Below are 72,089 nucleotides of genomic sequence, written 5' to 3'. Positions count from 1 at the left end.
AGTATAAATCGTTTTGTGTACTAGTTTTAACAGATAGTATGAACTTGATTAATTGCGTAAGTTTTCTTTCTATTTGAATTATTCTGATAGAACCCCATACTTAAGACTCATAAAAAAGTATATTTTCACAAAGGTAAAGAATTATTCTAATTCCGCCGTCTGCATGATAACCCTGTGTTTATTTAACTGTTCAACTGAAATCGTATAATACATCATTACCTACGCATTTAAAACATAATGTAGGCTAAGCATATAATATCAACCTCTTTCAATTGAAAGTAATTCACATTTGAAGTATGTTTGCACCATACAATTCAACATTGAAATATGACCTTTTTAATAATGCTACTTTTAAAAACTCCTTGCGAATTTTGTTTCTCTAGCTGGTTTTTGTTTCTTGATCTAAACAAAATAAATATCTGATAACGTTATAGAATAGTTCATCAGATGTAAGTCGTTATATTGTATATTGTGTGCTTTTTGAGTGTTCGTGAAATTTTGGGTTAACTAAGACATAACTTTTGCGAGACGTCGTATTCCCTATTTTTTAAACACTGTTCACTAATTGTAACGTTCTAGTTACTGTAACCACACCCCGATGCATTGAAATTACGAGGTAAGTGGGTAAAGGAACTATTTTTATACCCTTTTGTCTAGGACAACGTTCAATAACTATCGAGCGAATAAGTGAATAATGTAGTCAAGGTTCGCCTATTTGTTACCTTCCGATATGAGCTTTAGGGCAAATTATACCAAGTCGGAAGTTCCTACTCATTGTTACATGATTTATTACTTTTTATTTACACATTGCAGTGAATCAAAACATTGTTATACCATCCCAGTCCACTGGCTTCTTTCCATCTTATAGGTGTGAAGCTAAATGGTTTGTGATTTAAAAAAAACCCAACAGACTGGATCTACTGGATCTACTTTTATTTGGTCTGAACAGCTCTTACAGCATGCCAAATAAACTTTTTGTTTAAATCTCATATGGCAATTGATTGAATTTACTTAAAGAATTGTTCAATGTATGTTCAACTAAGGAAGTAATCAGCCTGAAGATATAAATTGAAATCTATAAATACAGATGAATCAATGCACTGAATATCTTCTGAATATCTTCTGATCTTATGTAGGCCATTCAAACCTAAAATTGGTTGAAACCAGAACACTTTTGCACGATTAAATTATTATTTGAAAAACATCCCACACACTAATTATTGATGGTAACAAATGCTACACTCCAAGTAATTGATAAGGATATTATGTGCCTCTAATATTGAAAAGTAAATAGTCTTAGCGAATCCTACGCACGAGCGTATCTGTGCATCAAATATCATCATATTTGTATGCAAAAGATATACATTGAAATAAAAATTTGACATATGAGCCAGTCGAATGTTACGAAAAAACCCACAACGTAAACAAAATTAGAATATCAATTACTATAACGCGGGGCAACGTATACCGTAACGAACACTATAAGTCTTATTTATAAATGTGTAATTGCAATAAAGTTTATGTTTTTGCTTCAAATGTATAAAACTATGAGTAGACAGCTCATGAATAAAACATAATTTTTGAGAATTTAATTTCACTTTAATCTGTTTCATAAGTTCGTGTACGGTAGATGTTCGGCAGACAATAAATTGCCTTCAACAGTACCTTTTTAAATTATTTAAACTTTGTTTCTTAATGAAAATTTAAAAAACACAAATAAATGCATTCACTTATACGTAATAAAATAAAATTTGATATGGTGCGGTGTACGGGCCGGGGTATAGTTTAAAGCTGCACTCTCACAGACATGCCGTTTTTACTTTTTTCTTGTCTTGGAAAGAGCAAATATTTGAGTTAATATCTGCAAACCAATGATAAAAGATGGCTGACAAAAGATCAGATCGCAGATTTTCATATTTCCGTTCGAACATTAATGTTTTATGGCTTAAACCGTAACCGTTACTAACGGTTTAAGAAAAATGCATAAAACATCAATTTTTGAACTTGACTATCAAAATCTGCGATCTAATTTTTGTCAGCAGTCTTAAATAACTGGTTTCCAAACATTGGCTCGTTCCAAGACAAAAAAATAAAAAAGAAGTTGTCAAAACGTTCAATCTGTGAGAGTGCAGCTTTAAGTCGTTGTCCTGGCCTTAATAAGACGGGACCATCGGAAATCACGTGCTTGTGACGTGCGCATATTTCTCATATACTTCCTTGTTTTTGGTGGGCGCGATCCACTGAGAGGTATTTCATTTACTTTCAGTTAAATGTTATCATTTTTTTTAAATTTAACCGTCTGTTTTCATTTTCCTATCGAACTCGACATTACTAGGTGTTTGATTAAACCGATAGGATACAAGTTTTATCCGATGCGCGATTCGTATTTTGTTCATTTCAAATGCAATCAGTGTGATCATTTTTAAAAGATAACTGTGATTCAAAATGTATGGAAATTAGTTTTCATGTCTACGTTATCGCTATGTTGGAAAATGTCACAATGAGTTATGATCAAAATGAGGTACTAGCATTTGAGTTCAAGGTCAAGGAATTAAAGAAACTCTGTTATTAATATTTTTATTTCTAATTTGACGCATGTTTATGGTTTAAATGGTATGATAATTGTTAGTTGCGTATCATTGTGGAAATGCACGACCATGTGAATGAAAATCATAATGAATCACACAAAATTGGTTGAAAGAAAATGTGAAACATTTTGATCGTCCTTATTCGCAATTTCGTAGATGTAAGCGTAATACATTGACAATTTTTCTTCGAGTCTAGTCCGGGGATTGAATGCCTTCATAGCATAAATAAAGATAGTAGTTTTAATCTCCATAAGGCATGCTATATCTAGGCGGTGCTCGTTTCTATACCAAATCAAGTGACAAGGGTATGGGAGTAATTGAAAAGCATAGATAAAAATAATGACACCTCATTGCTCTAACACTACATATGTCATCTCAATTTGGACAAGTTGCAATAAGTATTATAAATTCAAATGCGTCTGCTTTCATAAGACCATTTACGTAATATTACTTGTCTACCTTCCCCGTTAAAGAACTCGGAATAGTGGTAAAATCGAATTTCGTTGCAATTATTATGCAGTAACATAATCCCGAAATACCGCTTACCAATTGAAGGAATTTTGGGAGGTATATCTGCGATATCATGACATGTGGATGTTTTGTGAAGACACTTAAGACAAACTTTATTGTAAGTACTGGTCCCAAATGAGTGGAAGGTGTTACTGATATTTATAACGTAAATAGTGCAATGAAGTTTACTTGATCGAAACAAAAATTGACACATACATGTTTATTGAAATACATGCTTCTTAAGTGGTTAAACCTTAATTTAAGACAAACGATAGTTATTAAAGGCATATAAATTTGGCACATATGCAAACAAAATACAATAAAGAAGGTTGCTGAGCGCGATTTCTTGAAAGTCGATAGGAATTCACTTCCTTGTCCCGTTAGAGCGGGTTTTCGTTGAGATTTCGGAAGGAAATTTTGTAAATAGTTCAAATCCATTTTTAGACAATTAGACTATTTTTTTTTAAGATTGTTATTCAAACCAAATGAAAACTGTTATTTTTCTTTCCTTTCACTAGCCTGTTTAAGGTTTGTAACACACAAATGTAAGATGGTTACTTGGAATATCTAATATTCAGGTGCATGAATCATTGTTTAAAAGGCACGTTAAATTATCGTTCATATTCCAGAAACAAATGGCGTCTGCAGAGACTACCGGAGAGCATTTGCTTGTGGCATCATTTGACATTGGCACGACATATAGTGGCTACGCTTTCTCTTTCCGAGACGATCCGACAAAGATTCAAACCAACCAAGCTTGGAATGCTGGTTCCGACGCACTTTTGTCACTGAAAACACCAACATGTGTCTTACTTAACCCGCAAAAAGAATTTGTTGCTTTCGGGTTTGAGGCTGAGAATAAATACTTAAGTCTTGTTGAACAAGGGAAGCACAAACCGTGGATGCTGTTCAGAAGATTCAAGATGCTGCTTCACAACAATGATGTAAGTTTTTAAGTCGTCTGCTTTTTGAGTTGTGTTATTGTGATAGCATCGTCATCGGTGGCTTCGGGAAAAAACAATAACGTTGGCCTAAAAGGTCATAGATATTCTCTTGAAACTGAGTACACGTGTTGCAAGGGACCATGCGCACATTACTGATGTTAAGAAACGTCGAGTTATGCTCGTTTGCAACATTAAAACCCAGATAAAATCGACCGTTCACATCCGCATTGGATGCTTTTGTTTATGTTATATAAAACATATTTTTACTAAATGGTATGTAAATAATAAAAAAATGTATCATGTAGTCCATCGATATAGGCGTGACGTCAGATATTTCAACTTATTGCCTAAACGTCGTTTTGACGTGTTTTTTTTGCAATCGTCATTGGTACAAAAACTACGAAAGAAAAGGGACAACATTATTGATGAGTAGAACCATGATGAATATATATTTCAGGTCAAACATTGTTTTGATATACCATCTGTTTTATTCGTCTGTGAAATTACATCGTTGTCGCCATGTGTTATCGCCGCGCAAAACTAATGTTAATTGGAATATTATAATTCAAAGGCTTTTCAAACGTTTATTTTAAAATTAATACATACAAACACTAATTAAATACTAATAAATCTTGAAGCATAACATATTAAAATCTAAAGGATCCAAGACAAATAGCTGTTCATTTTTTTATTTTGAAAAAGTTGTTATAGTGCTGTTCGCGTACAAGACGTTCATTAAAATGCGAAGGGTGACATTTCTGCTTTGCACACGAATTCGGTTATAATTATATAATAATATATATATATAAAATAATATTTCCAAAATATGCTTTTATCTTAAGGTTTCTGTCTTAGGCCTAAAAAAATAAATTGTGTGGTTCGGGTAACATAGTCCCCAAATTTTTTTTTGGTTTAATTTAGTACATGTGTGTTTGCTTTGTTTTTGTCCTTTTTCAACATAATTTCAGTTTAAAATATAAGGACATTGCTGAGCATCGCTGCAGTTAGGTGGTGTGTCATTGCTAGTTTTGTTGTCATTCGTCACACACCTTCCGAAAGCAAAACATATTGATAATTAAATGTGACAATACTGACCTGCTTCAGCATCTCAAAAACATTTCTCTGCCATTCTCTAAGAAGTAAAGTTAGGAATAATTTATAAACTGTACAAATGACAACATACCCAGGTTTCAGTCCCAGTTTAAAAGAAAGTCACATTTTGTCAGGCACCAGCCTATGTCAGAACTCCCAGTATTTTATATTTCCTTTCTTTACTAGTAGAATGTTTGTCCTGCTGCTATTTTATTTAAACTATTTTTTTATGATTGCATCTGACAACATGACAGGGTCATGCCTTGTCCTGCAGTGGTGGTTGGGGTTTATTAAAGTTAGACCGGCATTCAATCTTATGTGTGGGAAAACGTATACTATTATCCAAGAGACATTTTGTTCAATTGTATATTCCTTACTCTGAAGAGCGAAAAGTCGGAGAATTTCTTGATAAATTGTACGACAGGAATATCGTACAGCTGTTCTTCATACAAACGGGTCCATGACCCCTTGTCGGATGTTGACATGTCAATCTCGGATACAAATCCCGGCTCGAACAAAAACATTATCTCTACATCTTCGAAACTCATCTTGGGTGTTATGAGTTTAAACTCGTGACGCTCTGGAGTGTTTTCTTTTCGCAAGTCGCGCCAAAAAAACAACAGTATGGTCGGCGATATTTTCCAGGTAGGGTCAGGTGACCCGAACCACACAATTTATTTTTTTAGGCCTGATGAAAAGTAGTTCAAGATGGTGTGACATTTCTGCTTGGCATGGAAAAAATATTTTCTGTAACAAAATATTCATTTCGCGAACTATATTTTCTATGAACACTATCAGATGAAACAGTATATTCCTCTTATGTTTTCAACTAGACACAGCATCGATTATATTTCCGAACATTATAAATGAAATTCTTCGTTTGTTCGCGTTAAAGAGAATAGTTCAATGGAAGGGTGCCTTTACATTCAGGGGCTGATTTTACATATGTTCTTACTCTTCTGATGTCAGCGTGGTTATGTTTGGGTTTTTGGAACACATCAACGCAAGGTTGCAGATATTATTTACATTTATTCACAAAAACAGAAGTGAAAAGGTTACACGTGGCATGCATTTATGTAAGACGTACATAGCCTAGAAGAGAAATATGTTCATGCACCCTTACCATGCATTCAAATATGCAACACATATTAGCCTTCAGCTGGATTGTTCAACACTGTGGTGTGCGTATTATAGCACGTTCTTATACAAGTTACATGTTATATATACTTAAACACAAAAATGTTTATTAAACGTATTACATCAGTATCTGACCTTACATCATAGGATTTAAATCATCCTGATCACTTCTCTGTTGTTCTTTTTATATTTCATATAGGGATTAAACCGAAACGCGACAGTAGAGGATATAACAGGAAAAAAGATGCCAGCGATAGAAATAATTGAAATGTCCATTCGCTACCTACGTGACCATCTAGTTGACGCTCTTAAGACGCAAGTGGACGAAATCAATGAATCAGACATTTTGTACGTAATTACAGTTCCCGCTATTTGGAATGAGGCTGCAAAACAGTTCATGAGAGAAGCGGCTGTGATGGTAAGCTTGTATTTTACTTAATCATAAAATAATGTATTGATTTGTTTCGCTTGTAATTTGCTGGTAAAATATGGCAATTATTCGCGGTAACATCAAGAGTTGACGATATAAATTGTAATTAGTCAATATTATGATCATATCAATGTTGTACGTACCGGATGGTGTACATTAAGGGGATTGCATGTACTGTTATGTTTTCCCCATGGAACACGGATGTTTTAAATAAATCCATGCAGTCGGGGATGTTTCAGCCCGTGAAAAGCTATTTCAGCGAGTGGGTCGTTGACTGTCCAATTATGTAAAATCCCTTTTGTGGGACGAAACTATGATTATGGCATTACTGTTTATTTTGATTTATCAAATTTAGGCTGGTCTGGACAATGATCGGATCAAGCTTGCACTTGAGCCAGAGGCGGCCTCAATCTGGTGTCAACAGATCAAAACGAGTCTCAAGACGGACCTCAGCAAGACCGGAAGTCAGTACATGGTCGTAGACCTAGGAGGTAAGCATGCCCGTGACAGCCATAAAGAAGTACTGTTTCGTGTGCAGTTTATGTTATTGCTGTATGCTCTATGTGTGCATGTATATTATTTCACTTCATAAACCTGCGGTGACACTCCTTTGACCTCTCAAACCAGTACATTTTTCTTTCAATGTTTAGTTATTTACATTAGTTTATAGCTAAGTATGTCAGCGCTTTGGAAATTATGGCTTAAGTACGAGTAACAGAGCATAACATACTGATTTAATACGTTGTTGTACGGGTATTACTAGTATGTTCTTTTCGAATTTTAAGGGGGGACAGCGGATATAACTGTCCATGAAAAGAACATTGACGGCACATTGAAAGAAATACACAAAGCCAGCGGTGGACCATGGGGTGGTACCTGTGTTGATAACAATTTTATCAGCTGGTTGATAAACATTTTCGGAGAGACCACAATGTCCATATTTAAAGAGGAAGAAATGGAGGATTACTTTGGACTTTTGCGTGAATTTGAGACAAAAAAGCGCACAATTACCCCGGACACTGACGGACTTGTGACATTTCGCCTACCTATAGCATTAAGAAGCATCCATGATGAGACTGCAGAACAGACTATTGAACAAACTCTTGAACAGATGAAACTTACAGATGAAGTCGCTTTTCGAAAAGACAAGCTAAGAGTTTCGGCCAGGATTGTTATGTCTTGGTTTTCGGAATCTATTAAGAAAACCACTCAACACATGATCAATCTTCTTTCCGAGAGAAAAATGAAAAAGGTGTCTACCATTTTGCTGGTTGGAGGGTATGGTGAATGCAAGCTTGTACACGATTCAGTAAAACGGGAAATAGGAAACAAGAATATTATCATACCGCAAGACGCTGGGCTAGCGGTACTAAAAGGCGCAGTCAGATTTGGACATTTGCCTGGGCTTGTTACTTCTCGAGTAGTGAAATACACATATGGTTTTGATTTTAAAGCAGACTTTGATGCAAGTAAACACCCCATTCAGAAAAAGATTATTGACAGTTATGGAGAAGACAAAGTGGATAATGCGTTTTTCACTGTTGTCTGTGCAGACACAGAAGTGAACATTGGAAAACCAATCAAGGCCTCTTCAGCAATGTTTCTTAACTTAGATACTGACACCGCTATGAATATTTTCACTTCCTCAGAGTCAAACCCCATTTTTGTAACTGATGCCACATGCAAAAATGTAGGAAGCTTTTTATTGGGATATGCAAAAGGAAAGTCCAAAGCTGAAAATGAAATAGAAATTAACTTCCTATTCGGTGAAACAGAACTGGAAGTAAGGGTGAAAATGCTGAAAGATGGCTCTGAAATCAAGAAGGTCATTGATTGTTTAGCTGCCAATGATGCAAACAACTGAGCATATAATAATAACTTATTCTTGATGGGTGTCGCATTCAGGTCAGTCTTACAATTCGTATAGTTTAGGCAAGAGACTACAAAATCAAATTCATATTTATTTTATAGCAAATTGACCGAAGTTCAAGCAAATAAAACTGAATTCTAGATATTTATGACCACGGACAACTATATGGAAAGAAAGTTTCTTATAAGAGGAATAACATTGGTTGAAAGTGATATATATTCGATCAAGTGACGCAAAAACAGAGTAAGAGCACAAACAATGCGGCGAAAACGTAAGCAAACTTGTAGATAAAAAAAGATGAGAATATCCAACATTTTGTATGGTAAAACAATACTTGTTTTAGTGTCATGTGTATTCAGTGTCATGTGTATTCAGTGGTGTCATGTGTATTCAGTGTCATGCGTTACAGAAAACAAACTAACTCATGTAACACTAAGAAGTCACTTCCAAATGGGTGTTATCTGTCTTTAAGACTTTACTTATTTTTGGTTATAGTTACACATGCAAGTAATTTCCATGTTAAAAAAGTTTGATTTCAACTTATATCCACAATAACGATTTAAGAGCTGTTTAGAACTAAAAACCCACAGTCAAAATAGAGGTTAAACGAAAGAAAACCCGAAAAGTGTTAATTCATACATAATTTCACTCGACTGAATCACTTTTAGTTGTGTTTCCTGTAAACATAGTTTAGCTAGTAAATAATGACACGAATTTGTGTTATCTGCCCTTGAAAATCATCTCGAAATAGGATTCATCTGTGACATTGTTTACTATATGTGTTTTAAAGGGTGAACACACTGGATTTCGACACAATATACGTTATCAAATTCGACTTTTTAAATTATATAATTTTTATTGTTTTTTTAAAATATGTATATGAAAATATTTGTGTTATTTTTATCGTATCTTCGAAAATATTCAAATGATGACATGTCATAATAAAGGCACTACCCTGTATATGGCGTTTGGGGCTTAGTGAGATGATATCATTGAAAGGACTTAAAATGATATTAATGCAAATTGAAAAAAGATTTTTTTATAGAAACGAATAATATCGATTATACAGGAAAATACCAGAACAGACAGTTTATTAAGACCTGTTCACATATATAAACATACACATGGGGAGTATTTGAATATAATAAATAAAATAGTCGGTACTTGCTTGGTTCGGGATCACACCATGATCTCTCTACACTATATGTAAGCGTCTTGCGTTTGATTTTGATATTTTATTATTTACTATATGTGATTAGATATTATATATATATATATATATATATATATATATATATATATATATATATATATATATATATATATATATATATATATATATATATAGTGATATCTTGCATAAAATTGTACATTGCAATCAGGTTTTCCCAGAATTCATGAAAGGCATATCGGACTGATTGGGTTAGGTCAGGATGATGTGCACCTCCCTTTTATAGTATTTCATTCACCGATGGTGCAATTTAACGTATATTTAAAGATCTTTTAAGGCCAAAAAGTGTATGCCAATCGATTAGAAAACAACATGGATGCAAATGAAATAAAGTTTAATGACTTGTTATAAGTGTTTAATTGTTAACAATTCTTACACAATATACGCTTATACAGGTGAAAAGAAGTCAATACATCAAAACACACATGCCATGCTAACACAGAAAGTCACCGATTCTCGCTTCATGCCAATTGCGCCACGGCAACATCATAGTCGTATTGCTCCATGGGAGCACCTTCCAGGGAAATAATAAGGAGAGAGTTCACGGTTTCGTTGCGTAGGCGACTCCACTGGCTGCGTCGAGGAAAGGAATTCCTGCATTTAATATCCGTAGTATCTAAAATAGCGTTTAAGCATTTTAATTACGAAATAACTATTCCTTAAACAGATTTAGGATGTAACCCAACGTGTCCCTTCAAACAAAATATATAGAAATATAATAATAAAGGCAACATACAATTCATTTAACATAACTTGAATAAACGATTGGTTGATTATGCGTTTAAGGATCAATTTCAGTCAGACTTGCAAACTGTACAAATTCTACAGTAACAAGAGCGTAATGAAAATCTTGGCGGTGTTTCTGTACGTATTTTGTTGTCTGGGTTTTGCGGAAATGGGTAGTTTATCCTTACATGTTCTTCTTTACAAGCGTTTAATTATTGATAAGACTATTTCGAAAATTCATTTTTGTAATCACAACTTGTTTACGGCAAGAACGATATATGTTTGTTTAGTCCCGTCAGCTAGTCCGTCCTGTGTTAATTTCTGCGTCCATGCATTGAATTTGATTCCTTCCAAAATGTAAACGATAGGACTTGCCATGTACATTAACCTGCATAAACATAAATATTCCGAGAATCGTACTTACTGTTGACGGTACGCTCACTGTGATGCCCGGTCTGTGCTTTGCGTACTTCGAACGGTTCATGTTCACCGCCGTGTTTGATAAGTTTATTAACGGTGGATGCCAAGTGAACGCCAACAACTTCAACACATGATAAGATTGCCAGCACATGCGAGATGTGATGTACAGATTTAATGCAATAAACGTGTTATTATGAACGTTTGCAAAAGTACAGTTACACTTCATAATTGATAGATAGATTCTTTTATTCCTCCAAAATTGAAGAGACGAACTTATATACATTTATATATATCGTACAACACTATAGACAGTAAATACACATTAATGAATACACAATCTGTACTTCCTGAAAGTAACCCGGGTGTTTTGCGGCCAATGCTGTCTCGTGTTCTGTTTTTTGTCAGTTTTGTTTCCATACTCCATTCACGAATTGTCATATTCAGTAACGGTTTCGTGCAGTAAGGACGGTTAACGGAATGAACATCGGCTCCGTCAGCGACAGGAGCAATCAGTTCGAAATACCAACTTAATCTTCCACCTCAACCGTCTTGTTGATGAAACTCTGAAAGTCTCCTTCTCGACACTTTAATATTTCGCGAACCCTGGTGGCAAGGAGGCGGGTCGCGTCCTTTGAGCGTAAGGGGACGGCAAACGTGAATGAACATCGATTGTGCCCCTGCGCTCTGGCCAAACAATATGAAAAACAAGTATAATAACAGGGTGTTGCACCAAATTCGTCGATATACATTCTTCGGGTACGAAGCATTAACAGATATGCCACACGCTTTTCTGTTGGACCTACACATTTTCCTGACCCAACATATGCCATGAAAGTCATGTTTATCTGAGACTTTTCAAGATATGTGTCATTTTGACTTAAGAGTGTCCATACATTTTCTGAGCTTAGAATCATGGTCTTTTCGGTCCAGTCAATGAACAATAATAACATCTGCTATATAAGCAACTCCTTCACTTGTAACTTGACTGCGTAAAGCCTCATTTGCATTGTCAAAACTACAATAAACAACCTCAATCTATAACCTCTACTCAATCGTGTTTTAAAATGATCAACAGTTTTTTACAGTTCCTGTCTAATAATTACGAGATTCGTAACGATCATATGGATTGTTTACTTTGGGTGTACAATGTATTTTTTCAAAGTTTTGACACATTTCTTATAAGCATTATTATCAACTTCCCGTAATGAAAAGTAAATATATTGTGCCTTTATTCCAGCCCTTTGTTACAGCGATGTACGCCTCTGCTTAACATTTGTTTCCTGCTGCAAAAAGTTAAAAGGCGCGATGCCGTATTTCCCATCCCTGACCAAGATGAGTGAGGTTCGTATTTGTGTTGAATTTCCCGCAGCCATTCTTTTCTGAACTTAAACATAGGCTTAATTATAACGTCGACAGTTGTAAAGTCTGGTCATAGATACGAGGCAATATAACAATGATTTACATTTTATGATTCTTACAGACTCGAATTTGGAATACGCTATGTAGGCATATACAGGGAAAGACAACTCTAATACACAATTTAAACTCCCAACATGAATAACCTTTCTTGATATATATAAACAAGACTCATATATCTGATGAATTGCGTATAATAGTTTTGTTTATATAAATTTAAGCCCCACACTTCGGTCCTATTGAACAGAGACTCAATTTTCATTCAGGTATATATTTATTCTCCGTCAATCGTCTGCATGAAAACCCTGTATTTATTCAACTCTTTCACTGAAATAATATGATCCATCACTACCTACGCATTTTTGCACCATACAATATCATTGAAATATGACCTTGTTATGTATGCTTCTTTCAAAAATTACATGCGAATTTAATTTCGCAAGCTGTTTTTGTTCCTTGATAGAATCAAAATAAATATCTAAACAAAATTGTTACCAAATATTTTATCAGATAGAAGTTATAGTAGCGTTCTTACTGTGCATTCAAGTGTGAAGTTATGTGCAAATTTAGGTAAAATTTATATGAGACGAGATATTACTTAAAATATCGTATGCTAGTTGTAATGTAATAGATATTGCACCGACATCCCGGGTAAAGTTATTGTTTTGTACCAAGGTATCGAGGACTTCGTTCAAAACTATTGTACGTCTGGGTGAATAGCGCTGGTATTTACATAGGAACATTTCTCAAAAGTGGTATATCATACAAATAAAGTTTTAACGAGGATTTTGTTTGTTTATCCATTAACGGTATAAACCTTGAATGAACCATCAGAAAAAAACAGATTACAAGTGACTTAACACACATCATTTTCGTTTAATTCACCTATATTTAATGGTATTCAAGAAGCCAGGAATAATCTGTGTATATCTCAGTCTCCAAAACATATCTCGAACTAAATACTTGTGGAATATAAGAAAATGTTAACAACATGCCAACAAAACCGTTACAAGTAGTCCATGTCTAAAGAGATCACAGTATTGAATGTGATAACAGAAATTTGCAATAAATTTTCAATGAAGGAAAATGTCTGAAGAGAATAGCCAAGATCTAGAAATACAAGTTCGATCAACACATATTGAATACCTTCTTATCTTATATTGGCCATACATACATAAAATTGTAAATATTAGCACACTTTTGCACAGTATAATCTGAAATATATAAATATGAATCGTAAAAATAACTATGAGAATGTTTCATTCCAGTTTAGTTAAAGAGGGTAATATCTGCCTCTAATATTTAGTACTAAAAACCCTTCTCACCTTTCAATGAAATTTCTACGCTCGAGTTTGTCTGCGCATCCGATATCGTCATATTTTGTAGTTTTCGTAATGGCATACATTTATTTACTTTAAATAACGCCTAAATAGCTAACAAAGGAAGATATCTTTAAAACTCAACAATATCATGTTATTTGTTCTATGTGTAACACCTCAGCATCAGAAGACATATACATGTTATAAATATACATAACGTACTGTATAAAGTATTAGCTAAAACTTCATTTATTTTACAACGATTATGAAGAAAGTCCAAACTTACGCTCAGTCAGTTGGCACGATGCTGGGTAAGAGTGTGGCATTGTATTGTAGGGGAACCTGAGTTTCCGGAGAAATCCTACTTGTCCGGCTTTTTGACCACCAAACAAACTCACATACGTTCATTCATTTAAGTACCTAGCAACCGTTTCAATGTTTTGTTTAAACTGTTTAACATGTATGCACTTAAGTACAAATTCACAAAAACACCAGAAAGAACAATAACACACAATTGGCATTATTAATACCCGAGCCCCCCGCTCCTCCAGGAAAGCATTAAAGTATTACTACTGTTTGCAAATAGACCAAAAAACGTGGCCTTAAATCAGTTAAACAAAGCACGCTCGCAATGCCATTTTGCACCGAACAGACAGTCTGTTTGTACCGCCTCATCGGCGGCTTAGTGACTCTTCAACGGCTTTCGTTCGTAACTGGCCGGTTGAAATGATAACAGACTTAACTACGGTACGGTAAACGGTCTGGAATTTAATAAAAGCTTTACCATAGCCTAAATAAGACGAGTTACTTTCAAATCACGTGATTGTGACGTGCGGATACATTTGATCAATCTTCGATGTGCGTGAAGTTAGCACCGTAGCACCATATCCCAATATCACCACGGTGATGCGGTGCTAGCACCATCAAAATCAATACAATAAGGGGACATGCAATATTCTCGAGGAAACATGTAAGAAACGTTCTCGCAGAAACGAGCAAGGGGACCATAGGGACCTATGTCACTGTGTAGCCGAGACCTGGCCCTAGGTGATGGCACATGTGAATACCCTAGGATTTTAGGCAGGCTATGCGGGATAGGGACATGAACTCGATCCCCAATGCCAATTTGGCCCATATTCAGACACTGTTATGGTGCGGATGCCTTAAAAACGAGCAAGGGGACCAATGGCACTGTATCCAAGGGTTACCTGGCGGTGTGATACATTCGGGCAAACTGTTAATACTACGAGGATTTTAGTCTGGCCCCGTCCTTAGCCCAACATTGTGCGTATATGGGCAATGTAAGCCCTACTGACCCCTACCATACATGTAAGACTCGTTCTCGCAGAAACGAGCAAGGGGACCATAGGGACCTATGTCTCGGTGTAGCCGAGACCTGGCCCTAGGTGATGGCACATGTGAATACCCTAGGATTTTAGGCAGGCTATGCGGGATAGGGACATGAACTCGATCCCCAATGCCAATTTGGCCCATATTCAGACACTGTTATGGTGCGGATGCCTTAAAAACGAGCAAGGGGACCAATGGCACTGTATCCAAGGGTTACCTGGCGGTGTGATACATTCGGGCAAACTGTTAATACTTCGAGGATTTTAGTCTGGCCCCGTCCTTAGCCCAACATTATGCGTATATGGGCAATATAAGCCCTACTGACCCCTACCATACATGTAAGACTCGTTCTCGCAGAAACGAGCAAGGGGACCATAGGGACCTATGTCAATGTGTAGCCGAGACCTGGCCCTAGGTGATGGCACATGTGAATACCCTAGGATTTTAGGCAGGCTATGCGGGATAGGGACATGAACTCGATCCCCAATGCCAATTTGGCCCATATTCAGACACTGTTATGGTGCGGATGCCTTAAAAACGAGCAAGGGGACCAATGGCACTGTATCCAAGGGTTACATGGCGGTGTGATACATTCGGGCAAACTGTTAATACTACGAGGATTTTAGTCTGGCCCCGTCCTTAGCCCAACATTGTGCGTATATGGGCAATATAAGCCCTACTGACCCCTACCATACATGTAAGACTCGTTCTCGCAGAAACGAGCAAGGGGACCATAGGGACCTATGTCACTGTGTAGCCGAGACCTGGCCCTAGGTGATGGCACATGTGAATACCCTAGGATTTTAGGCAGGCTATGCGGGATAGGGACATGAACTCGATCCCCAATGCCAATTTGGCCCATATTCAGACACTGTTATGGTGCGGATGCCTTAAAAACGAGCAAGGGGACCAATGGCACTGTATCCAAGGGTTACCTGGCGGTGTGATACATTCGGGCAAACTGTTAATACTACGAGGATTTTAGTCTGGCCCCGTTCTTAGCCCAACATTGTGCGTATATGGGCAATATAAGCCCTACTGACCCCTACCATACATGTAAGACTCGTTCTCGCAGAAACGAGCAAGGGGACCGTAGGGACCTATGTCACTGTGTAGCCGAGACCTGGCCCTAGGTGATGGCACATGTGAATACCCTAGGATTTTAGGCAGGCTATGCGGAATAGGGACATGAACTCGATCCCCAATGCCAATTTGGCCCATATTCAGACACTGTTATGGTGCGGATGCCTTAAAAACGAGCAAGGGGACCAATGGCACTGTATGAAAGGGTTACCAGGCGGTGTGATACATTCGGGCAAACTGTTAATACTACGAGGATTTTAGTCTGGCCCCGTCCTTAGCCCAACATTGTGCGTATATGGGCAATATAAGCCCTACTGACCCCTACCATACATGTAAGACTCGTTCTCGCAGAAACGAGCAAGGGGACCATAGGGACCTATGTCACTGTGTAGCCGAGACCTGGCCCTAGGTGATGGCACATGTGAATACCCTAGGATTTTAGGCAGGCTATGCGGGATAGGGACATGAACTCGATCCCCAATGCCAATTTGGCCCATATTCAGACACTGTTATGGTGCGGATGCCTTAAAAACGAGCAAGGGGACCAATGGCACTGTATCCAAGGGTTACATGGCGGTGTGATACATTCGGGCAAACTGTTAATACTACGAGGATTTTAGTCTGGCCCCGTCCTTAGCCCAACATTATGCGTATATGGGCAATATAAGCCCTACTGACCCCTACCATACATGTAAGACTCGTTCTCGCAGAAACGAGCAAGGGGACCATAGGGACCTATGTCACTGTGTAGCCGAGACCTGGCCCTAGGTGATGGCACATGTGAATACCCTAGGATTTTAGGCAGGCTATGCGGGATAGGGACATGAACTCGATCCCCAATGCCAATTTGGCCCATATTCAGACACTGTTATGGTGCGGATGCCTTAAAAACGAGCAAGTGGACCAATGGCACTGTATCCAAGGGTTACCTGGCGGTGTGATACATTCGGGCAAACTGTTAATACTACGAGGATTTTAGTATGGCCCCGTCCTTAGCCCAACATTGTGCGTATATGGGCAATATAAGCCCTACTGACCCCTACCATACATGTAAGACTCTTTCTCACAGAAACGAGCAAGGGGACCATAGGGACCTATGTCACTGTGTAGCCGAGACCTGGCCCTAGGTGATGGACTGTCTCCTTCATCCACTTTCTGATTTTTTTTTCCAGTGACAAGATCGCTATAGAAAAAAACATCAGGAGCTGACACTGTAACCTCTGCTTCACATATCAAACCAAGATATGCGTTCACCACCTGCAATGGAAACCATAGCATAATAGGTCACCTTTGATCATGCCTAATGATAATAATTATAGTTGTAGAGAATACTTACGTTGGGTATATTTATTCCAAAACCTATTTTTCAACAAAGAGGCATGGGTTCTTGAAAATTAATATTGGCTGATTTATTATTAGATAATTAACGTAATATCAATTATTTTAACTCTGTAAAGATGCAAAAATGTATTTGAGTCAAAGTAAGATGCGAAGTTTCCTGAATTTTTTACGACATGGCATTTGTACCAGGTATGCATATCTTGTGCATAGTCATATCATCCTTATAAACCCATTAAACCGTTTATATAAATCATTGAGAATGAAGAAAGCATCTTGAGAATCCTGGTTGAATAACGAGGTATTTGTTTCAACTTATATTGCAATGTTAACAACCTATGACCAATTTAAGTCCCCATATCATTATTTTCATCAACGAGACCATAACGTGTAACATAGTTGAATAAACCACATAAAAATACAATTGATATAATGAAAATATATATATTATAATAAGATCAAAGTTATCATGACTGACCTGATTATTCAAAAGGCGACCTGGCAATAGAGTTTTCATGTCTGTTATGTTCAAGGAAAAATTGCCTGCGTCGAAACAAACATCATCATCATGGTTTAGGTTTAGAAACCTTGTCAAGTGATGATATACTGCCCTGGTATAATAAATGATGTAGCAGTCCATCTGCAGGTAAAACATTATCAAATGTGAGAAACCCTTAGCAAATAATATTTAACGTTACAAAAATACTTGTTTTAACCTTTATATTATTATATCTTGCATAGATTATCACATATTATTTTATTAAGGTATACACTGTTGACGTCAGTATAAACTTTATGGTTAGAATTTATGTCAAACGTTTACCATTTCGGCAAAACTTTTCCTAAAATTAAGTTTGTACACACACTACGGATGTTACCTTTAGCATGTTTGAACTCTAGTGATTCCTCAGACACTTGATCATCATTGAAGGAGTGCACGTCCCATTTCTCATCAATTGTCACACAGATATCTGATTGAGAAACATATATAAAATGAAATGATTTGTGATATATTAATACTGCAAATTTTAACGTGCACTTTATTTAACCTAACATGATGTCAGAAAGGGCATATAATCTAACTTTATTATTTGCTTTTAAATTATCATTTGTATGCACATTATTCATGGTAAACCTTTTGGTGAAGTTTTCCTTTCGCTATTATGTACACAGTTTAAGATATTATCATATTTGTTTCACTAATAAAAGTCCGGGGGTCATTGGGCCAATAAGTCGCTTTACGTGCTCTCGGATCGGGTTTTCCCGTTTTATTCATATACATACTGTAATAAAGTATTGTTATTGACTTAGAAAATAAAATTTCTAAAACACATTACCCAGAGATTGCATACAAAGCATCAATTTGTTTCTGTGATATTTGACTCGCGTATAAGATGGTAAAAAGTATAGTCAATACACATATGATTATGAATTTGTGAATACCTAAAATTTTAAAACATTATGAAAATTATCAAAGTAAGTATATTTGTTGGAAACATATACAAATATTCATTTATTATTTATCTGATGGAAAAAACTTTTGGAACCTTATTTCTTTCTTTTGCAAATTACGAAAAGTCATGACAACAATATGCATTTTACATAATTTTACATAATGAAAACTCAATACAGTCGAAATTTGTTGAAGCATTTTATTTTTATACAAATGAAAGCTAAACATTTAACATGCTTTAAAATGTTCCAAGTTGTGAACGAGAATGTTTTTTATGTGTTGAACTTCTGCTATTTAAGTATACCAAGTATATATTTTAAGTAACTAAATGAACCACATAAAATTATGTTAAATAAAATATCCTTGACATGTTAAAGGATCCGGAGAAAAAACCTGCTTTTTACCATTGGCCTTGGTGTCAAATTGAAAAACCTCGTAAACTTGTACAATTTTGAGTATTGTTTTTATTGTAACTAGAATTTGACTCGAAATCACGACTTTGCAGTATTTTAAGGCAGAAAAGGCTTGTTTGTAATATATTTTCAACATAGGTTACACATATTATTGCTCTATTAGCGGAACACTTTCAACTGATATCAAAGTAACATTGGGTCTACGCCGGATACCTTGAATTAATACAAACAACATGCAAAACGTTGGTACAATTTCCTCACAGTGTCCAGTGCTGATGGAAAGTCCAATATGGCACTAAAATATAAATAACTTGATCAAGCGAAGTGTTAATTTTATTGTTCTTTAAATATATATATCATTTTATGTTTGCTGAACTAAAATTGTAACATAAAATCAAAACATTTCGTTTATATGTAATAATTATATACACTTGAATATCGTAATATATAAGTTATACGTGTTACAGTGAAACATGTTACAATAATTGTAATGCATATAACAATACACAAAATAAAGAAAGCACTGGGTACAAAAGGGTGTGTAGATAGTGAGGAGAAAACGTCTAGTTATTCAGGATACTAAGGGTACAAGAATGAAAGAGTAGATATACCATAAGATTAATTTAGTAATGGCTTTGGTGAGTTTGAGTCTAAATCACAATTTTATTTTTTATTTCCTTTAAAGGTTCATTTCTTTGCAAACATGTTACTTACATTTTGTAAACACAAATCAGGTATTTAATAGAGTTTTCATTTAAACAAAAACAAATTTAAAACAAAAATCGATCAAATATATTGTTACACTTTTGTGAAAAGAAATACATGCGTTTTGTGAAAAGGAAGCTAATGGTTCTGAAGGAAATCGCAGGCTATCAGATCATGCGAACAGACACACTATATGTTCCATGTGTATTACCCTTTGGCTATATACAAAGCTGTAGTTGAAGTAAAGATAACTATTATGATAACCTAAAACTTACTAATATATCGTTTAGAGATGCATTTTTTTCGGTGGTGATCAGTCCACCACACCTAACGACGACTAATAACTATAAATTTGTACCTCAGAATATGTTAAACTGATATAAGCGGGATTACTCTCTATTATTATCAAACGTACTTTAATCTGAACTAACACAAACCTTACAATATAAATCAACACGTTTTCCATCACATGTCATGTTAAGACAGCTAGTAAAATCATGCCTTACAGAAATCTTTGCGGACATTTTAAAATTACAAAAAGGTTATACGCCAAGCTCCTTTAGTACTTATCGTACATCAATATGATGCATTCACAGTAACATAAACAATGCCGTTACTGTTAGTTTTAATGCAAACGTTGTTTAACTAAATCATTCACAACTATTTTTAGCAGCGAATCTCTCAAACACACACTTTTGGAAAAAGGCACTTTGAGTTACATATATTTTTGAGTTATAAAGAAACCAAAAACACATTTATAATGCCCAGGCCCATGCACTACTTTACCTCAAGGACTTCCGTCGTTCCTTTGCAAAAATAAGTTTGAAATAAAATTATGTGTATACCCAAACCATTAATATCTATCAAATTCTATAAATAGTAACAATGTTTAACTTTGTAATATTTTAGTAAATATATATTTATATTATAGCGTTTTCTTTAATGTATTGCTCGTTTAAAAATAAACGTTAATGTATACGATTTATTACATACACTGTTTGATTAAAATTTAACTCGTTTGTTGTCCATGAGTTTATTGGCACAAAAGAATAAATGAAGGATCCAAATTATTTATGAAAAACAACGGGTTAACACTTTGGTTACATTCAAGTCATTAAATCACCATCATACAATAATTATTTTAAAATAAAGCTGCATCGCTTTGGAGTAATATGTTTTGTCATTTTTTGTTTACAGCATGCTAAAAATAAATGCCAGATACCTGAACAGCGGCTACTTTGTACAATTCGTCTCCCATGGTGAGGAATATGAAACATTCATGATGAAATAACCTCGTTTAAAAATATTGAATGTAACTATTTTTATTTATATGATGTTTATAATATCCAGGTTAAAGATTCCGCCTACTTATAAGCTTTTTCTATTACACCAGTCATTCAAAATAGATTCGTATTATTTCCCTTTTGAAAACAAAACTTATTTTTACTGCTCAGAAAAGTATGTTGAATAACATTTTCATATTAAATATTAAAATGAGTTGTTCGTCAGTTTATAAAAGTGTTTCAAACGTCATACTTCTCTATATAAACTGGCGTCCGATCTTTAAGCATCTTTCCATGGCCAGTTTTGTACCGCTTAAGTACCAACACGAACCCCTTCTCTGGTGTATGAAGATTCCTCGACACCGTGTGGGTAGTTTTTATCTTGCATTCACCGCAATATCTGACGAAACCATATTAACACACTTCAAACGATTTCGCTATCATTTAACTTTTGAAAACAAACCTATATGAAATACCCTATACGATTATGCTTACTTGATGACTGAATTTGGTTTCTACGTTGTGAAAAAATATTATAACGCCTGAACCATCTCCTGAGTTTGTATATCCGTTTACTAGAATTCACATTTCGATTCACCGTAGTAATACGTGTAATCTTTTTTTAACAGGTAATTATTTTAAAGATCGCAAAATAAATCTAGGTATATTGCATTACGTCCGACTTGAGAAAAACTTTTGATTATGTGATGATGAAATCAATTAATGAGTATCTTATTTCAAATAAACATCGCTTCGAAATAAAAATACATAAATAGATAATAAGTATGCTAACATTGCTAGCACCAAATTATTAAAGCCCAACAATTTTTCATATTTACACAGCATTGTCGTCCATTAACACCTCTTCTTTTTCAAATTCCTGCATACAGTCCCGCGTGAACACATGATCCTTTGAAGGCACCGAACCAATTATAGCCCCTACTTCCCCATCCTTGCAGTTTGTCTGTTACAATTTAGATGAAAACTTGATTTAAAGATTGAGTTTCACATTCTTAACGCTTTTTATTTTTGAAAGTTACCAGTGGTAATCAAAATATATTTTTACATTGTATTATGTTTGCAAGTCATGATTTGATAAAATGTTAAAAAATATTGTTTAAATTTCAATATTAAAACAAACGTTTACAAATAAATCCTTACAGGCTAAAACTAGCGTGTACGTGAAATAAGAAATATACATAATTATATCAAAGAATTATCAACAAACGTATAGATTGTTATACATTTAATATTAATATTGATTAAATTTCACTTGTAGATATATGTCAATAAAGAATAAAGGTACCTGTATACAAAGCAGACACGTTGTCTTTAATGTTGAAATAGCCTCATATCCAGTCTTTCGACATTTGTCTTGTTCGGACATAAGATGTGTCAGCAGTTCACTAGGATCATGCTGAACACCCAAAACCAATGAAGGTATTTCTGTCTGAACTGACTCCTAGATAAATGTTTTCAATACTGTACTGTCGTGATTGTACATGAAACAAGATAAATTCTATCGAATATCTTACATAATGGTTCAAAATAAGCAATTGAGTGTGTCTATAAATGCGATAAATATGAATATAGAATCCTGAAGTAGATTCAAAATGTGTTTTTAAAACTTTTTATCACAATGTATCCAAAAGATAAATTGAATAATAAAATGAATTAATTATGCCAATGCTAGAAATGCAGCAAAATGTATCAAGTTTTGATAAAAGCATACTCTCATGAACTGTATGTCAAGCTGAGACTGTGTTGCCGTTCTTACAGTATCCAACGTAACTTGTGTTGCGGTAGACAAATCATCGTCACCTAAATAGAATAAAAATAATTTCAGTTGTTCATCTTACTTTGCACATATAATCCATCGTCTAAGGCTCAATAATAAAAGTTTATTTAAAAACACGTTTTTTTATTCAATAAGGAATTTACTTTGGTCATTACCGTGCTCATTTTAAATAACAAATAAACATTCACTATTCTATATCCTCGATAATTGGCTCAATAAACATTAAAACATATATGTTATAAGTGTAAACTATTATTTTGTTTACAACGAAAATAAGGTCCTAAATATTTAAACAACCTAACAAAAATTAAAACGATGAACTATACTCAGGGTAATGTCATAACCTTTGCATACTTACTGTCGTACTTTGCTCTGGGCAAATTCGAGTCCATACCTCAAAAACAGTTTAAGATATGAAATAAATCACGAACTGCTATTTACAAGACGCGTGCGTTCAGAAAATAGTTTAAGTTTGGAATATTTTTTTACACTTTTCGAGCATAAGGTTAAACACAAGGGTAAGCGTTTGTTGTAGTACACTTTTGTTGGTATAATAACATTGATGATTGTTTTCTTTTTCAAGATCTAGTAGCAGAAATAGTTAGTTTAATTGTTTGTAAGTTACACACGGAATAAATTAAAACCTACTGAAATTGACGGCAATACTTGTGTTTATAAAAAGCTGACCTTAAAGGCCTAGTTTAAGAGAAATGTTTGACGTGATAATCCCCTGCTGTGCATCTCCTGCTAATCGCACTAGTGTCACAGTAGGGGCCAATTTTCTGTGTATTGGTTTGTTGGCTCAGGGCAATTTAGGGTCCATTTTTATAATGAAACATCGAAAACTGCACAGCAGGATACTCGGAGATCTGATAAGCCAATTAGGCAAAAAGATTAAAATCAATTAACAGAGGTTGTGTGCTAATACACGTTTTTTTTTTTGTTTTTTTTGTTGTTTTTTTTTTTTTTTTTTTTTTTGGGGGGGGGGGGGTCACTTAAAGAAGGCTTAAACTAGGCCTTCAATTTAACGCGTGAAAGCATTTTCTAAATCATGATGTTACAAAACAAGCTCATTTCATTATGGAACTTATTTAATATTCATATTTTATGAAACTGTTTAAAACCTAGTTTTATGAGATTCAGTATTTTGTTTGTCAGTATTATATAGAATGAATTAAGAATTTAATTAAGAGAAATAATGCGTTTTTTCAACAACCTCTTAACTCAAACTCTAAAATAGATCTCTTAAATTAATTCTATAGTATATGCTATAATCTAGGCGACAACAGTTCTTAAAAGAAAATGTATTTACACTGGGATGGTTGTTCACAATAAATATATAAGTACTGCTGAAATCATTTCAATAATTCATATTATCTTTTAAAAAGTAAATCAAAAAAGTAAATTATTAATTGTATAATATATCTCGACATACCTCGAAGGTTAAAATATAGTAGGGCTGCAAGAGCTTGTATGGTGGAATTCAACCAGCACGTGTTCATTATGTTAAGTAAACCTGGCCTCCTCTGAACGGCTGTTTTTACTGTAAACATCATAAACGAAGTACAATCAAAATGCTCTTAGTGACGCTAAATGGAATGCCATTTTTACACGAAATAAACAGTAATAGCATTGCAAGATTGCATATACTAAATTGAAACGCTGACACACACACACACACACACACACACACACACACACACACACATATATATATATATATATATATATATATATATATATATATATATATATATATATATATATATATATATATATATATAATAGGTATTAAATCAATACCTGATTTGGTTAACGTATTTTTAGTCTTCGTTTGTTTCCCATGTGTTACATTATTCGTGACATTTTTCAGCCTATCAGAAAATTTCTTCGATACTCTTGACGAATGTGTAGTTTTTGTCGGTGTTTGCTTAGTTCGGTGAGAGTTTTCAACTTCTAGAGTGTCCGTCAAGTCAATGACTAGTGACTTAGTTTGTAGGATTTTGGTTTCATCTGATTTTTTTTTCGAAATTGTCACGTTCTTTTTTGGATTATGATGTTTATGTGTTCGCTTGACATTCTTCGGAGTAGGCAAGTCCTTTGTTGGTGAGTAGAACTTTCCACCATTTGCGTGTGTTTTTTCGGCTTTTAACCGTTTTCCCCATGCCTCTTCTGCATACTCTACTTCTTCTCTTGCTTTCTTAAGATGTTTGTTCTTTCTTTTCCTTGTTCCAACTAATGGATTTTGGCATCTTTTCCGTATCCTCCCCTTTAACACTGGGTGTAACTTCCTTACAAATAACCCTGGTCTCAAGGATCGTTTACCAGTCATTATGTCCTTTTTGATAATTTTCATCCAGCTTTCAACAGGTGCGTTGGTATCCTTGTCCTCTCCGTCAAGGAGCAGAGCAGACCAAAGAGGCAATAGAGGCATATAGCTCGAACTCATGAGTTTCAAAAACTCCGGAGCATAATACGTATTTTTAGATCCTGCGTCTGCTATTCCAACATTCAATTGGGCTATGTATAGGTTTTTGAACGGGGACGCATCTCGTATTCCAGCGGAATCTGTTATGTGATCATTCGGTTCTTCTTCCATGTCAATTCCTAGAATATGAAAACAAATATATATAAATTATGATATCACCAAGGCCTTCTGCACTGATAAGCACATAGATCCGAATTAAAGATAAAACATGTCTCTTAATACGGGGTTATTGCCAGAAACACTTATCTAGAAAATCAACACACAACATAAAGAGCATGTACAATTAGCTGTAATAATAACACTTATTGTTTTTCAAATAATGCAGTGGTTAACGATTTGAAACGGAATGTTAAACATAAGGTATAAGTGTTAAACTAGCTACGGATCACGTGAATCCTCAAACTTAATCGATAACTAATCGAAAGTGTAAATTATCATAAAGATGACGCTATGCTATGAAAGCCCTTGTGGCGGCCTTATACAAAAAGTTTAGCGTATATTTTGTCATACGCTTAATTGTTTAAGGAACAAAGTGCAACAAACTGAACACGATGAAGCTAAAGCGTGAAGTTGAAGTTTTCTGATGTAGTGTTTTTAACATAGCCATTTAAGAAAATACCTTTAGAACATTCCAATTCGGCATCAAGTGGATCGAGTGACGCAGACTTCAAACAGCTGGTCATATCTTCTATTGCCTCCTCTACTTTATGTGTGCTCTTTTCGGATCCAAAGACAGTGCACCATATGTTCCAGAGCTGAATTGTGTCATCTATCGTCTTTCTAGTTTGCATAAGAGCAAAGTTTTTTAGAAGAATTTCTCGCAGGCTCTTGTCGTTTTCCGTTTCTCGGAGATTAACCAAAACGGCCTTCAACACATGTGTTGCACAGAGATACACGACTGTAAAAGGTTTTATATTACATCCCCGACATGCTTGATAGCAGATTGCAAGATAATTCCTTATTGTAATTCCATTAACTGCAGTCAGAATACTGTGAATCAAGGCCCACGAGAAGTCGACCACGACTCTCTTTGGTTTGAAGGAGCTTCCAAGTGAAGTGAAAAAGACAACCAATGGCCTAGAAAGGTAGGCTGCCCCATGTCTCTCTGAAAGAAACTCTAAGATTGGCACGCATGGTGCTTCATTGGATCCCCTGACAACCATTGCATAATATAATATTCTTGTCTTTCCAAGCTTTCTGATAAGTGTGCCAGTTGTGTCGAAATGCAAGACACTGCATTCATTCCTTATGTACATTTTAGCTAATAGAACAGACTGTTCAGTGAACATAGTGACTAAAAACGGAACAAAAGAAATTTCCTGCACATACCCTTTCAATTTCTTACTTTCATCATCTTCATCATCCAAAATTTATTTTGTGATTACAAGTTCGGTGAATGGATCGTTGTGGAATACATCGTGTACATTCCATTGACTTTTTATCTTTCGCAGTACTAGTTCTGACTGGCATTTTGTGTGATTGCCTCCGGTAATCTCTTCTTCATTCATTTGGCCGAACTTTGAATAGATATGAGATGAAGCAGTGGCATCTTTTAATTCTTCAGCAACTTGTATTCTTTGGGGTCCTTATACTTGGCGCTTGCGAATATCTCCCTTTTTGTGTTCGATAACCGGTTTAACTAGATTCATATATATGTGAACCGTTTTTTTCTTTTCCAGGTTTTGTTGTAATTTCGAGTGTCAATTTTGTACAGGATTCGTGTTTACCACATGCCGATGCAGTGAAGTAGGGTTTTGTCTTATTTATTCGATGTCTTTCAAAGCGCATTACACAAGAGGGAATTACTTCATTTATTTGCTCAGCAATTATGTCAGTCCAGCCTTTTTTAAGTCGTAGGGGAGTTTCTTTTGATGGTTTTATTTTTTTCCATTCCTTTTTAGAGATTTTCAAAATGAATGATTTTCCTTTTTTGAATTTAACAAACGCTTTCCCGTCAGCTTCATTACTTCTTGGCTTTAGTGTTTTAGTTCCATCTGTTAATTTACCCCAAGTTTGACTCTTTCTGTCTGGGTAATTTTCTTCAGAACAACTTCTCATTTCATCATCAGACACTTTAAATTCGCTATCAGATGAGTCCTTTTGGTCTAGGTTTATATCCGCTGTAAAACCCTCTTTTTCATGTTCGAAACTATTCATTATCTTTCCAGTCATTGCATTTTTTTCGATCGTTCAATGTTTCATGTTCGTCGATAATTATCTTTTCTTCAACATCATCCAACAAATTAATATCGTCAATCATCATTTCAAAAGTTTTGTTTGTTTTAATTTGATCTTTGAATTCGGACGTCTGTAATTCCTCTTCAATTAGATGTGTTTGCTCTGGCTTGGTTCCCTTTAAGTCTTTTTCTGAGAGTTCTTCGTCATTCACTTTGTTTTGATTTTCCTTCTCTTCAATATTATTTAAGAAATTAGAATCATTAAGCGCTGTATTGAGATATTCGTTTGAAATCGTATGATCAGTAATGTTATTCACTGTTTTTATCGAGATCTTATTTCTGGCTTCCATTTCAAAATCAATTTTATTTTCAGGAGCATTTGTCTCTACACATACATAACTTCCATCGTCTTTCGTTCGACCAATATTTGTCCCTTTTCTTTTCGTTACTCTTTTAATCAATAATTTGTTCCTCTTTGTGGTCACTCTTTTACTCTTCTGATAATTTGTTTCAACTTTTTTTTCTATGCCTTTCGATTCGATTGACATTGCCTCTGGTTTGGCCTTAATCTGTGAGTAGTCATTGACTACAATATTCATTTTTATTTCATGTTGTCTATTTGAATCCTAATCTATGATTTGTTTTACAATTGGTTCCTTTGGAAACTCTTTTACTCCTATAAATTCCTGAATAGTGTTGTTTTGTCCTTGAAGTTCATTTTCACTGTGGTTGTCATTCTTTGATTTTTTTTAGGACAAATAAAGCTTTGCCGCTTCATCCATTCTGGTAATTTATACCGTCTTCCTACCCTGGATTCCTTTTTAGAAATGAAACCATGCTGAGCGGTTTTCTTATTCTGTTTTCGCCATGTTTCATATATCCTTTTTCGTATTACAATATCATTTTTGCCAAACGATTTCGGTGCGATTTGCCCAAATGATCCTGTAGATGAAAGTACTTTCTCTTTAGCATTCGTTTCATTTATTTTATCTTAATCATTCAGTGAATTAACACTCAACTTCAAATTACGCCTATTGCGTTTTCTTGAATACTTTACTTTACGTCCCATGTTCAGTCGATCTTATCTGAAATTGAAGCCGTGGCGTGAAGTTGGCGGCATAGCGGCATATATTTTTTCTATGTCAAAGCAATTGTTAAAGCGTTTTTTTTTTGGAAAACAATGATAAATCAAAGCTTTTTTATACATACTTTAACATAGCGTCATTAAATTGTTTTCTATTTAGAGCATTTTTTCTAAACGTTTTCTTCTAAAACGATGATAAATTAACTGTTTTAATGCACAAAATATCACTCTGAAGCAATTATCAACATTTTTTTTAAAGTCGATCAAGCAGTCAGCTATTTCGAATCATGTAAATATGCCTTTTCTTCTAAAACAATTAAATATGTATTGTTGTATGCACAAATTATCACTTTCAAGTAATTATCAACATTTTTTTTAAAAAGTCGATCGAGCAGTTCAGCGGCCTTAAGCGGCCTAAAATGGTTTCCTATTTCAAAGTATGTATACACATGTCTTTTCTTCATTGACAATGTTATATATTTACTGCATGTATACATGCTTTGAAAAAAGAAACCATTTAAGACCGCTAACTTCACGCCGCTAGGCGTACATCATATTCATTCCGAGAATTATTGTAATATGTTTTAGCAAGGGTTTATAAATGATTTTTAAGTGTCTCTCCTCTTTTGTACTTAAAAAAGGTTAGAAGCAGCACATATATGTCTTTGTAATATGATCAAGCGCAACAAAACTGGTAAAAAAACTGCACCAAAATCATTGTTTGACTTTTCACGCGCCTATAATGTAGAGTTCATATTATTTTACCCGAAACGTCATGAAATAATTTCTGTTTTTGCAAGTTTGTTAAAAGAAATAATGATTTAAGCAAACTTGTCACTTGAAACCTGAATAAGTCGTTAGAAAACACAGCTGATGTATTGTCTTTTTTTATTAATTATAATCGATGTTCTACGACAGACATTTGTTCTGTTTAAGTTCATTCAATTCCAACAATTGTTGTCCAATTAATCGTTCTTAACTTGTTTTATCATCAAATACCCAAGGGGAGTTAACTTTGCAACAATGCGGACATTTACAATATCTTGTATTGTATTCAATTTCAAATCTTATAATGCGATAGGTTACGTTTGATTAATACCAGTAAATCCCTCGCATATTATATATACACTGTCATAAAATATTCTTTGTGCAGTGCTCAATTTTTAAAAATGTAATATTTGATGTGTTAAGTGTCGATGCATTCTTTTGACTATTTTAGCAAAGACCTGTACAACTATGCAGTATGATAATTACAAGAGGAGAAAATTTTGTAATTAATATCTTTGAGCTCTATTTTTCTTACTATGAAACACTTCACATTTTTATGTATCTGTGTTTCAAGTTCCAATAGATCATTCCAACAGTTTCAGAGCCCTACTCAAGGCACGATTTTTGTTTGAAAAATGTGTAAAAGAAAATTAATGACATAAGCAGGAAGAAGACAAATACATTTGAAAAAGAAGAAAAATATAGGACCAACATTGTCTTGAATGGGTCACATTCAAGATACCAATATTTTAACTTCCAAACATATGAAAGGAGGTTACAATGTCACCGAGCGGAACGTGATGCAGGTGACGATAAAAGCGTTTTATCGTAATATTCCATTTATTATAAACCTGCCTATTTACAGGGGGTCCAACGTGTTTTGTGTTTGCCGAATTTTAAGTAAGGGAATTGTTTGAAGCGGAATAAAATAGCGGTGTTCGAAGATATTTTGGTGTTTTGGGAGAATATTTTCTCCTGGTATGTGTTATTACTTTTCTCGGAATATAAATACGCCTACCCGGCTACACGTGTAAGCTTCTGTCAGTTTTTTAAACCTATCTTTCTAGAGGCATTAACAAAAAAGTAATTGAATGTATAAGCTGAGCGATTAGTTGATTACAAAGAGAAAATTGCGTGACTTGAAACTGTGTTTTTTAGTCAAAGTGCACCTTTCTTGTACATAATTTAGCTATTTTGTGTTGAATATTTGCATTTTTTTCGATGGTAAGTGCACCTACATGGGCACTATATATATTTTTTTTCTATGTTTAAACACCTTTTATGTTGGGCGAGGAAGTATTATGCAGTGTTTGTGTGATGCAGAATCAGAATAAACGTACGTTAATAAAAGTTTAATTGAGACACGAGCTTTAAGACAGATTAGAATTTGCAACAAAAGGCAATTTGTTATTCAATAAGAACGTACCGTGTATTTGTTATGCAAAATTACCTACCAGATACACTTGTATTCTATTTTAGCAGTTCATATATGTGCTCATTAATTAATACTCTTTATAATGTTTATATCAATTTTATCCTTAAATTGTCTGATCGTCGCTAAAATGGGCATCAACATCCAATTATGGCGGTTTCGCATTGGGACTTTCTCACAGCCATCGAAATACAAAAAAACGCAAACACAGGTGAAAATAAATAAAACACACATGTCACTGTGCATACGAATTGTATTGTTCCTACTTCTAGCAGCTCAGTGTATAGAAACGGATCCGGACCCTGATCTCCGAGAGCGATCCCAAAGGACCAAGTCCATCAGTAAAGTCCCGCACCGTGCTTCTGGAGGCAAATCGACACCTGAAGTTGCCCAGGAGTCGGGACTCACGCCTCAGGCGATAAGGGTGTTGCTAGTAATGACCAAACAGAGTACTTTAATTCACTTTCGGACGATGAATTGGAAAAAAGCGACATAAACTTAGCGTCCATTCTACTGGAAATCCGCCACGAGGTGAAGAAAATGAAGAGTAAATTCGACAAACTTGAACAATCTGTAAATCATTAAAGCGCGAAAATAAGGAAATTAAATTAAACTCTTTCTGAAACTGTGCAAACGCTAAATGACAAAATGAAAAGTTATGAGGAAAAACTCTCAGGAAAAATATGAGACATCGCTGCGAAAAAAATAACTTGAAGTTTTACGGTATAAATTTCACAGAACCGGAAACTAACTCACAGTCAGAGCAAAAAGTACGCCAGTTTATATCTGAACAACTTGGTATCGATTCAAGCGACACGCAATTTGAATATACATACAGGCTTCCATCAAAAAAAGACCACCCTATATTAGCAAGGTTTTCCTCAATCAAGCAAAGTGGATGGCGATATATATGAGTATGACAATGTTTCCAAGACCCCGGTTTCAATTGGTAAATAGGGACCAGTCCGAAGCCCAAAATGCAGCAACTTTGTAAATAGTTTGAAGTCGGTTGCTGTTTTTCAATGAATATACAAGGTCTAAATAAATACTCTTATGATTTAAACTTTACGAATTTCTGTCACAATTTTGATGTGGTAGCGTTATACGAAACATGGCAGACTAAAGAACAAGAATACTAGTCACTTCTAAACGGATTTTCTTGTTATGAACATGTGCGGAAATCTAATAACAAACGAGGGTCGGAAGGCGTAGCTGTTTTTATCAGAGACAGCATCAGCACCTGTTTTAATAGAATATACGAACAATTCGATGAATGCATTATTTTTCATACTGGGCAAGAGTTTACAGGATACAAACATGATCTTATTTTAATATTTACATACATATCGCCGGAACGATCAGTTATCTACGAAAATGAAAATAGTGACGGTGATGATATTTTACGTCAAAAACTACTATTGATTACGTCAGATTTTCCTTCAGCATTCCTTATGACGACCTGGACTATATTTTTGGGGAAACCTCATATCATAGCGACAATGTTAATACGTTAAGGGCAACCAAAGACTACACTTAAAATGATTTTGGTTCATCATTAATAGAACTATGTTGTAACTTGGACGTTCATATCTTGAATGGCAGAGTATACGGTGACGAAAATGATGAATTTACATGCACGACAAATGGTGGAAAAAGTTTGGTTGATTACATTATTGCATCAACGTCACTTTTTGAGTATATCGAACATTTTGAGGTTGGCATGAAATCGTTTTCATATCATTTCCCTTTAAAATGTATATTAAAACTCGAAAATTCGAATGTACGTGATGCTTCGAATAGTGTTATAAGTTCGTATCATTACAAATGTAAAATAAATATGGAACATTAAAAGACACGTTTTTAGAACATTTTTGTCTAAACTATGATACTTTTGAACAAACTGTTTCAAATTAAAATGCAAAAAGCAAATTAGCAGAATTCATCACTGTATTTCAATCGGCAGCGATTTGTATGAAGAAAAAACGAGGGGCAGTTAGAGAAAACACTATGACACAACCTGAATAGGATTCGGAATGCAAAGATTTGAAATATCAAAAGTACACGAATTTTAGAAAATGTCGGGTCACAAACTCTTCCTCTGACTTGAATGACTATGTCAATGATCGATCAAAGTTTTGAAATGCGTGTAAATTAAAGTGAGAACGTGGGCGATGCAAGAAATAACTGGACTGTAGAGATAATCCCAAGCTATTCTGGGATAATATCAAGCATGAGAAGGGGATTACACTAAACTCAAATGACTTAGTTTCTAGCGGTGAATGGCATGCATATTTTGATAAACCTTTCTCGATCAACATAGACAATAATAATGTTAATTCGTTGAACGAAAATTTTGCCCCTTAACAAAGGGAGTAAAATTCAAATGTGTTAAATCTACCAATTTCTGAATAAAAAAATTAAAACAGTATTCGAACATTAAAACGAAATTGTTCCGCAGGGACTGATGGCATAGGCATAGAAATGTTCAAATGTGCCATTCATAACACAATTTTTTACCTGCACAAACTTTTTAATGTGTCGATTTCCCAGAAAGTTAGAGTGAAAGCATTATAACCCCGATTCACACAAAAAAGGATCTAAATTAGATCCAAACAATCCAAGTAATACAATAAGCAAGATATTTATAAATATCTTGTCTAAAAGACTTATGAACTGGTGTAATGAAAATGATGTTATAGACGAGTCACAGGCTGGATTTAGGCGAGGTTATTCAACCAGCGAATATATATTCAACCTACAGTCAATGATACAGAAATATACCACTCGAAAGAGGGAGAGATTCTACGTATTTAACGTTGATAAGTATATAGCCTTCGACAGTTGTGGTCACCACAGACTCTGGGACTGTCTCTCACGTTACATAAACGGAAAATTTCTTAAATGTTTTCAGTCCATGTATAGCAGGATGAAAGCGTGTGTTAAGTCGTAAATATGTTCGCGTGTTATATAGGCACAGCACAGGAGTGTTTGAGCTCGCCGATAATTTCTGCATTGTTTATGAACGATTTAGTTCATTATTTACGAACAAATACTAACAATGGTATCTTTATATGTGAGAAAGTTGATAAACTGTATGCTTTTATGTACGCTGACGACTTCTCAAGCTTCGCAGAAACGGCTGTGAATTTGCAACGCATTATCAATAATAAAGCAGACTTCAGTGATAAGGTTGGCATGAAGGTAAATACAGAAAAATCAAAGGTTATGTTTTTTTCGAAATGGCGGACCATTGCGATATAACGAACAGTGGAAATATATAGATGCGCAACTAGAAGTGGTAACCTTTTACAAATATCTTGGCGTTTTTTCACACCCAAAGTGTCTTGGACAATGACGAGAGAAACATTGGCTAAGCAGGCTCAAAAGGCAGTGTATAGCATATTTTACTACTGCAAACACGGTTTCTTTGGACCAGATGAAGCATTTAAACTATTCGACGCGACGGTTGTACCTATTTTATGCTATTCGTCAGAAGTATGGGGTTATGAACTGTCAGACTGTACGGAAAGAATACATATAAACTTTTGCAAATATGTGTGCGGTTTAAAAAAAAAATGTAGCAAACTTCTTTGCTTTAAGGGAATGTGGACGATTGCCAATTTCAGTGACCTATAAGACATGTTGTGTTAAGTATTGGCTTCGACTTACGGATATGCCAGAACGGTTTTACAATTTGCTCAGAAACCATGACAATGCTGGTATATCCAACTGGGCTACAAATGTAAAACGAATGCTATATAAATATGGATTTGGATTTGCTTGGCTATCAAATGGTGTTGGAGACTCAATGATATTTCTAGCACAGTTTAAGAACAGGCTAAAGGATTGTGCAATTCAAGACATACATTCGAAAATGAATAGTTCACCCAAAGCATTGCATGACAAGCAATTTAAGACTATGCTAGACACCGAAATATATTTAGCACTGGAGTTGCCTTTCTTACTGAAAAGATCACTGTCAAATTTTAGATGTTCAGGGCATAATTTGATGATCGAAAGAGGCAGACATTTAAATGATGACAGAGAATTTCGATTTTGTGCATTTTGTTTAACACGTAACGTTTATATCATTAAAGATGAGTTTCACTTTCTTGTTTTATGTCCACTGTATGAATCGTTAAGGCTAGAATGCTTTGAAACTGCATGGTTTGATAGAATACGAACTCTTGCATTATTTTACTGTATGATGTCTGATGTTAGAGAGACACAAATATTTTCATTAACAATGTTTCTACATAGAGCAAACATGTTGAGGCAAACCTTTATTGAGGGTAATAGACGTGGCTAGTTGTTGTATGTACGTCTTATATTTTTAACATTATTTTATATATGTTACAACGAAACGGAAATGGGAAGACAATATATTTTTAAAAGCAATAACATTTCTATATATGCATGTAGTAAATTGACGTTTGTAAAGATAAGTATGGATATCATTGACATTATGTTGTTGTTTAATCTCTTCTAATATATATGGAACCTGTGTATTTTGGGCCGGTGGCCTTTAATTGCAAATAAACCCGTTTTGTATTGTATTGTATTATATCAATGTAAAAACTATTGAAGTAACACGAAAGTCTCTCAATACGGCAAATAAAATGAATGCAAACATTATCAGTCTGATACTAGTTTACCACCATGAAAATCACGAAAATACGTTTTAAAACAGTGGTAATCTACACACACACCACCACCCACCCACCACCAACCCCGGCAGTTGCCTGACAATGGATCTTTGGGCAAATCAAGAGTTATTACATTGATATAAAGAGTAATAATTTAATGAGCAAATATATGAATTGCTAGGACAGTAAACATATGTTATTGGTAATTATTGTATAACATGGTACGTTCTTATTGGCTCACAAATTGCATTTTGTAATAGATAACATGGTACGTTCTTATTGGCTCACAAATTGCATTTTGTAATAGATAACATCATGTCTTACAGTCCGTGTCTAAATTACACTTCTATAATTGCACGATTATTCTGATTCTGCATCGCACAAAAAATGCCTAATACTTCCTCACCCAACATAAAAGGTGTTTAAAATAGAAAAATCGGCCGTAAAGTGCCCATGTAAGTGCACTTACCGTCGAAAAAAAAATGCAAATATTCAACAAAAAATAGCTAAAATAAGTTGCACTTTGACTAAAAAATACAGTTTCTACTCACGCAATTTTCTATTTTCACTTTGTAAAAAATTAATCGCCCAGCTAATACATTCAATTACTTTTTAGTTAATGCATCTAGAATGATAGGTTTAAAATCTGAGAGAAGCTTACACTTGTGGCCTCCTGGTAGGCGTATTTATATTGCGGGAAAAGTGATAACACTTACTTTCCAGGTGAAAATATCCTCCCAAAACACCAAAATATATTCGAACACCGCCATTTCATTCCGCTTCACACCATTCTCTCACTTAAAATTCGGCAAACACAAAACGCGTTGGACCCCCTGATTTAATTATTCCTTTTTATTTAAGTAGTTTTGTGTAATGAAGTCAAGGGAGGCTACTACAGCGAAACAAAGTCAGAAGTTACATAATTCGATTTATTGAGCAAAATAAGAACAAAATATTTTTCGTTTTAGCAAAATTAACAAATTGCTAATACGAAAACAATTATTAATTGTCACAACACAACAGCAAAAAGGTACTTATTTTGCGAGTATACACTAATCGTTATTTCCTGTAGACGTAACGCGGCCAGTTTTAACAAAGTTAATATTCGTGGGATTTTTTGACGATCATAATATGAAGAATTGAGGGAAGTTCGATAGGCAATCGCTATTTCTATCGATGACGCGAATTCGCCTTCTTCTTTGTATTGGCGGGCTGCTTATATTGATGATAATAAACATAGATAATGCAACAATTTATGAACTTCGGATGGCAAACAAGTAGTTCACTGAAATATCTGTCTAGATAGATTGAAAGTGTTCTCTGCTTCGTGTTTATCCTCATATTTCTTTAAAGAACACGAGAACCATGTTTCCGAATTTTAACATGCTTTTGGAGCGTTAGTAAAGATAATTTCATGTATTTAAAAGTTGACAGGTTTTACCATTTTTTGTTACGCTTTTTTTAGCAACGCGAAACTAGTTCAGAGATTACACACGGTACTCGCACGATCAGAGTACGACAGTATCACGATACGGATTTTTCAATACGGCGTGCTTTATTTTCACTGTTGGATATGGAAAAGGAATTTGATTGACACATAATAAAAACTAATCTTCAATAACAAAACGTAACGCGGCCATTTTAACAAAAGTAAATGTCCGTAGGATTTTTTGAAGATCATTATATGAAGAACTGAGTGAAGTTCGTGAGATAATCGTTATTACTATCGATGCCGCAAATTTGCCTTGGTATTCAAGTTCAGAACTGTTAAGGCAAACCGTTTTGAACCCGGTAGAATGGGGTTGGGAACAAGTGAGTAACAACATTCTTTATCCAGTGACAACTGAACGCCCAACAACTCATGCTCATATTATGAAAGTTATACAGTTCGCTTGTCAAAATGGCTTCGATACAGTAGCAAGCAGCTGCAAGAGAGTTAGATTTGATCGTGTAAGCATTCAAATGCTGTGGTAATGCCATCAGCGTTAAAAGGTTTTGCAACTCAAAAAATGGTTAAATGTATGTAAAAAAACACATAAGCATATGTTACAAAATATTCACAAATTCACTTTTAGTATAAAAAATCAATGTAAAAAAGTTACATATTTTGGACTTCTATTCATTGTTTGTGATCAAATTCCGAAAATTATCATTTTCGTTTAACGTCTTCAGAACTATTTTTCACGTCTTGTTTTATCTGATAGCATAATGTTTTACAATCTTATTTTCCACGATATGTAGTTCATGTCAGTTCTGCTGAATAGTTATTTTTGCAACAATAATTGTTCAGTCTTTGATCAAGGTACAGGCAAATACCAGAAATTCGCAAATATATTTCCCTTTTTTGTAATATATAACATAACATTCAGCCATATAAGCTGTTTCTTTACTTTCAAGTAAATTATTTGCAATATATAGCATACATTTGAAATAACTATTGTTAAAATGTTATACGTAAATTGAACTGGAAAATGATTGATTCCAAATATTCCATGCTTTGTTATATTTTACCCCCAAAATCGCACTGCATACAGCATGATGTTTCTATTCTTTAGGTATGTTATACTATAATATAGTTATTTATTAAATACAGTAAATCTGTTAATTTTGTCGCAAATTTGAACAAGATATTGACAAAATCCAGAATTCTTATTTTTATCTAATTGATAAAACATTTTACCGCAAAAATCACATTTAACACAATACGATGTTTTAATACTTTCGATTGTATACTGTAATATAATACCTTTAAAATTAGTAATTCTGGTAGTATTCTTGCAAAATTTGGCTAAATCATTGACAAGATCCAGAAATTCTCACTTTTATTTATTTTTCCAAACATGATACCTCATAAATCACATTTCTTACTATAAAATGTTTCTAGGTTTGAAGGTTTGTTATACTGTACTATAATATCTAGTAATTACAGTAATTCTGGAAATTGTATTGCAACAGTTGACACAATTCCTGGCAAATTCCAGAAAATCTCATTGTTATCTAACCTTTCAATCATGTTACCCCAAAACTCACATTTCGCACAATACGTAGAGTCAACACACTAGGTATATAATACTGCAGAATAAAATCTTTTTAATACAACAAATCAGGTAATTTTATTGTAAAATTTGACAAAAAAATCGGCATATCCCAGAAATTATCATTTTCATTTAATTTTCCAAACATTTTACACCCAAAAGTACATTTCACAATACAGTGTAGTTTCTATACTTTATGTTTTATTAAACAGAAGTATAATACATTCTAAATACCTTAAATCTGGTTATCTTATTACAAATTTTGACATAGTTATTGGCAAATCCCAGAAATATTCGTTTTCATTGAATTTTTCAAACAGTTTACCCCAAAAATCATATTTTATGATTATACGGGGTTTCTTAACTTTCAGTATATCAAATTGTTTTAAAATATCTATACTACTAAAGTGTAATTCTGGTAATTTCATTGCAAAATTGGACACAGTTATTGGCAAATTCAAAATATTTTCACTTTTATAAGACTTTTCAAATATTTTACCCAAAATATTACATTTTCCACTATTTGATTGTTCTATAGTTTTAGAATGTTAAATGTGATACCTTATATGGCACAAATCAACCAAAATGAATTAAGTGCATTTTCTTTCCATTTTTTATTTTCCCTTGACAAATAGTGTCTTATCATTAAAATAAGGTGACAATTGGTCACGGAGAAAAAGGTATTTTACTATGCCTCAAGATTTCAAGATTTATTTTATCCTTTAGCAACAAAAGGAAATGTGGATTTTAATCATTTTGCAAGGTCAATAATAATGCAACATGTCATATGTAGTCTTTTTACTGTAAGCAAATGTTGATATCTTTAATGGTTATAAATTGATGTATACAATAATAAATGTTGAATTTGCTTAAGATAACAAAGGGCCAGAAAGAGAACGTACGAACCGTCAATGTTTATGTGTTTTCCTACTTTAAAAATAGCCGTATTTAGTTTTTATATAGATAGCTTAACCATATTATATGAGCTACGATTTCTAATAATATCCCATGATTGGCTTAAAGAAAACAGACGGCATGATCGAAAGGTGATCAATATAAGGGGCACCCGCACAGTTTTGCGATATACCAATTATTAACTAGTTCCTGACTCTAAAGACCCATGTACGTCATACCAACGACATCCTTATTCAATGACCCAGTTTCCTTTTAAAACGTGGTCGTTTTGTGTAAACTTACCCGAAGAATGGCGAAACTGTGACTAGAGTTCCTTCGGGGACGGTCAAACTATGACTTGAGTTTCCTCTGATTTTCTTTCACGCTCCATCCCGATTTGAGATTTGGTTTGAACTGAAAAAATGTCGATAAAAACAGAACCCATTCTATTTCAAAGATAATATTAAATCGTTACTGTTTGAAGAAATCTTTATAATTGACTAGCAGATAATGAATATAAAGTAATAAATTCAGGTTTGAATCTATTTGATGATTTTGATTGACAGCCGCAACGAATTTCGACCACGACCATTGTTTACTTAAGTGCATCTCTTTAATATGTTAAATTAATTAAAAAAAGATTAATACAGCGAGAAAGTATTAAAGTTATTTAAGTTGATTAAATCTTCAGAAGTCGCCGCATTTCTAATTTGAACTGGCTCGAGGGATTTAAATTATTGTGTACATGGGGGGAGCATTTTACATTTTTTTTCTTTTTAACACTACAATGACTTCCATACTTTTTATAACCATTATTAAGTTTAATCTTAATATGTACTTGTAAAATCAGAAACATAATGGAAATTGTATTGGACTTACAAGTATCCAAAAGATCGATTGACATTGCGTGTAAGAATCCAATAGCGAGCAGGAGACAAAACACCACAGTATATGTATTTCTAAAAACAATATTTGTCAAAAAAGTACAAATTCATTTTTGTTAATGTCATAAAAAATGTTAAACATTCGGATAAAATAATCGATGTGATAATATATCTCGAATCCTTTTAATAATAACGTATAAGTTAACATCATTTACAGAAAATCTGTAAAAGGGTTTTCATTTAACATTCTACTTCAACTATTTTTAAATAGATGTTTCCGCGTTTCAACAATTTTGATCAAGCAAAAGCCGAGAATCTCTTTTAAAACAAGTATACTAACCTGTAATAACATAAAATTTACTTTGAATGGGGTCAATGACAAAGAGTTGAGTACACAGCTGTTTGATCAATGCGACATGTCTTGTAGTATACCATGTACATTGACAAACGTATCGGCAGTAAAGAAAATTTCTAGCACACCGGATAGGCATTTCCGGTGAATTCAGCCGTGCTGGAAAACTCCATCTGGCACCCCCCATGCCAGATGAGTCACGCGCTGTGACGTAATACTTTTCATTTCTTTTATTTTACACTCTTTGTAACCATAATTATGAGATTTCAATAGATGAGTTCCATAAACATTAACTTTACAAAAATATACCTTCAAAACAAAACAAAATAACGCTTAAAAGACGTGATACTGAAGGAACTTGTTGACGTATGCAGTGAATGAAAATTAGTGGGCGTCATGACGTCAGTAAACATCAACGCACGCGCTTTTTGGTGAAGATACAAACATGCGTTTTTCTTTGTATTTTTTTCATAAAAATGTAATCTAAGGTGTGCTAGAAAAAATATCAATCATGTGTTTCCGTTCCGGATTAAAAAAATCCGACCCTCGGGCACGCTGCGTGGCCGGTGACCTGGCAAGCCTCGTTACCTGACAACGCAGGTGCCCTCGGGTCAGATTTTTCTATCCAGAACGGAAACACATGACAGATATTATTAATATGACATATGATGGAGTTATAAGCCATGGAATGATTCAAGGTTGTCTTACTAAAGGCATTTCTCGTTTTGCTTATATTTCGTGAACAAGATAATATTAAATCGTTATATTATGTTATATTGAGCGACATACTAACTAACATTATTCCTTGTGATGTTTTAAATACCGTTCGACCCGGCCTGTGACTTAGTACCTTGACGTTGGACAATACATAAATACCACAGGTTGAGACATTTACTTACACTTACCATTAAAACAGTCCAACTTCTATGAATTTCTTTACTACCTGTCTGAGTAGAAAAAGTGCATTTATTAAAGCAAGTTTATTTTGAAAGTTTAAGACAATTTGTACCTGGAAAGCGAATGAAAAGTGCAAAAAAATAAAGCTAACATACATGTTGTCACGAATCAACAGCCTATCAAACTGGATATCAATATCGCAATGAGGAAATTGTTCTTATTTGAAATACTATTCATGCGAAACAGTCAAGAAAATATCAAACTATAAAGGGAATTTAAATTCCCGTAACAAAAATCTTTTATTTGACAAAGTAAAAATAATCATAAAGCATGTTAAACAGATGCATTGAAATCGCCGTCAAAGCCGTAAAAAAAATACCGAAACAAAGAACTTACCTCTCTTTTCATGAACTCTTCGCATGGTGTCAGAGTAAGAGGCGCGATTCTAGCACGAAACGGACAGCAAAATGACAACGACATGTCGTTAATGAATGTCATATTATTATTGTTAACCAATGAGTTAAAGGAAGCAAGGTTTAACCACACCTCCATGAACTGACATAACGCCGATGGCGATTATGCTCCACCTCTCATGTCATGTGACTTCGCCAGTCCGACTTTGACGCAGTAGCAGACGATTAGAATATACAGAGGATTGACAAGTACTTGAATGTTTTTAAATAAATATCAGACCGAAAGAGAACATATTCATCAAAATTAGTTGTTTAAAATATACCTAATGACATGTTTAGAGACAGATAAAAAAAATAGGCTATAAAAATAATTTATTTTATCGATGTTTAAGCTGAAATCCGCTGAAACACACAAGTAAATAGTATTTGTAAGGTACTCTCTGTCTTAAGGGGTACAGACACGAACTCTGACGATCAGATTTTCCTAAAACAAAACTAACTTGGAAGTTGAAAAGAAATCATGCGTTACATTTCGCTTTATGTTTTATCTGTTAAAAATACCGAATTGATTTTTTCCAGCCTCAATTTCCAAATTCTAAAATTTATTGGCATTGTATTCGTATTATAAGTCATTGATGGAATTTTAAGCTCAGTTAAACAAAATAAAGTTAAATCACTGAAGCTTTTTTGTGGAAAAGCGTAGTGAAAATAATTCTCGTATAGATGTGTGATAATATGTGGTTGTCACAGATATGCACGGAGTGATTCAAAATATGTAAATAGTCAAATCGTTCTATCGTTTTAAATAGTTCTGAGGAGAGTTCTTTACATTACATATGTTTTTCTTAAATCACATGAAAATCTATTGTGGTGCCATTTCAAGTAAAAAAATGATTTATTTGGATTGGAAGAATTGCCACATGACAATGTTTCCATGATGCTACAGACGACGATCTTAACAAGGGAGATAATTACGCGAATGCATTCAAAAAGTAGTTCTATACGGGTACTTTTTTATCTTTAGCCGTGGGCAAGATTATAAGTATCTTCAATGGCCGGTCATGTAAGACAGATTCATCCCCACCCAAGCGTAGGGTGAACAAAATGCACGAGGGTTAAGATGAGCCTATCTTACACGAGAGGCTATGGTAGATGCTTTTTCACTCACAGCCACATACATCTTTATCGAAGTATATGCACCGCAAAAAAAAGTTATGGAAGCCATTACCGTTGATGTTGTGCGAAGCCAACGTGAAAAACAAGGTTATTTGCGTGTTGACATACGGGTACTTTTAAATCTGTTCCCTTGGGCAAGATAAAATTCTAGCATGGTAAAATATTTGGCTTGCGCCTCGTGAAATTCGAATCTGCAAAAAGCCACTCGAGTCGAATACAACCCCCCGGATCAGTACTAATAACCCTATTACTTTTAATGCATCGGATTGGATCTTAATCCAAAGAACTGCTTTATATTCCTTATTATTATTCTATGATGCTATAAATATCATGCGTGTATCATCTATAGTGTGTGTGTATGCAGCAGCAAATCAAGTATCCCCTTTGTAGCATACTGTAACTATCACCAGGAATGAACAAAAAAGTTTCTTGACCACAAAACCAAACGCAAGTAGTAGTTTGGCTCGATTGATTATCAGTCCAGGAAAGTTTCTTATCGATATTTTTGTTATACGCGAGAGTTCGTTAGAGTGATATAGCGCAAAAAAATGCATTGTTTTGTCTTTCGATTGCTGTATTGGTCACCATTCATGCTTGCATAGTTTCCAGGAACACTTGTGGTCAAATACATGACAATTACACCTAACCTATTAGATGGAGTGAAACCTAGTGTGTACAATGTTTCAAATTGGCTTTTTTTTGAGTCCACATTGAGTTCATATCCAAATTCCGCATAGCCTGCCTAAAATCCTAGGGTATGCACATGTGCCATCACCTAGGGCCAGGTCTCGGCTACACAGTGACATAGGTCCCTATGGTCCCCTTGCTCGTTTCTGCGAGAACGAGTCTTACATGTATGGTAGGGGTCAGTAGGTCTTATATTGCCCATATACGCACAATGTTGGGCTAAGAACGGGGCCAGACTAAAATCCTCGTAGTATTAACAGTTTCCCCGAATGTATTACACCGCAAGGTAATCCTTGGATACAGTGCTTTTGGTCCCCTTGCTCGTTTTTAAGGCATCCGCACCATAACATTGTCTGAATATGGGCCAAATTGGCATTGGGAATCGAGTTCATGTCCCTATTCGGCATAGCCTGCTTAAAATCCTAGAGTATTCACATGTGCCATCACCTAGGGCCAGGTCTCGGCTACACAGTGACATAGTTCCCTATGGTCCCCTTGCTCGTTTCTGCGAGAACGAGTCTTACATGTTTCCTCGAGAATATTGCATGTCCTCTTATTGTATTGATTTTGGTGGTGATACGGTGCTAGCACCGCATCACCGCGGTGATATGGGGATACGGTGCTACGGTGCTAACTTCACGCACATCAATCTTCGTTGTTAGTGCAGGGCGGAATCTACTGAGAGGTATCTTATTTACTTTAACTTAAATATATTGTTTTGTTTCTTTTGTTTTTAACCGTCTGTATTTTTATCCATCGAAATCGATAGTAGAAGTTGTTGAACTATACAGATTGAATACATGTTCAATCCGACGTGTACAATTAAATCGAGCGGAATTAACTTCCTTGTCCATGGAGATGGACGATATGTGAGTTCTGGGTCGAATGTTTTTGTTTAATTTAAATACTTGTAGGGTGCCTATTCCTAGACGTTTATTATGACCCAAAAGTGAATTATATGTTCATGTTTTGCATAACTCTGTTCCAATGTATATTTGAATTATACATCAATGATAGAACTTGATTCATATGATCTGACCCATTAGCATAAAACCATATAGTATTTTCTTTGCAATTCAAAATAATTTTAAAACGATTACTATTAAGGTTCGATCTTCAACAGCACCAAAAGTAGGTGTGGAAGGCCAAACATTTCAACTTTTGAAAACTTTATTTCCGTTATTTTCGAGTGTTAACATAATACACAACTAGTATGTTAGGACTGTTCAAAAATCAAAATCACACAAGCACATGAAAGAGGCATATAAATCGCATGAACATTTGAATGAACATTTTTACGAATCAAACAAACTGCTGCCATGAGACAGGAGTGAAACGCTAAACATGCGTTTTAAACGTCATCATTCGCAATTTAAGTTTGCCATTTAGGTAGAAATAAGCATAGTGCACTGACATCTAATTTTTCTTAGAATCTAATCAAAGATTGAAATATATGGATTCAATGTGACGTTGTAGACAAACAAATCACTTTGGTTGGCAAGGTTAAATTCATAGCATTCACAAAAGATGATACAAAACACTGATGCACCACTTTTGAACACCAATTTTTTTCCTGAGCACATGGATTTACACTGAAATGACTTTTGGCTACACTTTGTCCCGTCTGATGCATCATCCTCAGAACGCTTTTGAGATCCCTGGACAGCGCGCGTTGAATAGCTGCATTCCTAACTACTTTGCATGACACTACTTTTTGTGGTTATCTTAAGCCGTTAAATCCACCGGTTCTTAATAATCTGATGGATTCGCTTTCTCCGTTTGACCCGCTTGTATCCGAACCCAAACATATAAAAACCTATAGCATGTAAACTTGTCATTAGCTTAGGACCAATTTTTGGACCTCGCCTGAAACTAGGCCTTGGAGGATAGTTTGGGGTAGTTTGCGTATAAGGAAATTGGTTTAACCATATTTGTCGACTTCACTATTTAGAATGCTTAGGGTTTAGCCTTAATCGATTCAATAAAAGAATAGAAATAAACGAAAGCAAGAGCACACTTTTTATGCTCTATATCAATCTTTATGATAAACTTAAGGATTTAGATTTAATTTCCCTTCTTAAGATTGAGGGTTCCTAGTTCACCATCATATGGTGTTTTTATTGCACAGTTGATAATATTGCTAGAATATGCACAGATGTCAAAAATTATAGCTCACACAGTTAACTAATAACAGAAAAACTTCTGAAATAGTGTTTCAGATATCATAAATTAAGGAAAACTTTCTTAAAATTTGTTAATGGTTATTATATTATTAAAACAAAGTATAATAGTAGTCTTAAATCGCTTATTGCTAATTGCTTATAATATTGCTCATCCCGATTTGTATGATGGTGTTTTAAAAATAAAATACGTTAAGATTTCCCATTCATGAATTTTCATTATTCGGGGTTGTTGGTATAAGAGTGAGGTTGTTCACATAGACTGGTTTAAACCCGTAGTAAATTAACATTTTACTGACCGTCCAAGGCCGTACCTAACAATCCTTGATAAACACACCTCGGTTTTTATATAGTTTATATGTTCTGTGTTGTTTGTGAAGTTTTGTGCTGTTATTCCATGTTTCTGGTTTGTGATTGTTTGTTTTTGTGGTCTATGTCTTTGGCGGTAACCCTGTGCCATTAGACGGGGCTTCGGCTAATAATTTCACGAAAAAAAACACGCATTCTAGCCTTACACATAAACTTATTCATTGATTATAAATGTTTTCTATCATAACTCTGTTTTCAATAAATCTTCTTCCCTAATGATCATTACCAAGGTTTATAATTATTCTGATCATATAATGCCCGTGTGCGTTTTCATCGCAAAACCATGGCTAAGAAAATGGGAAATAAATGCACATTACGTAACGACACTATAAAAGCTTAGTTTTATGAATAAGCCTTGTTGTCAGTACTTTTAGAACTTTTATTTAGATATGCTAATCGCGCTTCACTCATCACGTGGGTTTCTAGGTATTACTACTTCCTTGTTAGTGCGGGCCGCAAATGGCGAAATAAGATACTAATACTTTGGAATATAATTTCTTTTCATTTCTTTATCTATCTATATATAAAAACACCATTTTAATTACCGCCAATGGTACCGTTTTACACTATCATTGTTTTATAAAAAAGGGGATCTTTTGTGATTAACGAAATTGACTCTCGTGTTACCTTTGAGAAAAATACCAAACTTGTATTGAAAAACATTATTATTTGTGTGCGTGTGTGCTCGTGTGTGTGTATGTGAGTGTTCGTGTGTGCGTGCTTGCGTGCTTGCATGCGTGCGTTTGTGTGTTATTATCTCACTTATTTTTTTAAATGTGTGTGTGTTTGCTCAAGGTATATTGTTTAGTCATTTTTCGTTCATGCCTTATTATTTACATCAATATAATATAGAGAGATCTCGAGATACATATTGAAATATGAGTACTATTTACAAAGCGTATTTGGTAGTGTGCCTAATGATTTATTCCTGCGCTGCCGACCAGATTGCGTAGACAATATGGGTAGATAACAATACATCATTGAAAGAGAGCTTCATAAAATGCACACGTGCCTGTTAAAAAGACACTGCATATAACAACTTAATAAAGATACTTTTTTGGGAAAGCTTTTCAGCACTTCGTGGTATTAGCATCATAGAGCTATAGAAAAAAAAACATATGCATTTGTAAGAAACTACGTTCAAATTCAATAGCTATTTAAAATGGTCACATTTCCTCAAATTGCACTGTGCGAGTGTTTTCTTTCCATGAAAATGTATTGTTGGCACAGCTCGTTAAAGGCCTAGACATTGAGTTAAATGTTTCATTTGAGTGTGTTTCGTGTTATTTGTTATATGTTATATCTAAGGTACAGGACACCCTTATAAACTAATTTTGTTTGTGCACTTTATAAATGTTTTACCATTTAACAGTGATGTCATATGTATTAGTAAAAAAATAATCATATTTAGGCGGCTGTTTCAACGAAACATTACGTGTAAAAGGAAGGCGAAAACAAGGCGGACGAGCATGCATACGGGCGGGCGTTAACACTACTGCGTTTGATTTTTTTTCCATTTCATAAAGTCAAAAGTTGTTTTCCAATTGTTATAAAACTTAGTCAAAATACTATCCTACATTGTCCTGAACATTTGTGAATATGGGTCACTTGAGGTAACAAACTGGGTCACTAGGTCAAATCTTAAAAAATATTTTCCAATGACATGAAGGCAATAGAATTTAACCAATTTTTCCAATCGTTATGAAAGTTTGTCAGAAATCTGCCTACATGTTGTCTTGAACATTTGCGAATATGAATCACCTCAGATCAAAAGCTAGGTCATTGGGTCAAAAGTTAGGAAATATCTACCCCATGCCATTAAGTCAATAGTTTTCATCAAACTCTAATGAAACTTTGTCAAAAAACTTGTCTATATGTTTTGCTGAACATATGTGAATATGGGTCACCTCAGGTCAAAAATCTTTACAGGTTTGTTTCTCAATGATATTTTTAACAGATTGTAGCTAAAAAAAGTATTTTTCTGCAATGTATTTCATAAATAATTCTCCAATTTTAATGGCATTTGGTTAGTTTACATATACACTCACGTACACATTCACCCACGCACACACAGACACACTTGGTTTTACACTGACACTCACAACATCGACCTGTCAGCACCACAGTCAATGATTGCATGAAAGGGATCTTGATATTTTGTGTCGTTTGTGTGGGTAAAGACGTGGGTAGATTTTGATTATGCATGACAATATGAATTGATTTCGAATTAAGTCTGAGGATTCAAGGTACAAGAATCAGCCAAACGTTTCACAGATTTTTGTTTGGAGGTAATGTTTATAACACTAAAACCATATGAGAAATTACAGTGATTGACTAATTCTCTATTTCACCACAAAATTATACACTGAAACATATTTTGGCTAGACTTTGTCCCGTTTGGTACATCATCCTCTGAACCCTATCGAGTCTCATGAATTGTACGTTGAGATGAAAATCTTTGTAAACTTTATTTTGCACAGCGCCATCTTATGTGGTACTTTTATGAAGCGTGTACACATAGCTCACAACACACTGCTTCGTTTAATCCACCGGTTCTGGAAAATAGAACAGATTGTTTTTCTCCGTTTTATACGCTTTTCCTGAAATAAATAGAATGCATCAAATAATGCAGGTCAGCTTGTCAGTAGCTTATGGCAATAGTTGATTGCCATAACTTTATATTACATTTTCCATATGATTTATCACATACTCTCATATTTTGCAGTACATTTCCTCAGTCAGTCTGATGCTCTGGTTCATAGCCCGTTGACTCTTTTATTCCGAAATCACTTTTGTTTTCATCTATCGAAACACATCAACTTAATTTAATTACTTCAGTGCTGTTGCTTAAGCCAATTGACATTCTCTTGTAACCGCTACGGTAGTTCTGTGATAGAGCTACGCTACGGGTCGTACCACCTGACGTAAATATGGTATCAATAGCTATCTTGCATTACGCTCAGCATTATAGGGTATTTATGGGAAACCACAACCTTTATACTGGTCTTCATGTTTGAGTTATTTCTATTCACTTGTGCACAGCATATTTTAATACAAGATCAAGTATCCATTCCAAAACGAACCTTTTCAACAGTTAGATCCGTCATCGAATAAGGACTGTAATATAACTTTTTAGAGATTACGTCCAACATTAACCGCATCTATTAAAATTCGAGGTGAAAAGACTAATACTTGATTTATTATTGAGTCGTTAGGTAAGGCAATTGGCTATGGACTCCGGTACTTATTCAGTATAGTTGCTATTCAATAATTGCAATACTGTTTTGACATCATAACCATCAAGCAACAAATGAAGTCTACACTTTACTTACAATCAAAAACTTTGATTAAATGTTTGCCGAATATTTTCTTAACACAATATCGAAATTTGAGTATTCTACGGCTGCCATCAATGTAAGCTTTAATAGTACCAAATAAAGTGAACATGGAATCAGAAATAAAGAAACAAATAACATAAGTACTTAATAACGATAATTGTCAGGCGCATTGATTATTTATAAAATACAAGATGGTTGACCGTGGATATTGGTTGATAATTGCTGCAGTGGGAAAATATAATTGCCCGAATCCAAGGGCAACCATATTCTAACATGGCGTTTTTCAATGAGTGTATGATTGGCTCGACATATCGTTTCAGGTTGTGTATTAAACAGAGTAGTCTACAAAGCGTCGACTAGATAAAGAATCCTTAAAAATATATTGGTATAACTTTTTTGTTCATACTTATTACGACCTATTTCGTAAAACTGAAGGTTAACTTGCTCACAATACAATAATGACGGACATAAGAACCATTAACTTACAGATTACTGACAGTGATGCATTCGTTCTGATAGCTTACAGCATCGATAATTTACTTTTGCAAAACAATTAAGCAGCGATTGAGTACCGCAAAAATGTAGCTCACTTCATCAAAATGTGTTTGGTTTAGCCAAATCACATTTTTCACATCGCTGTCAAGCTCACAGTTTTCCGTTTTACTGTTCGTGCTTTACATGTTTGTTCAACATTAATCCGTACAGTACATTCTTTGCATTGGTAGTCTACACGAAATGTTCGGTAACAGCGTTGTACCTCTGTTTGCAGGCAATGCAGAAGCTGAAAAATTCGTAAAGCAGGGTTATCATTCTCTCTCGCCTCTCTCTTGCCTCAGATAATAGGCAATCATTGACATTGACAAACATTGATTATAGAAGAAGAACTGCTTTGCCATGATTCGTTTCTTTTCACTGGTTTATTGCAGCAAGATGTACTCAAAATTGCTGCCCTTAAATAATGCATTTAAACCCAGAACTTCACTAAACGTCAAGAAACAATACATTTTATCTAACCAAGTAAGATATGGATTAAACATGAAACAGGGTAAACCCTATTAAAGAGACTAAGGCCTCAAGTGTTTATTGAACAACTCTATTCTAATTCGGCTCGACATTTTGTAAATGACGTGAGTCTGTTCGTAATGGGATCGGTGATCGCTCTAACCGAATAAACCAAATCAATAATTATTTTTCTTTAGAGTCGATACCGACTTATGTTTACATGACTTCGCAATCCGGCCAATGTGAGACCTTTAAATGAAGCCAAAAATGGCAACTATGTTTACAAATGCTCAAGTCAACGTTATCAACACCTCATGGCCGTCGTAGTCGTACGTAAAATATGTTGTAATTTTTAAGCTACGACAATTTTAATGAAACGCGAGACGAAGAAAACATAATGTAGCGATAAAATATTTACGATATCTGTGCTTGAGAACGTTAATGAAACGGCCTCCTGACCTTCTGACGTTACGTCTAATACTTCTACAATATAAACTTATTTCGGGGTCACACAAATATCGTCGCTAAAATGTTTGTGTCATACAAAACCATAGTATAATCGTTTTGTTTGTAAATCAGAGTATTCATGTAATATTACAAAGGAGACACTGCATTCATTTCAAAATCTTTATTCAATTGCTTTGTTAAACCAAAGAGACTTACCAAAATAAAAGACAAATAAAACTTCGATCAATACATTGAATATCGATAGACCATTCAAAACCATTAATTTGAAGGCACAGTCCCTGCCAAATTTATTTTGACAATGTCGATCGAAGTTTACATTCATCGGCGATGTGTAATTCGATTTCGAGTATTCTTCAAATTTGAATTGATTTCATTATGTACAAAACACATTTTAAAATACCATGTACGCAAAAAATTAGAAACTGCTTTAATTAAAATAATTTGTTTAGCATCCAGATAAATACATGCGCTTAGCCCATGCAACTGTAAAATTAACATAGAACAGAACGTAAATGGAAATTTCCATGGAAAGTGCCAGGTCCCATCGGATGAATAATGCAGGCAATACTATAAAACCCTGCTCCGACAATCGAATTGTTTTGAGAAACGCGTGCAACACATTGCATTTTGGGCCGTAAAATAAGACGAATTATGGTTAATCATAGATAAGAATTCTGCAAGATTCTTTTAATGCGAACTGAAAAATGCGCATTTTTTAACAGGATAAGAGTGGGTTTTTTTTCAGAAGTTTATATCACCATGGTAACCATCAGACAGAAGACTGACCTTGAAAAAATGACCTGCTGATAATTTCAACGATATTTCAATATAAGCACGTTTCCTTTTCTAGATATGTAATATGGTACAACACAGTTAATATTCCCCCGCTTCGTGACGATAAATAAACATAACTCGCCTAACTCTTTACTTTCAATAGCTCGGGGACTGCAGTAAATTCTTCATATAAAGCCACCATGTTAATGCTACTCAGCACAAATCCGTTGAATCAGTCTAAAATGAAAAAAAACAAACAAAAAAAACCGAATAACCTTGCAATACAATAACTATTGATAGTTCCGCTTTTCAATCAGGTATGCAAAATCACGTGGGTGTTTTATGCAGACAAGTAAGACAAACTTCCTCGTTAGTACTGGTCTCGAACGAGAGGATGGTATTTTAGTTAAAACTAATGTATTTATATAACATGTACTTTTTATTTATAACGTGATTAAGTTTACTTAATTTAAACGAAAATTGACATATACATGTTTACTGAAATTCATTATTCGTAAGTGGTTTAAACTGGATGTAACACTTGTAAAACTTTTTAAACGCATATTGATTTGGCATTTGTGCAAAGAAAATTCACTAAAGGCGGTCGTGTGGCGCGATTCATTGAAAGGCGTTAGAAATGAACTTCCTTGTTCTGTCACAGCAGGTTTCTGTGAGATATATGAATGATTTCATTTTAATATTTCAAGGAATTATCAAGAAATAAGGCACGTGAATTTCTTTGATTGTTATATAAAGAAGCTAAGCATAGTTGTTTTTCTTTTCTCTCTTAAGTGTATTTCAGTATTATTAACACAACAATAGAATATGTAAAATTTGAATAACTAAAATATTTAGGTGCATGCTTTTATCATCGTTTTAAAAGCCTTATCGTTTTCATTCCAGAAACAAAGCCATCTGCATTTTCTTGCGGTAGCATTCGACTTTGGCACGACCTTAACAGGCTGTCTCTGTCTTTTTGCGATGATCGAACGAAGATTTGAAGAAATGCAATGAAATGCTGGCTACGAATCAATAAGCTCTGAGAACACCAACATGTGTTTCACTATACTCACAAAAAGGTGTTAGTTGCGTTTGGATTAGAGACTGAAAATAGATACCCAAAACGTATTAAACAAGGATAGCATTAACCTTGAATTATGTTTGGACTATTCAAAAGGCTTTTTTATTATAATGAGGTAAGTTTTAATCTCCTCTGTTGTTGTTTTTTTTCCAGAAAAAGTCGAAATATTAGACAGTCTTGGTGAGCAAGGTAAAACGCATCCCGGTGGAAAAATCTTAAAATCGGTTACAACTAAAAAAACACGATTACCGTCTATCGAAAAAGCCTTACACTATATATACAAATATATTAATTTCGGTATTTAGTTTTATGCTTCACAGAATCATTGTTTATCGGATTTGACCAAAAAATGGAGCGAGAGAGCTTCAAATAAAAATCAATTATTTTGTCTTTTTTTCATAAAAACATGAGCCAGCGAAAAGCGATTGTTTACACCAATTTGACCACAACTCTGAACTCCATTAGACAATGGAAAAATGTTCTAAATATAATGTACTATTTACTCAATAGTTTTGAGTAGGCACATAAATGGAAAAACCAAATTGCTGGATAGTTATAACAGATTATATATAAGATATTGATTTTAAAACCCATTTTCTACATGAATCACTTCAACATCACCTGCAATTGACAAGTAAATTATCCCAAATAAAATAAAGCCCATTACATCAAAGGTCACGGTCGAATTGTCCTTAGACACAAAACACTTGTTAAATTAATAAAACTCAATTACGCTTAGTTCTACGGTCCTTAAACGTCTTTGGGAGGTAGGGCATGACGAGCGGATGACCCCTATTAGTTTTGTGATCAGAAGGTTTAATGTCACAGTCTCTGTGACCTTAAGCACAAAAAGCTTGTCCGATTACAAATAGAATATAATTGGTTCTGCGATCCTCAAATTTGATAGAAAGGTAGGTCATGGGCAGCAGATGACCTTCACTTTTCAGGTTACTAGTTCAAAGGATATTGTCGTGGTGATTTTGAACACAAAATTGTATCCGGTTTATTTCTAAAATATGGATGGTCATGAATTGCAGTTGACCCGTATATGTTTTGAGGTCAGTGGCTACAAATCAGGACCACAGTTAACTTGATCACATAAACAGTGTTCGATCAATAGAATAAAAAGTCCTAAATTATGGTGGAGGTTGGCCATAACCTTAAACTACTCCACATATATTGAATGCGTTATGATTTAGGAGAACATAAATGTTTTACAAACATCTCTTGTGCTTTAATAATGGCTATCCGCCAGACAAGACCCAATTGAGGGCATTTGTCACGATATTGTATAAAGCTCTTGTTATGATCTACTTTGGATATTTAAAACATAAAAGAACACCATATTTTTACACAGTCAGCATCAACAAACACAGTGCATACATACTATATATATAAAAAATAGGTATGTTTATCAAGAATTGTTAGGTACCGCCTTGGAACGGTCAGTAAAATGTAATGTTTTAAAAGAAAACAGATATCAGATTAGGCTAAACTACTGTTCGGCCTCTCCGAACAAGAATTAGTTTCTATACTGATCGCTGTTAATAACTAGATATTTGTTGGCAACGGTTTTTTTTTGGTCAGTAATTGTTAAAAAAAAAATTCAAACCTCTTTTCATATAATTATATTTCTGTGAGGATAAGGCACAACATCGACATCATCAAATCAAGTACTGGTTTTGATTATCATCAATTTAATCAGATAATAGCCTGTTGAACCGAAATACTATTACATAGTATAAAGAGCTTGGACAAGAGGCAACTGAATATTTCCTTGAAGTTTACCGGAAGCCGCCATTTTGTTTGAAATGATTGATACCAATGATAACCGGTTGATAAAAAAACCACGCATCGGTTACTTCCCTTTACAAAATAATACTATAAATCTGCATAGGAAAACTATAACTGACTATATTTCTGCTTTTAAAGAAGCACATTACCGTAACAACTCCGGCTCGCAGTGAAAAAGTGCTTTCACACTAGAAAATTGAAATATATATTTTAATATTCAAAACAAAAAATAGGTGTGTTAATTCCGAAGACCGAATTATTAATTGCAAATTCACAACAAATGTGAAGAAAAGAATGATAACTGCTGGTTAGCAAGATGTTGCGCAAGAGTATGGTCGTGTGGTGTGGGGAAAACGGCGAGTATGTTAACATTGAATGTTATTCTTGCCTCTAACAGTGACACATTTTTGTTTTTAAAAGCAATTAATTGACACCGGTTCAAATCATAAATATGGTTTGAAATATAATATGGCCAAGTCATTGGTCGTTTACTGATTGAAACACCAGAAATTACCTGAGCGAACCGTTCTACGTGTTGTCTTAGTTGAGCGAGTGTGCTGCTTGACATGAAGTAGACAAGGGCGCCAATATAACATGTTCATACACATTATCTATTTCGCTGTTTTGGCTTGTTATCGAGTTTGCGGCGCTTCCACCTTGTCTGGATTGTAGGCGACAACACGCAATAACGATAAATCCGGAAAAAAAAATCCGATTGTGTCGTTCTGTCGTTTTGATAAGAGGGAGGTTGATGCATGTAAACTGATTTAAACCCCCAGTACATTGACATTTTACTGACCGTTCCAAGGTGGTACCTAACAATCGTTCATAAACATAACTAGTTGTTTTATATAGTATATATGCACTGTGTTGTTTGTGGAGTTTTGTGCTGCTTGTGATTTTTTTGTTTTTGTGTTCTATGTCTTTGGAGTTTATCCAGTGCCATTAAACGTAATTATGTTTAAACTTTTGGCTACTGAGTTTGTTTCTGTAGGTTCACATAAGTATTGAAGTAAAACACGACAGAACGAGATAGCAGAAATCAGTCCCCACAAAATATACTGTTTCAAGTGCACAAATGACACATTCAAATCCGCCTTGGTTCAGAGTGTCCAATATCACAATAACATGCGATTTCTTGAAAGCCGATAGGAATTAACCTTATCTTTGAGACCTAGGAATGTATTTTAATACTTAAAGTAAATGATCAGGTGATAAGGCATAATACACTTTGAGATTGTTATTAAAACAAAGAAAACGTATTGTTGCTTTTTTATCTTCGCTAGCCTAGTTAAACATCGTTCAACACCGATATAATAAAATAATTTGGAAATATATATTTAGATGCATGCCTTCTATAATATTGTTTATAATTCTTTTCATTCCAGAAACAAGTAACGTGTACAGAGTCTACCGGTAAACATTTACTTGTGGCAGCATTTGACTTTGGCACGACCTTAAGTGGCTACGCTTTCTCTTTCCGCAATGATCCGACAAAGATTCAAACTAACCAAGCGTGGATTGCTGGATCCGAATCACTATTATCTCTAAAAACACCGACATGTGTTTTACTTAACCCGCATAATGAGTGTGCTGCATTTGGGTTTGAAGCTGAAAATAAATACCTAAACCTTGTTGTACAAGGGGAGCACAAATCTTGGATGCTGTTTAGAAGATTCAAAATGCTTCTTCATAACAATGATGTAAGTATTTCGCTCGTCTGTCTTTCCAACAAAGACTAGGTATTGCGATAGCGTTGGTGTACACGACGTTGTAAAAATCACGAACCTTTGCTAAAACTGATAAGACCGTTCAAGCTGTTCGTGTGGAACTTGGAACACTTGTTGTAAGAGACCTTGCAATGTTGCATTAAGAACCATCGAGTTATACTATTTTAGAATCCGAACACAGACGGTCGTTGACACCTGCAATCGATGCTATTGTTTTTGAAATAGAAACTTTTTGATAAAATATTTTCGAATTGTTTCCGCTTTGAATCACGTAGTCCATCGATTGAGCGTAACGTCGGATATTGCTACCTACTGACGTAACGTCGTTTTGACTTCTAATTTAACTTTTGCTATTTTGTAAGCCTTGGTATTGAAGACGTCGGCGTCATCGGGTAAAAATCAAACAAGGGACATAACTGATAAAACCGTTTAAGATAAAAGAGAAATTTAGTACACATGTTGCAAGACACAATTCACATATAAATGGCTAAATGGCATAAAGAAACGTGGAATTCTGCGACTTTTCACCTTACATTAAACGCAAAGCAAACTAAGGTGATCATTGACATACCGCATGTGATCCTCATGTTTGTGCGATAAAAACATTCCTGCATTTCAGTCATCGATATAAAATCACTCCTTTTAATCACTTATTTTATAAGGGTTTAAACAGAAAAGCGACAGTGGAGGACATAACAGGCAAGAAGATGCCAGCGATGAAAATATTTGCAATGTCCATTCGCTACCTACGTGACCATCTAGTTGATGCTCTGCATAAACAAGTGGACGCAATCCAAGAATCAGACATCTTGTACGTGATAACCGTTCCTGCTATTTGGAACGATGCAGCAAAGCGGTTCATGAGAGAAGCTGCTTTGGAGGTTAGTTTCTGTATTAGCTCTGTGTTACTCATGAATAACATGGCTGATGTAATAGTGCAATACTTTTAAGGCCTTCCACAGTTAAAAAGTTACAAAAACATATAATGATGCAAGATTTCTTTATTAAGGTCAGAGGTTTCTTACTAATTAAGGATTAAAATTCGACATGTTGCATTTTATTGGGGTATGGTATGCAATGGGGCTGTTCAAAATGGGTGGAGTCCGAAGGAAATGCAACATGTCGAATTTTAATACTTATATTTACATTCATTTAAATCTACATTTCTGCTAAAATGAATTGATTATTCAAGAGCATGTTCTCTTTTCTTTCTCTCGTTGTTCTCAACGGTGGGTAAATTAGAACAGCTATCGTAACCTAATTTTATACGACATTGAATGCACAGATAAAATAGTTCCTTATTTATATGTTAATTTTCTATCTTTTCAACAGGAATATTATAAATGCGTATTATTGCATACAATGTGTGTTTTCGGTCCGTTATCGTGGTGTATTAAACGCAAAACCCCGGGCGTTATCGGTAGAAAACGTGCACTTTTTTTTTTGTTTTACATATGCGCTTTCAGGGTCCGCATCATAACAATGAAGGCTGAGCGACGTGGTTTCTGACCCAAAGTTGGTCAACGATGCAAACTTTTGCACAAAAACATATTTTAGAATATAAAATGTAGCTGCATACAAATACCAAAACATGAAATAAACCACATATAACTTACATATTTTCTGCTGAGTTGTCTTTTCCTGGCAAGCTGATGTGTTTACCAAATAGTTTTTTCTGCAGTTGTTTTGACAATTAAAAGCACTAAATTATGTCTTAAACGACTAACTCCTCCGGACTTTAGTTATTTCTGTCGATTTTATTCAGAACATACGACTTATATGGACATGATTCCATTACGTCGTATGCAATGAACAAAGAAATTTCAAATAGTTTTTCTGATGCTGAAGATGCTGTACAGTACATTTTATCAAGAACATGTTTACAAAATTTTCAGGCTTAAATTAGTTATCAAAATAAATAATGGTTAAAGTAGGACTGAATTGGTAATTAATTGATTACCCAATAGGTTTTGTATGTAAATAATCCCAGTAATCCAGTCAATTTTCGAAAAAAACAACATTTTCAAAACGAATGAACACTGCAAAAAATGGCGTCGAAACAAAATGCAGCTGCCGAGTTATGTTGCGGCCCGAATGGAGCTTAATGTAAAACTTCCACGACATCACTCATGACGTCATACAAGCACCCGTTATAGAGGTTATTTTGAACTAACTTTTTTTGCATTTTCGTGACATATTTATAACAGCATTTTTAAACATAAACGTTTCTTCAACTGTTCCATCCATCATGAAATTATCTACATCAAAAACAATCAAATTATCGTTGCTTATTTTGTTTTAACTGCTTTACTGCAGATTACAGTTTTGCATGTTGCCAATAATTTTACTACGATTTCATTTAAAAAAATAGTTCCGTAGTAAATATGCCCCGCCCCTTGGTATTATTGCGCCCAATGACAGGACAGAAGTATCGAACAAACGCACGCGATATCGATGGGAAATGCCATTGCACTTTATACAGAAATGAAGTGCAATTGATAAACAACAACCATCATTAAGGAATAAAGTTTGAATGTAAATATTTAAGAATAATACATACATCCGCTGCAACATGTGTATGTGTAGAAGTTGAGCAAATTTACAAATTATGATTTTATCAGATTTTGACTCAAAAAGTGCCTCATTTTACAGATATTTATACAAAATTAATGTTTATGTGTTAAAATATTTATCCTACCCAATCAATAATGTATTGTGTCTTTGTGGTGATTGCTTTTATATTTATGACGATATTATCTTTATGAAACTAGGAAGTGATTTTAATTCACTATATTATTGAATATCTTTCTGATTTAATAATATATCGTCAGGACATTGTTGACTGCGTAAGCTAGACATTAAAAGATATTAATACTGTTGAAAGTTTTTTCGCATAATTCAAATGCCTTTTGAGGAATTATTTTATAAAATCATTATTCGTCAAATTTGCTCAACTTCATGATACCTCAAAAGATATAAATGTTTTACTCTTGAAAAGGATTTTCCTCAAAACTATTTGTTTTAGTTTAGGACTTCTCCCATTCAGACCCTTAACTATAAAAGTTTAGGTTATTCTTGAATGACAAGAACATTCAACGTGCACGTGTAACGCTTGAACATGACATAGGTAAATTTAACACAATAAGCTTATCGTTTTGAACATTTAGCACTAGAAGAATCATAATCATATATATGGTCACTGATGGTATTTACACCAAGTAATATACTGGGGCTCTGAAAAGAGGTTTATCTAGGGGGTTAGGATTAATGATATTAGCGCCTCTGCATCAGAGGGCTTTGCCAAACTACCTGTTTCAAGAATGATGCAACCCCCGGCTAATCAGTGCGGCTTTTGATTCGAAAATGTTGGCAACTTACCGGTGTCGGAATGTCTCCTTGGTGGGCAAAAATTGACAAAAGAATAACTGTAATTTTGTTTTGACTTCATCAAATGAAGGCTGGTCTGGACAATGATCGGATCAAGCTTGCACTTGAGCCAGAAGCTGCCTCAATTTGGTGTCAAAATATTAACACAAGCATCAAGACAGATCTGAGCAAGGCTGGCATCCAATACATGGTGGTAGACCTTGGAGGTAAATATGCCCTTGATATCCATGCGTCTGTTTTCCTAGCAATAAATTATCAGTATGTGCTCGTCTATATAATAAGTAAGCATCCCTTGTATATCGTAACTTTTAAGATACGAAAGTTATTATATGGTTGGTAGTCAGAACATGCTTTAAGAACTTAGGACTGTAATTATCTCTGTGATATCCACCGCTTCGGAATATGAATATTCTATGATGGTAGCCAGTACGTGCTCGTAGATCTTGGGGTAAACATGCCTGTGATGTCTAGCCCTTTGTGAAATGAGTATTATACAATTGGTAATCAGTACGTGCTCGTAGACCTTGGGGTAAACATGCCCGTGATGTCTAGCCCTCTGTGATATGAATATTATACAATTGGTAATCAGTACGTGCTCGTTGACTTTGGGGTTAACATGCTTGTGATGTCCGTCCCTTAAGAATATGAATATTATACAATTGGTAATCAGTACGTGCTCGTTGACTTTGGGGTTAACATGCCCGTGATGTCTAGCCCTCTGGTATATGAGTATTATACAATTGGTAATCAGTACGTGCTCGTAGATCTTGGGGTAAACATGTCTGTGATGTCCGTCCCTTTGGGATATGAGTATTATACAATTGGTAGTTAGCACATGTTCGTAGACCTTGGGTCAACATGGCTGTGATGTCCGTCACTTTGGGCTGTTAGTATTATATGATTGGTAGTTAGCACATGTTCGTAGACCTTGGGTAAACATGGCTGTGATTTCCGTCCCTTTGGGATATAAGTATTATATGATTGGTCGTAGATCTATGTTGCAAATGTTCGTAGACCTTGGGTAAACATGCCTGTGATTTCCGTCTCTTTGGGATATGAGTATTAACTGATTGGTCGTAGATCTATGTTGCAAATGTTCCTGAGATATTCAAGGCGAGTTACAGTTTCGTCTGTAATGTCTATTGATGAAATAGTTGATGGTTGCTGTACTTTTTATAAAGTCGCTATCATCCCAAAAAGGACACTGTTGTGTTTTTTCAAGGGAACATACTTTAATTTGTAATTAGCATAAGGGAATTGCTGAGTATGTCAGAAAACACAGCGTTCAACAATCGAGCTTAAATAAAAAAAATCAATCCTGATTTATTTAAAGTGTTGTACGCGTATTGTATGATTCACAATTTCAGGGGGAACAGCGGACATATCTGTTCATGAAAAAAACCTCGATGGCACATTGAAAGAAATACACAAAGCCAGCGGTGGACCATGGGGTGGTATACTTGTTGACCGGAATTTCATCTGCTGGTTGACCAATATATTCGGACAGGCCAAGATGTCCAAGCTAAGAGAGGAGGACATGGAAGACTACATTAGTCTTCTTCGTCAGTTTGAAAATAAAAAGCGCACAATTACCCAAGACACGGACGGACTTATAACATTTCGTCTACCCATATCATTAATAAACATTCACGATGAGGCTGAAAAGCTGACTGTTAATAAAAAGTTTGAACAGATGAAAATTCCAAATGCTTTGATAAACGACAAACTGAGAGTTCCAGCCAACATTGTAAGGTCTTGGTTTTCGGAATCGATTGAGGAAACAATTCGACGTATGACCAATCTTCTTTCCGACAGTAAAATGATGAATGTTTCTACCATTTTGTTGGTTGGGGGCTTTGGTGAATGCAAGCTTGTACATGATTCAGTAAAAAGGGAATTTAGAAACAAGAGAATCATTGTACCACAAGAAGCTGGGTTAGCGGTGCTAAAAGGCGCCGTCAGATTTGGACATTGGCCTGGGCTGGTTACATCTAGAATAGTGAAATACACTTATGAATTCTCTTCCATGTCAGACTATGATGCAAATATACACGGAATTGAGAAAAGGGTTACACTTGATTGTTATGGAGATGAAAAAGTGGAAAATAGGTTTCTCAAAATTGTCAGTGTTAATACCGAGGTGAACATTGGAAAACCGATCAAGGCACCTGGTTATACTTATCTCCAAATAAATTGTGACTGCGTTATGGCAATTTACACATCCTTAGAGCCAAACCCCGTGTTTGTAACTGATTCCGAATGCAAAAAAATAGGAGAAATTCCGTTGGGATATGCAAAAGGGAAGTCCAAAGATGAAAATAGAATAGAAGTTAGCTTCCTATTTGGTGACTCAGAACTGGAAGTTAGGGTGAAAATACTGAAAGATGGCTCTGAAATAAAGAAGGTCATTGATTTTTTCGATGCTTAGGATTCAAACCATTTAGCCCTATGTAGTAATTATCGTGAAATGTATCACATTTAGAACAGTGCAGTTGCGGTAAGAGACACCAGATACATTCCGTGTATACTCTATTCTAAATTGTCGGATTTCAACACAAAACTTCAATGGTTTCCTCATGTTTACCCAAGACGATTAATAGGAGGAACGTTTCTTTAACAAAACAATAATGGCTGAACCTAACCAGGATTTATTCCATAATCTGACCCAAATCCGCCTTTGGAGTACAACCAATTCGGTGACAATTTAAAAAAATGTACATAAAGTAGACCATGTTTAGGGGGTTATAAGAAATCAGAAACGTCACGCTTCAAAAATATTAAAATGTTGAAAGTATCCCAAAGTGTGGTTTGGTATAACCATACTCGATTACGTGTCATGTTCATTTAGTGACATGTGAAAACGAATGTCACTCTGAGTAGTCATTTCCAATTGGTGTTATCTGTAATTATTTATATAATTATTTCAAAGTAAAACAGTGTGATTCAATTTTATATTATACAAATAAAATATTTCAGAGCGCTTTGGAAAAAAAACACCCATAAAGAAAACAACTGGGAAAAAAGTGCAGTATATATCTTATTTGACTAGACTGAATCACGTTTGATTTTTAAACATACTTTTATAAATAAAAATAAAACCGCACTGAGTACTCACTTGCCTGTGGTATCAGCCCTTTAAAATCTAATTTCAAATGGAATTCATGTCTGACTTTGTTTATTACATAAGTTTTTTACGAAGAAGTGTGAAAAATGAAACAATAAAATTCGACATTATTACTGTTTTAATAATTTATTGTGTATTGTTGTTCTATCCCAGGCCGTTTGTGTCCTTCCACACTTTGGAAGAGTGTCAGCACGTACATGATGTATAGGTTAAATGCAAAAATAGCGTTAATGTGATTAATTGCAAAAAAACAGTAACATTTCTTGCATAAAACATTAAGTGACATGGACAGACATTTGCAGTTCAAAAGTCGCAGAAACCTATGTGTCCATGTACGTGTAGCTACTACTTTCCATAAAGGTTTTAGTTCGTTAAATAACGTTTAATAAGACCAATTTATGTCTCCTATTAGACTGAATGACGCTCGAAATAAACATGTGTTGTTTGATGATTATTAAGTAACAATATGATGTCCGTCTGTGCATGTAAAGTTCTTTCGTACGATGCTACTTCAATATGGTAAAATAACAGCTAAAAGGATTCTACTTAGTTTTCATTATGCAAAATCGTGATGGTAAAGCATGTATAGAGCATTCAAAATCTACATGTACTGGTACAATACATTTACTTAGTATTTCATCATGCAACGCTACTTTAACGTGTACATGTAGACTACTTTTTCGTGTTACGTCATCAAAGTATGTGTAGCGAGTTCAATCAAATGGTCTAACAATCGAGCAAATTATTTAGAAGGACACACAGTAACTAACACATTCGAAGATTTAGGAATAAAGTTTGGTCTCTTATATAATTAGAGTTGATGTCCGCAACTTGTTCATGTTTCTAATGTATCATATGTCATATTACTTTAAGTGGGCATAAGTAAAACAAATGTATGATTTTGTTACATATGATTAGAACATCTTAATTTTACATAATGTTTTATCTAGAACTATTCGCTTAAGTAGGTTATTTTCGACGTTAACAGGGTCAGTATCCGGAACGCTCTAATACCATTTTAGACGTTATCAACAGTATGAGAAGTAATAACTGACCTGAAAAATACAGAAACATTCAATATTTCCGAGTCCATACCGACCGCCAGGTGGGATAAAACACTTGAGTAAAATACCGGGCGCAAGGTTGATTAGAACTTGTGTCTGGAATAGTTTCCCAGTTGCAATATAGATGCGCGATATAAAATGATTACGTCCTATGGGTATTGGACCATACGCTCATGCAATGTAAACGATATTGGCTCATATTTGGTTAAACCCATCTGGCTAGCAACATGTGTATGCAAATTTGCGTTTCAAGCTTGGGTCTATGCGCCAACTGATAAATGTGAAAAGACAGCCGAATAAGTACACCTACAAGCAGAAAAGTTCTATTAACAGTGTTTGTTTGTAAGTAAATTGTGAGGTTGACACATATTAAAACTTCACCCAACTTAAGACATAAATGACACAGTTAATAGGTATGGTGATGATAAAATGTTCGTTACCAACAGTTTTCAGGTTGCCTTCGAGTCTTCAAACTCATCAGATATCTTCTCATTGAGCTCAAGGAAGACCATCTAATTAAGTCGACCTTCGGCCTCAATTCGGGTTCATAGAGAGAGCAAAATTCTTCCAGTATAATACATCATGTGTGACAGGGCACTTCGTTCATGGTTGCTTTAACGCGGTCGTTTTATAATAGCTACGCCAATTCCTCCGCATGGCACACGCGACCTTTCAGAACGTGTCTTTGCCCCACCTATCTGTTCAGTTAGAAGCGTGATCAAATACGCACAGAAACGTGTTGCTGCTATTCCCTTTAGTAGACATGTAAACAAATAGCCCGTTACGATTTGACTAAGCTCATCCCTAAGATATGTTGAGGATACTTGGGCTCTTCTTCATCAAAGTGTCCCATATGTATTGTAGCCAATGCTGTCTTGTTTCTCCGTTTTGTCGGTTTTAAGTTTCCATGCTCCATACACGAAACGCCTTCATGCTTCTGTAACTGTTCTTGGTATGAACGGAATTTACGTTATTTGCCGAGTCGTGCCGCCTTCATCGGCTGCATTGGCAAATCAGCTCCGACAGCCACCAGACCAAAAGGTTTGAAATATTAATTTTAATTTCCCACCTCAATCGTCTTGTTGAGTAACCACTGAAAGTCTCCCTTTCGAAACTAATATTTCGCGGATCCTTTGTGCAGTAGAGGATACGGAGCGCTCTCTACAATGGCGGCAAGGAAGGGGCTGCGAAAGAGATATAATGTTGACGAACACGGATTTCTACTCCTGCGCTCTGGGAAAATAGCAAGTACCATAAATCAAGAGTTATGTCAAATGCATTTCCGATGTATACTATTTCATAGCCAAACAAAGCGATTTATTGATTTAAGCATGTCGCCTGTAAATGTAAGCATAATTCTTCGACTAACAAACAAAGACCATACAAAAAGGTAATTTTTAAAACGGTTTGGTATGTCCGGGCTGTAATTTCGCCTGGAGCTGGGGTATTGAAATCAACTTCGCACAAATGTTTACTAGGGGATGACAATGTGTCGTGAAATATCATATCTGTATGTCAAATATCAAGGTCACCATAAAGGGCCGATGAGCGATACCAGCGAAAACGTTCTTTTACTAGAACGTCCTTCCGGTGTCGGACTCGGCTTCCCCTTGCGGCACATGACGACGGGCACTCGGGATCGTTCTCGACCATACGGTTCCTCTCAGCATCTGCCCCAGAAGCAGCAATATCCTAGTTCGGCCGACAAACCCATCTGCTTCGCGTGTGAATATAAAGGACACTTCCGACTTCCGAAGTGTGAGTGGTTCTCTAGGTTCCAGCAGTAAGTAATTCGAGATGATTTGGCTACAGACACAAGCAGTTTTGCGTTTTTAATTTTATAAGTTGTTTTTTTTCTACCTGAATGTCCATTCGCAGCTGTTACAACTTACACAATTTTGTTTTATAAAGAGAAATTGCAATACTCGAGAGCATTAGTCTATTTAACAATATACAGATAACTACGATAATACGGTATACAACAGTGTATGGGTTGCTTCCCTTTAAAGCTTGCTCACGATTTTGTAAAAAAATAATATTTTTATTTGATCTGGTGTACCGGAATATAAACTGATTTGCTTTTTGTTTCTGTTTATGTGTAACAAGACGTGTACTATGCACGATTTTGTATTATGAACATACAAGAAAAATGACTTTGACAATATGGTATAATAATTACTTTGTCTCGGTTCCTTCCTGAAATGTCACTTTGATGGAAAACTGAGAATGCAAAAGTAATTAATTATTAGCGTTGTCTTGTTCAGGGGCCCGTTTTACTAACGGACTTACGTAAGCGTAACTCCAATATTTCCGTAACATTGTATATAGTATCGGATTATTGTCGTCATCCGTCATAGTCAAAGTTCCAAAACAATATTATAAAGAAATTACCCCACCGCTCTTCATTCCTCTTCCACGATTTTTCTTCATCGACATGAGTAATGGTTGGACTTGCTTTCAATGGCATGGCTTTCGTCAAGGAATGAATTCCTCAGCACTTCATGCTCTGCTCTGGACCAATTCTCTTTCCTTTTAAACTTTTGCGGCGTCGCCATTGTTTATCTTTTTGACAAGTGCGCGCCAAGAGAGATTTCTACCTCCAATCGGAGAGTTGCGCATTATTTATTCCTACGCAAATATTTACACTTACGAAATTTTAGTAAAACGCACGAACGCAATTCGTATTATTTAGTAAAATGGGACCCAGGTGTTTAAGAATGTTATAGTGGTTCATTTTTACTCGGTCTGCTGAGCCGTGTCCATTTATACCTTAATATATTCATGTTCTGTTATATTATATTATTATCCATAATGTAAGTAGTTTGAATTTCTGTTGTTAACGTCATGTTAGAGCCCGCCTCATGTATATTTATGATTTCAGTTTAGTATTATTATAAAGATGGCCGTGCAAATGATTTTGAGTTTGAGAGCGGGTGTAGCTGATTTTATTATTGTTTTTGCAGTGGGATTTTATATAGGATATGTATAAGAACAAAGGAACCGGTTCTTTAGCTGGCACATTTTTGGGGAAAACTAATTGCCTTATTTATGAGTGAATTTTCGATAAGATTATTCCATCTTTGGTACACTTATATATGTGTTCATTTGGTATCATTAAGCTAAAAAATAAATAATATATGTAAGGCATGGAATGGTAAGAAACAGAAAACATTACTGTTTTCAATTTAAGTTTATATATAATATATTTATATACGTCTTGAATATCCAAATGTTTGTTATAGTTTCTCGTTTATCGTGATTGCACTGAGGACTGATATCGTTGTTGATCAAACTTCAACTGATAACTTCATAACAGAGAATCTCTTGACATACAAATAAAGACATAATTATACTCAGTTCATCGTCTGCCTGATAATTTGTGTTTATTTAACTGTTAACTGGAAGGTGAAGTGCGAAGGAGGTATGTTCGCACCATGCAAGCAAACATTCAAATATGACCGCGGTCTATGTATTACTTTCCTAAACTACATGCGTATATTACAGTTTTCTGTGATTTTTTTGAATATTTTTCATCCGAAATCATAATGAAATATTCCATCAAATTTATGCTATAATATCGTGCATGGTGTGGTTTTTAGTGTTCGTGATTTATTTTTGTATATTAAGGTAAAAACATTTGCGAGGCTTGACATGCCTTAAAATACCGTGTACTAGCTGTTACGCAACAGTTTTCACCTAAAACTTCAGTTGTTAACATCAAGTGGTTAAAGAACGTTTTGTTTTTGTTTTCAACGTCCAATAAATACCGTGATTAAATAGCGTTGTAATTTTCCTGCACGTCAGTAGCTCCGTCTACCTTCCGATGTGAGAATTATGATATAGACGAAAACAAGGGAACATCTCTCCACGAGAACGAGCAATTTGTTATTTGATCAAAGAACGGAATAAAGCATCAGCGAACCACGCAAAAATATCATTTAAAAGACATGCACACTGACGCACGCGCGCACGCACGCATGCAAGTACACATTCCCACGGCGATCAGGAATTTACAATCTAGTCAAACAATACATATATGTTTCTCAGTCTCTAAAGTATGTCTCGTTCTAAAAAGAAATGAAATATGAGAAATAGACAGTCTGAACAGCTTTTTACAACATACCATATTTTTCAAGTGCTCTATATATTTGTATTCTATGTGGTCATTGATTGAAGTTAATACAGACTTGTTCAACCCATTTCAAATTCAGGAAGTTATAGGCCTGAAAAGAAAAATCGAAATATACGGATACAATTTCAATAAATAAATTGAATTGGCCTATGGAGGCAATTTGAACATACAAATGGTTGAAACTAGTTAACAATTTCATGGATTACGTATTGTTTGAGAATTATATATGAAAGGACAAAACTCCGTGTATAAATGTAGTATATTCTCATACGTTTTTATAAGGGTACTATTATTGAGTATATAATATTCTTCGCAAATTCGCATATCTGCGCATCAAATATCCACAATATAAAAATAGATGCACCTAATTTCAAAAATATTAATAAATCAAATCTTTATTACATCCTATATAGAAGATTTTAGAGATTATTAAGTGCACATACACTCTGAACAAATTAAAACATGTAAACACAGTTTATTCAGAAAAATTGTAATAGCAATAAAATTAATTAATATACAACTCAAACATAAAGAAAAACAATTATATTTTAGTGAATTGTATTGACAATCAATTGACTTGAACAGAACCCTTTAAAATTTAGCTATTTTTCATCATGAAAATTAAAACACAGAAATAAATACATTTACAAACTGATAAAACCTTTTTTGATAACATTTAGAAAATTGTACGGTAAGATTTAAGATACTGTCTGGGTTATCATAAAAGCCTTTATCATAAAGCCTCAATATTCGGGTTTATAAGAGATACTTTAAAATCACAGGATTTTGATGTGCGCATATTTGTGGATACTCCCCATTGTAATATTCAGTGCGCGATACAAACAGATGTATTTAATTTTCAATCCTTCAAACGATTTTAATCATTTTAAACTCGATATTAATGGTTCTTTAATCAAACCGAATATATGTTTAATCCAAAGCACACTTTAAAATGTCATTTCAATTCATACTGACACTGCGATTCTTTTAACAACGTGCATTGTTATTTAACGGCAACCTTATCAAAAGACGTTTGTTTTTGTAGGCAAACATGACCATGGGAATTGGTTTCAATTTGAACCGCACACAATTGTATGTAAGAAAACGTAAAACAGTTTTTTAATTGTCGTCATTCGCACTTTCGGTTTGCTTTTCGAAATAGATGCGTTATTCATTAAATCATGTTTGGTTTTTCTTCTAATTAAGTCCGAGGATTCAAGAAACAAGGATCAGCCAATCATTTCACTGATTTTTGTTGGAAAGCGTATGTTTACAACACAAAAACCATATGAGAAATTACAGTGATTGACCACTTCTCTATTTTTACCACAGGAATATACACTGAAAAATATTTTGGCTAGGCTTTGTCCCGTTTACCACATCATCCTTTGAACCCTTTTGAGACTTCTGGATCGTGCGTTGCGTTGAAAAGTCATTTTATACTTTACCTTGCACAGCACCAACACACTGAATGGTTCAATCCGACTTTTCTTGAAAAATAGAACAGATAGTTTTTCTCCGTTAAACACGCGTCTACTAAAATAATTAGTATGCATCAAATAAAGCAAGTTAGCTTGTCAGTTGCTTATGGCAAAAAATCACGATCTTATTACCATAACTTTGTTTTATTTTCCATATGAGTTATAACAGAATCTCCTATCCTGGTAGTACATGTCCTCAGTCAGTCTGCTGCTCTGGTGAAATATTTATTTCAATAGTTATGCCCCTTTCAAAGAAGAGGGTATATTGCTTTGCACATGTCGGTCGGTCCGTCGGTAGACTAAAGTTTGTCTGAGTGATAACTCAACAATTCCTGGACGTATGGTCATCAAACTTGACATGCAGGTTTCGCTTGACCCCTATTGATTTAGGTGGTCAGCGGGCCAACGGTAATGGTCACAGTGACATTCAACGCGAAAAGGTTATCAACGCTTCTTCCAGTGATATCTTAACAATTCCCGGATTAATGATCATCAAACTTGACATGGAGGCTGGACCTGACAAGTAAAGGACCCCTATTAATTTTAGGAGTCATCAGGTCAAAGGTCAAGGTCAAAGCGACCTTCAATGCCAAAATATTGTTGGAGTGATAATTGGATAATGCCTGCACCAATGGCCCTCAAACTTCACTTGGTGGTTTGGCTTGACATGTAGATGACCCCTTTTGATTTTAAGGTCAAAGGTCAAGGACACAGTGACCTGGAACGAAAAAAGCTAGTATGTGTGCTCATTTGTCAACGCCTGCACCCATGGCCCTCAAACTTGACATTTAAGTTTTGGGTGACTTGTTGATGACTCCTATGGATTTTGTGGTCATGGAGTCAAAGGTCATGGTCATAACTCATATTCATCATTAAAATTTCGTCATATATCTTATTCCCTGCTGCTAAGAGGATACAATTTTTTCTGCAAATATCAGACAGGATTTAACCATGATTAAAAACTTACCTTATATCCTTACACTTTGTCATAAACTCATAATCATATAACTGCCTCAAAGGCTACCAATGTCAATGACAAATAAGCTGTCATTTCGGTCCATGCATATTTCAGTCGTCACAATAATTGTTGTCCAAATAATCCTGACAACATGGCGCTCAGGGGGCCTACTGTTTGACAAACATCTATTGTTGATGATTGACTTGTTCGAATTTAAACTATTAGTTCATTAAAATACTCGTCCATTATGAAATCACTTACCTGAATACATTATATGTTAATGGTAATCGCTGAAAAATTATATTTGCTTAAAAAAACTTCATATTCGTATCAAAACAGTATGCTATCTTTACAATAGTAATGCAATTAATTAAGTTAGCGGCAAAACAGCGTATTCCTGGTCAGTGCTAAAAAGCTCAATATGCTTTATGTAACTAGCGTTTTGATCGGTCGACGATACTATCAGGAAAATGATATATTTATAGTTTTGCACTCGAGTTTGCAGCGACCGAATCGGAGGTTTGATTAACATTATCAAACCTCTGATGAATGAGAATGGTAAATTTGTACATGTTCTATGATTATTTTGTTCTAGTTTAACGACATGCGAAGACACGATGCTTCCTATATTTAAGACTGTTAACACATCGTTTTATGTAAACAACTGTTTGACCATAATCTTGTAGGACTGTCTTAATCATTGTATAGTACATAAGTTAATTTGATCAAGTGCAAACCACACAAGCAAACAAATTCGTTTCTTCTACATTTGGATTTAATCATATGCACAGGTAATACAATGTTTTTGGGGACAAACTGACTCCATATGCGCCCAAAAACTGGCGTATTGAATGATGATTTTGTATCCTTTCCAGATATTTTAAGATAATTATAGTTTCGCTATTGTACAGGTTCTCGAAACAATCTAGACATTTTGTATTCTGCTGTTTAGTCGTCCTCTGCTGTTGAGTCGTCCTTCCTCACACACATCAAATAGTGATACAGTTTCAGAAAATTGTGACCAGATGTAAAACCAAACACGGGGAAAATGTTGTTTACTTGTGGAGTCAGTGATTATTTCTATTGATCACATCTTACATTTAAATCGTAATCGTCTTTGTTTGCCTCTATGATACCACTTGATAACATATTTTGATAGGTATGAAGT

The 72,089-nt window shown here is 34.8% G+C and overlaps 2 protein-coding genes across 6 annotated transcripts in view; both read left to right on the top strand.

Annotated features, from left to right (window-relative positions):
- LOC128243261 (heat shock 70 kDa protein 12B-like) overlaps positions 1–9,531 on the top strand; it is a 16,136-nt gene extending 6,605 nt beyond the window's left edge. The window contains exons 3-6 of the mRNA XM_052960912.1: positions 3,728–4,042; positions 6,471–6,689; positions 7,057–7,192; positions 7,487–9,531. Coding sequence (XP_052816872.1) covers positions 3,734–4,042; positions 6,471–6,689; positions 7,057–7,192; positions 7,487–8,565 — 1,743 coding nt within the window. The 5' untranslated portion in view covers positions 3,728–3,733 and the 3' untranslated portion in view covers positions 8,566–9,531. The remainder of the gene's footprint in view (positions 1–3,727; positions 4,043–6,470; positions 6,690–7,056; positions 7,193–7,486) is intronic.
- A 2,472-nt stretch (positions 9,532–12,003) lies between these two features.
- LOC128243260 (heat shock 70 kDa protein 12B-like) lies at positions 12,004–63,380 on the top strand. Of its 5 annotated transcripts, none has more exons than XM_052960911.1 (6): positions 12,004–12,289; positions 53,074–53,366; positions 56,434–56,748; positions 57,438–57,656; positions 60,233–60,368; positions 61,530–63,380. In XM_052960911.1, the coding sequence occupies exons 2-6, from the start codon at positions 53,328–53,330 to the stop codon at positions 62,588–62,590; spliced, it is 1,770 nt and encodes a 589-aa protein (XP_052816871.1). In that variant the 5' UTR covers positions 12,004–12,289; positions 53,074–53,327; the 3' UTR covers positions 62,591–63,380. The 5 variants fall into 5 exon arrangements, with proteins under 5 accessions (XP_052816871.1, XP_052816870.1, XP_052816868.1 ...); XM_052960910.1 differs by lacking the exon at positions 12,004–12,289 and adding an exon at positions 12,598–12,630; XM_052960908.1 differs by lacking the exon at positions 12,004–12,289 and adding an exon at positions 50,247–50,311.
- Positions 63,381–72,089: the final 8,709 nt, after the last annotated feature.

The sequence above is a fragment of the Mya arenaria genome, chromosome 8 (assembly GCF_026914265.1).
Source record: "Mya arenaria isolate MELC-2E11 chromosome 8, ASM2691426v1".
Taxonomy (NCBI): domain Eukaryota; kingdom Metazoa; phylum Mollusca; class Bivalvia; order Myida; family Myidae; genus Mya; species Mya arenaria.
This window is presented reverse-complemented; position numbering and strand designations above follow the sequence as displayed.

What these genes read in the sequence shown, in the direction of transcription:
- LOC128243260 (XM_052960911.1), top strand. Translation starts at nt 53,328, where the DNA reads ATGTTTGGACTATTCAAAAGGCTTTTTTATTATAATGAG. An exon ending in TGAGAGAAGCTGCTTTGGAG is followed by an intron (nt 57,657 to 60,232) that starts GTTAGTTTCTGT and finishes CATCAAATGAAG; the next exon opens with GCTGGTCTGGACAATGATCG. An exon ending in CATGGTGGTAGACCTTGGAG is followed by an intron (nt 60,369 to 61,529) that starts GTAAATATGCCC and finishes TCACAATTTCAG; the next exon opens with GGGGAACAGCGGACATATCT.